At 35.4% G+C, this 72,089-nt stretch overlaps 3 protein-coding genes across 5 annotated transcripts; 2 read left to right on the top strand and 1 right to left on the bottom strand.

Annotated features, from left to right (window-relative positions):
* Positions 1–20,379: 20,379 nt before the first annotated feature.
* Positions 20,380–25,462, top strand: LOC107186680 (poly(A) polymerase type 3). 3 transcript variants are annotated; one of them, XM_015574609.1, is made up of 12 exons: positions 20,380–20,810; positions 21,509–21,739; positions 21,823–22,066; positions 22,297–22,401; positions 22,490–22,640; positions 22,730–22,941; positions 23,028–23,325; positions 23,889–24,065; positions 24,154–24,275; positions 24,370–24,537; positions 24,625–24,723; positions 24,995–25,462. In XM_015574609.1, exons 2-12 carry the CDS (start codon positions 21,525–21,527, stop codon positions 25,046–25,048), a joined length of 1,845 nt encoding a protein of 614 aa, XP_015430095.1. In that variant the 5' UTR covers positions 20,380–20,810; positions 21,509–21,524; the 3' UTR covers positions 25,049–25,462. The 3 variants fall into 3 exon arrangements, with proteins under 3 accessions (XP_015430095.1, XP_015430097.1, XP_015430096.1); XM_015574611.1 differs by having other exon boundaries at positions 24,625–24,772; XM_015574610.1 differs by having other exon boundaries at positions 20,759–20,810; positions 21,515–21,739.
* A 6,325-nt stretch (positions 25,463–31,787) lies between these two features.
* Positions 31,788–36,843, bottom strand: LOC107186675 (odorant receptor 49a-like). The gene is made up of 6 exons (XM_015574603.1): positions 36,363–36,843; positions 33,620–33,905; positions 32,667–32,766; positions 32,240–32,353; positions 31,928–32,083; positions 31,788–31,838 (listed from the first exon to the last, which is right to left on the bottom strand). The coding sequence occupies exons 1-6, from the start codon at positions 36,841–36,843 to the stop codon at positions 31,788–31,790; spliced, it is 1,188 nt and encodes a 395-aa protein (XP_015430089.1).
* A 1,868-nt stretch (positions 36,844–38,711) lies between these two features.
* Positions 38,712–49,930, top strand: LOC107186674 (relaxin receptor 1-like). Its single transcript, XM_015574602.1, has 21 exons — positions 38,712–38,930; positions 39,919–40,032; positions 41,403–41,480; positions 41,606–41,705; positions 42,410–42,481; positions 42,582–42,653; positions 42,795–42,938; positions 43,111–43,179; positions 43,254–43,325; positions 43,407–43,478; positions 44,073–44,144; positions 45,005–45,076; positions 45,287–45,358; positions 45,503–45,573; positions 46,157–46,318; positions 46,856–47,001; positions 47,781–47,931; positions 48,719–48,848; positions 48,930–49,120; positions 49,364–49,522; positions 49,791–49,930. Exons 1-21 carry the CDS (start codon positions 38,843–38,845, stop codon positions 49,928–49,930), a joined length of 2,247 nt encoding a protein of 748 aa, XP_015430088.1. The 5' UTR covers positions 38,712–38,842.
* The last annotated feature ends 22,159 nt before the right edge of the window (positions 49,931–72,089 follow it).

Below are 72,089 nucleotides of genomic sequence, written 5' to 3'. Positions count from 1 at the left end.
CCTATAGACAAGAATTTTTTATAATTTAATTGTAAATATAGACTTGTAGAAAATATGTGTTATACAGGATTCTCCCAAAATCGTGGTATAATCCGGCCGGGTGGTAATTCTATATGCAATAATAAATCGAAAACAATGAATAACATTTTTTGTTTAACGCTTCGTTTTCGAGATAATTGAATTTAAAGATCTGCTGGATACGCGTGCAATTGAATAGGACTTGGTTAGCGCGTCTGGTCATCGTATTCCGTTTCTACTTACTAGTATAAGGAATACGCATACGATTGAAATCATCGTTAACTGACACAGTGAAAAAGGCAGTATGTAGCCAGACATAATTTATTTCGTTTTTAAGTCATAAATCGTCGAAAATATGTATGTTTAGTTAATAAAGGCTGTTGACCTTGGTTTAAATTATTCTACGATATTAATTTTACGCAACAATTTTGTAACGGTATTTAAATAAAAGGGATACATTATTTTCTGAGAATAATAAAAAGTCATTAAATTTTCATTATAACAATATACGTTAATACTACGTTTCGTAACTTCAAATTTGAAGAAGGTAAAGGAGGAGAAAAAAGCATATTACACGATATTCAAAGTGATTAACAGTAGCTACCGGAAAAACCAGGAAATATTATACATATATTAGCAGTACACAATAATTATACTTACAACCTCTCTAGTCTCGAAACTATATTTTGCAACGTCATCAACGTCAATATAACGTTGCACGATCGCTCAAGAATATTAAAGTATGATAATAAGTTCATCACCGCACTTCTAATAGAATATGAAATCACAAAGAACTTTTATATGCACAAAAAATGGATGGAAATGGAATTTCTGACAGGTTATGAAGTATTGATTATTGGGATCTATTTTCGTTCGTTAGTATCTTTTAGCAGACTAATTGCTTCGATATTACGAATTAAGGGTTATTCGAGTCGTAAAAAGTGATTACGTATTCAAAGCAATTGAAAGCAATTTCATGCTTCTTCAGTGGACGCTGTTGGAAAGAAATTCATTAATAATGAGAAGGTAATTACGTGCATATAGGGAGAAAGTGAAATATATATGTATCAAGGTCTGGTTAAATCGTGTAAAGGCGTATGAAATGGTTATAATTGATCACAAATTCTTTTTGATCGTTTCAGCAGATTAAATGTGTATCCTTAAAACGTTTGAAATCGTACGTCATTGATAAAAACTCTAACTCGATTAATTTCGTTAAAATGAAGCATGAAACGGGATTAAATGAAAACCATCAATTGTTTATCCCGTTACTTACCACTAGTTAACTGGCTCTTTGTCAAATCTATATTTCAACAATCTGCTCCAGAAAGATGTTCATTCATTTAATTTCTCTATTAATTTTAGAAACTCTTATTTCATATGTAGGGTAATTTTCTATATGTATATGTGATATTGATTATTTTGTATTCACTGTGAACGTCGTGTCGTTTTGTGTTCATTGCCGCCGTGAAGAGTTGAGTTGTTTATAACAAGAGGTAGTTTGTTGCATCTGTGAGAGAGATTGAGAGAGAATAATTTAGTTATGAGTGTGAGAGAGAATAGAATGGATTATGTAAATACCCATCATATTTCTAATAGAGACGGACGGTATAGAAAACACGGACGGTATAACTTTGACGAACTATAATAATATATTTAATTATAGTGTTTCATATTGTATTTGTGAATTATAAAGTTAGAGTGTTTAATAAATGAATTATCCTGTTTCTGTATAATTCTACTATCTCTGATCCTACACATATAACTTCTCTATCATTGTTATTAGGCTGCAATAAAAGTAGCCTCTACAAGCATTTTTCTTTTTCAATAGTTATATATTCCGTAGATACGTAGATGTTCTCAGTTCGCTCGTTACCTAGTATAAGACAATTTAGTTACTGCCGGAGCTAATTAAATATCTTCCGTTTTTGATTGTTATCAATAGTCATTCGAATCCATTCCGTACCTAGGATTTCACAGAATTCGTCGAGGAACGAAGTGAACAAGGAAAAAAGCAATTCCGTTCGTTTCTACAAGAAAACAATAAGAGGGAAAGGAGATGTACCCTTTGCTCCGCCATAGTCCTCATTGAAAGAGATAGAGGCGAGCGGGAAGGTAAAAAAAAAGAATAAAGGAACGGAACTAAGTGTTTCCATTAACCAAGGCTCCCTGTTCCTCCCCTACTTCTTTCCCTCCTCGCAGCCTCTTAAAAAATGAAACGGCTCGCGCTTTTCATATAGTTGGATACTCGGAGCTTACTCCCCTTAAGGGGTTTAGTAAAGCGGAAACTGGAACGGCGGGGACTCAGATCTTCATCGAGATGTCTGGACACTTTCAATGATACGCGCGGAACAATCGTTAAGTATGCACGCCTTCGTGACGCTTTTATTACCACGGCGAAATTTTGTCCATTTAATAAATTAGAAAATGTGAAAGATCCATTTGATAGTATTCTTGGCGAATATTACTCGTACCTATATGTATATCGTCAGTTTATTAGAAGAGTGCCCTGTCCAAAAAATCGTTAATTCTGAGGTATCTGCAAAAATTTACTCCAAAATTGAGTTATTTTTATCTCGAAGATAAAATATTATATCTTAAAGATAAAAATATATAATTATCATGAAATTGTACTATCTAACGAGAACAATCTAACTATTCAAATTAGGGTTGTTTCAACTCTTTTTCAATAATCAATACACATAAACGATGTTTTATTAGACACTCAAAACACACAGAGTATTAACTAAATTGTGAAAAAAAGCAAAAACTTTATCATTACCAAATGATTGACTAATTCAAACAAATCAGAGAACAATTGATTTTAAACTGATATTTCAAACAACCAACGTTTTTTATGACTATTGTATACGAACGAAAAAGCATATCTCACCGAGCCTCAATTTGCCAATGCAATCTTTACTATCGAACATCATAACAGTCATGTTTCTGACAGGCGGCGATGTATGACAGTCCTTTCGATAAAAAAAAACACACACACACGCACGCACAGAAATTTACGCGAGGTCTATTCTTCTTCGGCAATGTAAAACGAGAGTGATTGAAGTTAACGATCATCGACACATGCACGTATTTACGTTGACACGAAAACTGGGACAACGACCGACAGACACCGGCTGGATAATGGATTTTGCATTCAAATTTTTCGCGTGTTCGTTTTTAATCAGTTACCACAATACCCGTGTTGGGTCGTTAGAGGGGGAACAAAACGAAAGGATATTATTTTTACGTAAATCATAACGCGGAACGACGTGATATCTTACAATTGGAAACCAATGAAATATATTTCCGGAGAAAATTTGAAACCGTTGTCTGGCGAAAAAAGTAAATCGCATCGTTGTAAGCCCGGGGATTTCGCGATTGTTACTGCAAAACTTTAACCGTTATTGTTAACTGGTAAAAACGACGCCAACGCTAACGAGAATCGACGTGTCGACTGTTTATAAATTCTAAAATAATATTTGTCAGGATGCAATTGTCTGTCCCTATTTTCTAAAAAAGAGTTTCTTATTTTTAATAATAATCAATTATTCAACTACGTCTTCTGTTAGATTAATGCAAGAGGCTTGTTGTGTTTGTAAAATACCGTTGGGAATGAAAATACTGAATTTCAATGAAATTTTTATTACTTATAACAGTGAATTATGAAATATTCTTGAAAACAAGAAATGTAATGGAAAATGTTTTAAAAGAAGATATTAAATATTTAATGTTTATTCTATAATAGGCAGGAAAGTAAAATGGTCTCGCATCGTTGCGACCTCGTTAGATACATCTGATCATTTATTCGATAATGCAAAGTGTTCAGAATCAATTTAGTCCACTTTGGTTTATTAAAACGGCACAAATGATCCTCAAATTTATAACCTACGTAGTTTTAAATCATTTCCCTTTACCGAACACATCGCCGCTGGCATGCCATTAAATCAAATCCTTCAAACCTGAATGTAGCGAAGTATATACGTACCCATCTTTTACGTTGATAAATGACAAATACTGATTCTTTTATAACCACATTTTACCAGAAACTCGATTTGTCAGAGAACCACTATATTCCGGTGCACGCATTTCGTGGATTGTGTGCTCGCGTATGATGTGTACATTTCGACGACGTAGGACAGTAGACATAAACGTGAAAGAAATAATCTTTTTAAAAAATTGAGTACCTATAGTTAATGCAAACCAGATACTCATTCCTTAATTTAGTAAGTGGAATATCTATTATCGTTCTATGATGTATTATTAAGTATGTATATTAACTATTATTATGCAGGATGTCGTGTAACTGGTGATACAACCAGATAGGGGGTGATTCTATGTCAAATAATAAGTCGAAAATATAGGATAAAATTTTTTCAATTGAGATTTCGTTTTCTAGAAAACCAACTTTGAAAATTAATCTGAACTGCGTATATTCGTCGTTGTAGTAGCTAGAAACGGAGTGCAATGAACAGATGCGCTAACCACCCCTATTCAGTTGCACGCGTATCCAGCAAATTATGAGAGTCGATTTTCTCGAAAACGATGTTTTAAATGAAACAATTTTATTCTACAGTTATAGCGCAGTTACAAGACACACTGTATATTCAATTAATTGGATATTTAACCTCTCCAGGACAGCCCAGTGTCTTTTATGGCATAAGCGAAATTTCGCTCGCAAATATCTCTGAAACGAAAAGATTGTTATTAAGAGAAACTTTTAATATTCAACTTTCAAAACTATTTCATCGTTTAGTAGATACCTTGAGAAGTATCCGTGAATTTTTTCAGATTTTTTGGAAGCTTATAAGATATAAAAAATAAGTCTGGACATAAAGGACCCAAAGGGGTGACGGAAGCTATAAAAATAATGGCGGTCACTGAGGGTTAATCATTCGATACGTCAAGTACGTCAAGTGTACCATTAAATGACAGATAAACATAAAATTCTTACATCCACACCCAGTATCTTTGGATCATTGGTGTCAATATATTCCAACTGGGTCAAGCAATAAAAAAGAGGCAGATAAATATGGTAACTTCAATATTACCACCCGAATTTCTTCACACACATCAATAATAATTAAACAAAACCACGTGTCATCGGTTTCTTCGCCAATAGTGAAAGTATGTTTAACCGATCGATTACAGTAACAAATATTTCACTGTACCAGTCGAGGGTCAAAGTGGCGCGTCGACTCATTGGAAAACTAAACTTCGGCCGGTCAGGTAGATTTAACATGTCCATCGATCAGCAACGCGCTCCGTACCCCAACTGGAAAAGCTCTCCCCGTGGCCCTCTTAAACAGAAACGAAACGATCGTGGCCGAAGTTAACGAGCATCAACGTACCACCCCCTTCTCTGCCGTCGTATTTATCAGTTCGAAGTCACGAACGACGGCTGACCGTAGGGGAATGATGGATTTCCTAAATAGAGGAAGCCCTGGAAGCGTGCTCACTGGCGGCACGCCAGAAACCACTCGGTGCCTGACATTTATGCGTTATTAATGCATCGGAAACATTTCGCCTCGATTGCCGTGACAATGGATTTAATCGTATACCGGCCGAGTGTAGCATGCAGACGACGCGATTCGCTGGCTTGCACACCATCGCTGCTGCACCCCCTGCCCCACAGCCTCGCTTCGGCCCTGGCCTCGATGTTATAGGCCCAGCGTTTGTGTCAGCGACTTTTTCCTGCACGTCCATCTCCGGGATTTCACTCCCTTTTCTATCCGTTCCGTATCCGTTCCCATGGCCTGTAACGGGCCTGGCCGACCGCCAGAATGTTTTTATTAACTGTTCTGTATAATTAGAGCAGACCGGATATTTCGCCCCGGGGCAACGACGAAATAGCTTGTCGCGGCTCGTCGTGTTTTGTTCCCCAGAATTTATTATAATTGGGGAAGTTCGCTGTGTTCTGTTGGGGTTCACCGTCCGTGACTACTGGCCTGCTACGTTTTGGAGGTTTAGGATTCGGTAGAGTTAAGACGTTGGTGGTCGGTGATTCATTGTGATTTGTTGAATGTTGAACGGAATGGTATGCTGTTTACAGAACGATTAACAGGAAAAAATTAAGTGTTGATTTATATCTGGGGTGGGCAAGTTCTTTAATAATGAGAGCTACATATAATAGTTTTCATACATTTTTGAATATTAACCCTTTGCACTCCGAGCAATTTTTAATACGACCTACCAGCAACTCCGCGTCATTTTTACTATGAGCAACCAGCTACTCCACGACTATTTAATTTTAACACACAATTATACATGCAATGTAACAGTAGAGGCCCCCATGGAAAAGTGAAGAATATTTTAATTTTTAAATGTATAAAAATACAAAGTTGCCTCTACATAGATTTCGCCGCTGACATTGGAGGGCAAAGGGTTAAAGAGCGACAGAAATAAAATATTCTAGTATTGGGACATACAATGCTACTATAGATTATTAATATAGAAGTTTAGGAAAAATAGCAACGAAAACCAATATTGTCACGGCTGCCAAATTGTTATATCTATATTAACTTCATTTCTTATGTAAACACATTCAGAACCAGATGTAAATTTCATCGAATCAAGAACTTGTCGACTGAACACGAGTTCATATGTGCTTTTAACACTTTGAATGGCCCGTCACTCAATTACAGGTGACACGTAGGTATATAGTATACTGAATTATTGAAATACCGTTGCAAAATTTGGCGTCAAATTAATATGGCAGTATAGCTTAGAAGAAGACCAACAATTTATTAACTAAAACGTATATATTTTCGACGAATCATGACTTTAAAACAACGAAATAAAGTGTCTGGCTATGCACGAATATTTCCACTGTGGCAGTCTGATAGTTCGTTACTGTAAATAGCAAATATCTTCATGAAGAAAAATATATTTCAATATTCTCCGTGTATTTGTTATATTGATGGATGTTTGTATTTAGATACAATAGTATAAATTTTGTCAGTGTATAGAACAATGATAAATGAATTAACAAACAAAATGAGAATTTTTATGTATGCATATTGATTTTTTTATACGTTTATTTGTATTTCTACATATTCATTTGTTATTCTCATTTTACAACGCAATATGAAATAAAGACGTATTGTTACTATTATACAGAGTGAAACACAGAATAAAAGTAATTGTTTTGAAAACAAAAATTTAACACTAGCACCACCGACAATAAGCGTGTATCTATTTCTATCGATCGGTAAATATGACAAACTTTTGAAAATTTACAACTCATATCGTTATAAAAATAGTAAAAGATCCGAAAAAATGTATCGTTATTACATTTCTTGTATTGATCGATCATTTTGACTTGTTTCGTGGTAATAAAAGAAATGCCACGAACTTCGTCTGACTCTAGATAACAGTACCAATACATCTGTATTATGCATTCCGTTGTAAAACAACAAAAACAAATAAACATACAGTAGAATAAACGAATTTAATTAATAATATAAAAGGACTGAAAAGTGACCTTAATATATTCCATCTGTTATAGACCCAGATACTTTCAAAGTCCTGTTTAATTCGCTCCAACCCAGAGGCCGAACCGCGTCAAATTTCAATTCCAAAATATTCCAGCGGAGCGCTTTCATATCTCGTCCGGTTTCAATCGAGTCGAAAAGGACGCGTTATCTCGCTGTGTAACCATCGGAGATTCCTGTGTAAACGGGAGATCAGTACGTGTCCGTGCAAAATGATTCTTGCCGCGTGTGTTGGAAACGAAAGGGACAAAAAAAAAACCCACGGGACGCATTATCAAGGAAAGGAGAGAACGCGGAAAGAAACGGAATGAGCGCCGAATGCTTTTGATCCATCGCACACAACCGGTCACCGTTACCGCATATTCCCGCCGATTTATGCGGCATTTACATAGCTGAGATTGCATTTTACTTTTAAATCCTTCTCGCGCAACTGGCCGCGCCACCGTCCACCGGGGAACGTGGATCTCCTCTTCTCGTCATTTCGTAAGTTATGGCGGCGAACGATATTCAATTTTTGCGAATGAAACGGCACATCCCTTTCCGATCCTTTTCCACGGTCTTTTCACCTCTTAAGTCGGTTTTGGGCTCTACGATGATAATATCCTTTGAATGTGGATACCACCCCACCGATGATTCGTTGTAATATCCTAAGGGAGAGACCTCCCGCGATGAAATTCGATATGAAATTCATCGTGTCACCGGGGGATAATTAAATGTGAGACGAATCTGGCTCGATCTTATTTAAAGGGCTTATAGAGTAATCCATTCAACGATAAATCATATAATTGACTGCTCTATTCGCAGATTACTTTTGATAAGCTTTAAGGACCGATACTGAAGTTAATAAACAATCGAAGGATGTTATTTTATCATTGTATTATGACTGTGAAAGAAAGCTTCTGATATTGAAGATATACATTCTAATTGTAGAGGGTCATCGTTAAGATTCAGAAATGGCAGGGGAAATTATTCTACCGTGAAATGTAACGCAATCAACAGCGCTGAGATTAAACACCAAAGCTATTAAGACGTTGCCTTATTAATTAGCTTTATTCTCGAGCCTCTGTGTCTTTCATAACACATTTTTCAGAGACTTTCAATTTAGAACGCTGCGATATCTAGACCCCCGGCCACCGGTAGATATCGAAAGAATCCCTTTGCGATCGTCGAAGAGACAGGATTTTCTGCGGATTGGAAGGTACGGCTCGAAGGGATGAACATTCTTCCGGAAGAATCTTGCGTTACTTTGAGAAATTCGACGGTTTGCTCGACATCAAAGAAGCGTAAGATTAATAGTTCGACGCAGCAGTCCTCAATGTGAATCCTAGTAGTTTAAATTGACTTTATGCAGGGATTGGGTGCAATTCTAGGATATTGTTATTAAATATTCTAAACTGAACATGAGATCGAGATATTATACAGTCGGTGTCAAAAATATTGGTACACCCTTTAAAACGGAACAACTTTTTTAAAATTGTTCCAATTGACTTGAGTTATTTTGTGAAGTTAAAGACATTAGTTTATTAAATGATGTGTAAAAAGAAACTGAAAAAGTTGCAATTGGTTGTAATCGCGAAGAAAATAGTAAAGGTGGTTTTATTACAACTTTTTAATCTGAGGCTATAATGAAAATTTAATAAATACATATCGAAGATTTATGTTAGTTATACATATACATGTTGAAAATTTTATCAAAATCGGTTAACGTTACTACGAGATACAAACGATTAAAAATGTCATTTTAAGACTATTTAAAGCAATTAAAAGAAATTTTTTTATAAACAATATGTTTGCTCACGATAAATAACAAACTAGTAGTGACATTAACACCATTTTTCTAATGTTTGGATGTCATTTAAAGAAGTTTCGTACTGCCGATCGACAAGGAATATTCGAAATATTTTCACGAAAGTGATAAAATAGGCGTCCATTGTAGTGGACAAATGCAGTTAGCAGGTTAATACCGTGCTAAAAGTTTATCGAACGTATAAACGATCGAAAAGAGAAATTAACCTAATCGAAAATGAAATTGGCCGTACATGAAAGAAATGATTAAAAGTTGATTAAAAGTACACTGAGGGAGGGGTGAGAGAGAAGAAAGAAGTCAAGGAAAAATACGTCACTCATTACCCATTATAACTCGTAAAATTAGATTCGTTTATACATCTGGTTGGATATTACAGCCATGAAATGGTAAAATCTCGGGTAAATGAGAACTCCGGCTTAATGGATCTTCCGTTAAGCGAACTTTCTGCTTTCAGACCAGGACGGAAAGATTGGAAACGCGATCCGAAACGGCAGAAGTTTTATCGACTATTATATTGGGAAAAATTATTTACTCCGCCGCCGCGTCGTGATATAATTTCAACCACGTCGAATAGTTACATTATCCTTTGATCAATTTCTCTCAACTTACGGGAAACTTCTTACACATTATTGCGAAAATATCTACTTCCTGGAACACTTCGGAGGTGTATAGTAAAATCTATAATTTAGTACTGAAATTCTTAATGAAAACATGGAACCTACTATTTTAACTGCGAATATGTGTAACAGCTAGTTACTGAATGAACAGACTTTACAACCCTCATCGTTTAAAAACTGATGATCTACATTATGTATAGATTCATGTTTCCACTTATTTTATTCTAAAAATTTGACAATCTTTTCACAAGAATATAAATAAAACTTAGAGAAGGTGTTACATGTTCTTGAAAAATTAAATTACTTCAACACTTTGCAAAGAGATGTCAAACAAACGATATTAGGCCTTCGCTTATCAAATAAAAAATCATTGCTACAATGGCAAGTAAATATTTTCATTATTTAAGAAGAAAAAGAGGAAAGTACTACATAATATTTTCTCAATTCTAATATTTCTGGTTCTGATATATGTATAATCACTTTTAATATAGAAAATATCAACAACATTGTGAAAACTTCTTCTCCATAGAAGTCTAACACGTCTACATCTTTCCTACTAAAGGTAAAATTAAAAAAATTTTTTGAATATTTCATCCCTGAGCTCTCGAAGTGAACGAAGTAAAATCTGAACTGTCGGATGCCCCCTGTGACCCTTCTTCATGATCCAATATTTCTGTTCCTCGAATGAAACTTGGTCTGAGGTAAAATCAAATTAATGAAGTATACCTACAGATCATTTGATCATGATATACACTCCCGTCCATATGTTTCAGGTCACCCATTCTGATTGCAGAAAATGTAACAGTTCATAGAGATTACATATTATTCATCACTTTTATCATTCCGTATTACCGTAACAATCACCTTCTGAGCTTTAATATTTCTTAACCAATATGTTTTTAATATGGTTACAATGATTTTGTACCGACTGTATTGAAAAGTGTCCTAACACTTATGGACTGGAATGTATACAAGCTTCTGGTGTCAAATTAATTTGCATGTTTCTTTGATAAAAAATATAATTAAAAATGAAAGACTAGAGTATTGGGTGAAATTGACCCGAACAGTGCACGAGGGGTTAAACAGGTGTCAGCTAAAATCTGCGAAACAGATAAGATAAACCAATAAGTGTAATTTACAGGCAACAGAAGTGGTGGCGGCGAAAATGCAAATAAACGTAATTTCTAGAAATGGAAGAATCAACGTTAGCCGCGTCGATGTTCGCAGGATTCGAGTGCGCGTTCATTCATAAACAACAGAATTTCGAAGATGCACGCAAACGCGTATTTTATGCCCCCCGATTCCGTATTGCCCGGGAGAGGACGCACTTACGTACATCCTCGCGCAAAGTTACGACGGGAATATTTGCAAGAACGATATTTCGCAGCGGGAAAATCTGAGTTAATATCGGGGCCCCCGTGCAGATGTCCTCGTGTTATTGCGCAATATCTGCAAGATGTTAATCATGAAGAGCCTCCGGTTACCAGAAGTTTGTAATGAACGCCTCTTGTCTGCCCGTTTTCTACTTTGTCGTGTCGGATTCCTTCGAGCTTTCGAAGATAACTCCCGTCGGTGGTATTGTCTCTTCCTTACGCTGCTGGAGCAGATGCATCCTCTGACAGGAAAGGCTGCACCCTCTTCTATTTTACACTGTGTACACGGCAAGAGCTCAACGTATTCGTATGGAAGTGAAAATAAATGGAACAGGTGTTTTATTATTTTCGACGTTATCAATAGAAATTTATGAAAATTTAGAATTTTAGGCAGGAATATGTGTATAATAAATACAAAATTGCAGAAAAGTTTACTTTCTATACTAGGGGATTTGATATGATAGTAATAAGACATAGATATTCAATTTTCCTAGAATGTTAATTTTGTTACGTTTTGCAAATCAAGGGACGCTATATAAATGCATACACATCTGCAGTCTAGTTATTAATTTCAGTACTCTAATGTAGTGTTTTGTCAAATTGCGTCAATAGTGGACTACTAATTATTGCACCTAATTATAATTACGTTTCTTGCAAAACGCTGGTAAAAAACCATGAATGTATTTAAACGATTGAAATTATTATTCATTAAACTTATGACTTACTACAATAATATCTCGCAATACGCAATATTTTCTGGAACATCTCAATGGTATCAAATATACAGGGACAAAAGATTACAGTATTATAATAGACATTTTCAAAGAACTTTGTATTCATTTTAAAATAATATTTCCTTTTTATTATGAAAACTTTTAAAGGCAATTTTGTAAGGTTTCTGGAAATTTTCTGAAAAGTACTTCATGGATTATCGACATGAATGTTTACGTTCTCATCTAAGAGAGCTTCAGCTATACTGAACTTCTTGAACGCACCGAACGACAGGAAGCTATAACCCGTTGCATTATTTACTTGTCTCGTATGACGACCGACAAGCGAACGCTGAGCTTCCGCATTACGGGTGCACGCAAATGAAGACAGACGGTATCGACGTCGGGGAAAACGACGGGAATTGTAGCCACCCCGGAGAAAACGTAAATGCACGGTTTCGTTGGATGCAAAACGAATCCAAGCGCAGAAAAGTATGATTAAAGGTTGCTTGCGATCGTATAACGTTACGTGAACACGATATCCTGGTGAACGGCTCGCAAAAATTCGCTCTGTGTACGTACACACGTAACAAATTACCGAAAGTCTTGACGCTTATTTCGTTAGACTTTATTTTGTTCCCTAACAAAAGAATTCGATTCATATGACAGAATAAATTTAATTCGTTGTGATTGCAATCACGGCATTAATTTATGAATGATTTTGAAACTTACATTAGTAAGAAAATGGTACTTGGATTTTCATGTATAAGAAGAACGATATAAAACATTGAAGATGATAAATAATTATACAGGGTGGGGCAATAATTAATGAAAAGCACAAAGCAGTGACATCTCGCAGTAGACGTCTAGTCCATAAGTCAGCCGTAAGTAGTATAGGTCCGTAAGGGTTGATCAATTATAGAGTATAACTCTGAAGTATAGGTACTACTATATTAAATTATTATTAAAAATAGTATTACTAACTATCAGTAATAAAAAAAATGTATGTATGATACGTTAGAATTTAATAAATATTGCGTTTATTAAAATTTACTTTCAATTTAATTCTAGTTGTTTTATTAAAATTTAAGAAATATTGCGTTTATTAAATTTCATTTATTTTTTTATTTTTGTTTCATTTATTTCCCAAATCTTTGCAAATTTTGAATTTTCAATTCACTCGTATTCATAGATTCTAGTTTCACCTTGCTCGTAAAATGCAAATTAAATAGGGGCAAGCGAGGAAGCGTAACGCAGTAAGAATTACGCGTTGAAAATGTCAGTCTAGTCGGTAAATTATGCTAACCATAATCTCCCTGGTGTCATAACAACTATTATTGCGAGGGCAGCGTGACCTATTAATTTAGATTTAGATTACACACTCGATTCTGCCGTTTCAATTATTCACGGCACTGGAATGGGTAAGTACCGTGGAGGGAGTCAAATTCATTGCCATGATGCCGTTATAATTATTGATCACGGACATACATATGTAGCTACTGAGTTATACTCGTAAGCAATATTGCGCCGAGTGTGTGTTATTTACATGTGTTTCAAATCGAAGCGCTAATGAGGAAGACAATTAATTCCTGTTCGAAACGCGAAACCGTGGAAAATCTAACCACGTGGACGCAATTGCAGTTCACAGTGTTCGTGTTCAATATAAACATTATAATTTTATAACGTTATCTTTAAAATAGCCTTGTATCGAATTGATTATAACAGTATTTATTTGGAATTCAATTCACAATCTATTTTTTTTTTGTAGATCTGTAAAAGCAATTACACACTTTGAATTTTATTAATACAATCACATAAATTGTTAAATAGGGTTTTTTCATTCTTTTTTTAATCAGTATTCAGATGACATCTGTTTCATAAGTAGACTGCGGATATTCATGCAATTTCACAGTTTTAGGCACTAAAATGTAACAGTGAATATTGGACAAAATTTTATTTTCTATACTAGAAGTTTTTACATATTCATGGGGACAGTTCAAATAGTAATTAGGAAATTCTTCATTGTTACATTAGGAAATTATATAAATACCTAAAGATTTACAGCGTATTCTCATAACTTGTAAGGATTGTACTTTACGAAGTGAGAGATAATTGCACACATTCGCAAGAAATATTATCATGCATAAATTATTTAGAAACATACAGTTCTGTACCGTCGAAATGAAATCTACACTTTGAATGGAAAGACGAAGTCTCGAAAGAGGCATGAAAATCAAGTTCAGGAAAATACAGGACGAACAACCAAAAATATTCAAAAGAAAAAAAATTGTGTAGTATCAAAGAATCTTATTATTATTCAGAACACGAAGCTTATAAAGTCTACTTGACAAAAACAAAAATACTCAATACATCGAATTAAACTAGTCCGTCACGAATTAATTACGAATGTATAGTTTGACCGTTCTCATTCAAGCTTATTTAATTCTCGCCATTTTTATTATTATTCTTTTAATATTTCCGTTCAACGCGAAACGGCAACATATCCTAGATATAACATTATTCCGCCGTTCTCTCGTTAATTCACGGATATTTGATAATCATGACTCTCGATATAATTTCATTTAGCCACTCCGGTCGAGCGAGCAGTTACGGTGAGGGGGTACAGTTCTTTAATCCAAATTCATTGTTCGCTTCATCCGGTTGTAATCGTTCGATAAGCAAAGTTTCCGTTCGGGACGGCCGTGCGGACCTCGTTAAAAATATGTACCTCTCAGGCGGCCGGGCAGATCGTTATTTACCTTATCGGTCCGAATGCGGATACCGCGATGCGGCTGAATTATACCGCGAATACTAATGACTAGGGCCGGGCCGGGCCAGCGTTGAAAAATGGGGTATTTTCGAGCCAGACCGTGGAACGGAGGGTCGTTAATAGGTCAGCCGATAATTTCAATGCGGCGTACTAATCCTTCGACTATCGATGCGACTTCATCGACAAAGCAAGAATAACGCGCGCAACACCCCGCGGGAAGGAGGAATCGAATTTCACTGTACACCCTTTTAATCCCGATGGTTTATTGTTTGAGTTTACAACGTTAATAATCCCGAGTTTCCACTCTGCCGTGTGTTTTTCCGTTTTTATTCGTCGAAAACCGTTACGCGTAGGTAGGGGAGAGTGGATAGGTTTTGGTCCTGCGAGAATTAGTTCAGTTCTTAAACATTACTGTTCGTTGGTGCACTAGTAGGAATATTCATAACCTAAGCGAGAAGTCATATAAATTATCTCGTACTGGTAAAAATTTTAATGGATGACCTTGTCTCAGTAACAATTATAGCTTACAAATTAGAACCTAAAACACGTGGTTTGGGTAACAGAGGTGCATTATTATAAATAACGTAGTTAGTACGAGCGGACCACAGAATGTTATTAAATTCGATATTGACTTGAGTAGTTTTGAAAATCTAGATTGAAAATTCAATTAGTATTGTTCCGTCACAGTCTTCATTTTATGTTTATTATGTTATTCCATTAGAGTCTTTATTTCATTTATTGATTTCATTGTTTTCATATATATGTATTATCACTTTGTAAATAGTAACTATACACATGCATAAAACTTTTTTATATTTATTGTGAAAACAGTCCAAAAATTAAATGGCGCATTTAATCCCACTATCTGATCCAAACCTCTCCCTACAAGGGAGGTATAGGCTAAATAACTAGTTTTAGAATTATTATATTTTGAAAGATTCCTTTGGAATAATAAAATGAAATCATGATGGAACATCGATGATAAGACCTTACTAATTATAATTCTTCAGATTTAATGTGTGCTTCTCTTTCAGTTTAATCACAACTACAAATTAATTAAAAACTAATCCAAACCTACCCACTCTCCCTTACGTGTTTAGTGCATGTTCCGCTTCCAATCGCGGTTTTGTGGAACGATATCCTGTGCTTTTGGTAAACATGGGATAATTTTCAAAAAATTTGTTTGTTTCCCGTTTGGAATCGGGACCATTTTTCGGAAACGACTTCGTACACTCTGTGTTCTTACTTTTGTGCTGACACTCGAGAATGCGTTCGGTCAGCAATTGGCGCACAGCTTTCTCCCTCGTGTTATCATCGATTTAAGTCGGTCAGCCTTTTTTTGTTTGACCCAACAGAGAATGCGAAGTCAGCGTCTTTTCCGTCTTTTTTTTCTTGTTTCGATTGTTTCCGTATCCTTTGTCGGGGATTTTTCTAGACCAGTGGTTTTCGTTTAAAACACACACTAATTTTCATTCGAATTATGTATTCATTTCTAGTCGCGAAAACTTCTTCTCTCATGGAAACGAATCATTTCGTCCACTTGTCGTGAAACCACTATATATCTCTATAGTCTCAGGTAATTTTGCTCAAATAAAAGCTCAATTTTAATTTTATTTTAAACAATAAAATAGATTCGACGGCGTCGATTTTTGTTCTAAACAACAATTCACTGAGTTACAATGACATCGACACGTTACATATTAACACAATTGTTTATTGTTTTTCCAAAACTATGGAAATCTATATCATCTGCAGAAAATCCATGAAAACTTTCGCCCTGATCCAATACTTCTGCGACTTCGTTATACGTTTTCGAAATATGAAATATTATTTGTATCAAGCAAATTCAGAGCTTCCTTTATAATTATAAAAATATTTTTCGTTTTCAGATATGGAAACCTTTCGGTTGATTATCGACTTATTAAAATTGAAACATTCGATTTATTAGATAGTGAGAATGGTCAAAACCGAAACTGCATAGGAAACGCAAGATCTATGCGTTCCGTAATGATACAGAAAGTACACTGGAACGGTCGCGAAAAGTTCACTAACCTTAAGTCATTGCACCTTGCAATTTTCCGCGTCAACGGTGAATAGCCAGACCAGACGATTGCAAATCTGGGATTATCCCAGTGACTTGACGTCAGCCAAGTCCATCATCATGGGCACAATTTTATACGCAAAACGTTGAAGTACCGTTTTCTTCCTTGGATGATCCTTTCCTGCAAAATCGAAGAGCATCTGGTAGCATTGTTAGATATGATTTCATTCTTAAAGGTGCAAATTCAGTGACAATAATCACTTCATGCACTGACAAATTCAGTGACAATAAACTTCATGCACTGTTCAAATCAATTTCGCCCAAACTCAAGCTTCAATTTTTAGTTATATTCCTTATCACCGAAACTTTTAACTTAATTTGACACCAGTACTTTTGCATACATAACGATTAAACGATATGTAAGTGTATTTTCTGAATTCGACTTTCAGCTTAGAACAAGTTTAATTCTAGGAATAGTAATGCAAGAATATATTGAACAGTGCAGGAAGGTTAAAGTCAAGTAATTTACGTTATGTCTTTTTATAATTCTTATTACGTATGTTATTGATTTATAAGAATTCATTATCTTTCATGTAATTCTTACGTTTGATTTCAATAATTGTTGTGAACCCCAATGCGTCTCGTAATAATTACTGAGGCAGTAATTCCACTCGGTTAAAATTTTACAGGATCGTAACAAGTCGTGAAACAGATTCCACGTCACACTCCGTTACACGTTTTATGAGCTCGGAATTGAAACACTTTCCTGCACGTTTTCAAGACATCCCACGGGAAAAAATCAATTATTCGTTACGGCCTGGAAGGGTACGACTTGAAGCCCTTTAATTCCGAAACCCCTCGTTATCCTTAAGATTTCCCGAGCGATACACCAACGAGCAATAACGTCGGAAAGATCAGCGAAAGGAGTTAAATGAATCGACGACAAGGAAAACGATTGTAGCGTGTTACGAGGAACTTCGTCGTAGTGGAATCTATGGTCAAGCCATTAAATGTCCTGAATGACCATCATGTGGAAACGACACTAACTCGTAAAAAGTAACAAAACAAATATTTTCTTCATACTTCTAAATAAAATGAATATTATTTATAATTAACGAATAAGATGTTTATTATTTGTGAAGTAATTCATATATTTCGCTTGATCACGATAATGAAATTTACCGAACTTCCAGCTGTTGTACGGGCTAGTTGGAAAGGAAAAGATTTTGATGCTCACGAAATTTACTGCACCATTTATACACGTATGGCCTAGAAAAAACAAATGTCCGATATCCGGCATGGTTTAAGAAAGAAAAAAGTTGTTACGAATATCGAGTAGCAGCCTTAAAACATTTGTATAAAGTCAAAATACATGACTATGCGTGAAAAAAGAATGAAGAAGAGAAATGTGTCAAGAAGTCATGCAAAAGGCAAAAATGGAAAACCTTGTTGCACCAATAAAAATTGTGCATTTGAAGACATCTCTAGAAAACTAAAAAAATACGAAAATATCAACAATTCCTGCCAAAGTTTTTTGCTCAAGAACAGGATGCTCCAATAAAAAAGAGGAGAATATAATTATGTAATATAAATAGTAATTGGTAAACTTAGTTAAAATTGCGCTAAAACAAATTTGAAATTCACTTTAGCGCGAAATTTAAATTTAGGAAAGCGCGGGAAAATAGCAAAATCAGGGATTTACTAAAATGACAGTAGCCGCCTGGTAGAGGAAATTGGAACTAAATCCAAACCATCTTGGTCTAATTCCCAAAGCAGCCACTAGATGGTGCCACGTGGCATTTGTCCGTTTCCCGCGCTTTTGATAAAGGTACTAGAATTAGTTCCAGTTTCCGTCACCAAGTGGTTACCATTATTTTAGCCATATGACAGTAACAAAGTAGCGCCATTTCACGATAAGGACGTGTACTAATTGATTAATAAGTTGCACATGTTACTGTAGATGGCACGAAAGTCTACTATACCTTGCAAATTTGCATATTCCATTATTTCAATAATATTGATTTCTCCGCAACATTCATAATTATTACAAATGTCAATATAACGAAATATCTTTTATGCGATGTTTGTGGTGTAATAAAAATCTGTGTTTCGATTACGTTTTTGATACGTATTACTCACTTACATGTAATAATATAGAATAAAAATATACTGTTAGTCCGATATTTGAAAATATACATGCGTTCGTTGTCACTGTTAAACTGTTGTAATAACAATGGAAGAATAAAATAATTTACTTAAATGTACATAATAATACATATACATATTCATAAAAACAATATTAAACGCAATAACTTTTGTGTACGCGAAAAAAAACCAATTAGGGTCCGTCGGGACTAGAACGCAAGAACTCCTTTCTAATACGTCTACTATACAGCGAACGGACGGGAGTGAATCCGTTCACGACCATGGTCCCTTCGATGATTTTCTGTAGAAGTTAAACTAGTTGAGCTCGAATAGATTTAACGTAGTTCACAAATTCGCCGTTCTCATAACGTAGAGGGCAGCAGAAAATCCCTGACTTTTTACACTATCGGTATTTCAGAACATGAGACACGAAGTACCATACGATGATAGGTCTATCCTATACCTAGTCGGTGATGCATATTTCAAATGGTGACTCGATTGTTCACGAATGGAAAACTACTTTTTATAAGTAACAGGTGGTGTACAATTCTTACGTGACATATTCCTTATGAATAAAATCAAAGCAGTACCAATTTTTATAATAATATATTTTAGACATAGTCATTCCGGTTTTCATTTAGAACTTTTTGAAATAATCTTCTTACGAGGCAACATTCGTAATTACTGTACCTTTTGGATTCAAAATATAACTATATAATGAAGTTCTACATTTTACCATGATAGTGCATTGACTTCAGCTGCTTCAGCTACAAAAACTGCCTTTGTGTTCATGACGGTCATGACAACACACTGCACAACCTTCGTTCTGGTTTGTTCATCAAAAAGAGGACGCAGTAGGACCAGTACAACGCAGTTATATGTATATACGTGTCATTTTATTTGTTCGATTGTTTCGAACGAACAAACAGAAATAGTTTCTCAAAAATGTGTATGCTATACAAGCATTCAATCTCTTCATTTTATGTACTTACACAAAACGTAAATAAATAAAGTAATGTAAGCACATTCGAGATACACAATTTCAAGAAAATCTACATTGAATTGGCCCGCACTCTGTGGTGAACGGCATGCAGCCAGAAGGGTATATATTTCTTAGAATATACTGTGACTCCGAGTAAAAAGATTGTATCTACAAATGTAAAACTGTCTAATGTAAATTAGAATCTATGATTGTAAAATTTATCATAGCTATACATTCATTTTAAAGTATGTAAAGAGTACAAAAAGATTTTGTCAGTTTTCTATTTGCACGCAAGTTGGCGAACGTATCGCTGGGTGGATTGTCACTCTCTCATTCGAATGCAGTTCTGCCTATGTGATTCATCTTGGGCACATTGAGCCGTCAGGGGACGCCATGTTTATACTGTAGGTGGTGTGGCGCGGGTATACGTGTGTCCATTATTTTCAAGTAATAACGTTTAATTATTTATTTACATGATATAACGCTATACAAAAGTGTTCTGTGCGTGAAGTGTATTGCGATTAATGCCGTGGGGGATCGGTTCTCGTTGGCGGTACACACGATAATCGTATAGACGCGAACAATCTATGACTTACAGACCTTCGTTTCACGGAGTTCTTTTGCTACCTCATAAATTGTTTACAAGTTGTTCACGCTGCTTTACGGTTAAGCAGAGCCTTCAGAACGTGCTATTTGCGCTAGGAGTACAATTTCCTTTTCAGGAATCGTCCGCGACCTTTGGATGGACGTAATGCATCCTTCTTAGAAGCATTTGCGCGTTTTATAACCTGACAACACGTTCGAAGTTTCACTAACTTTATCATGTCATTGCATCTTTGACAAAATATTAAGTGGTAAGGATTCAACAGCACCGTGACGGCCACACTTTTACCTGTTTTCTATCACGTGTGCATGTTACACGATAAAATCATTTCTAAGAATGCCGTATATTTTGTAAAATATCAGATATCATTATGAAATAAATGTACCATTTTTATTTTTTATCTTTCCTGTTTATACTCTACTTGTTTCCATGATATAGTAACACTTGTATGCTCTACTTAAACCTTTTTTTTCTTACACATGTTGCTGTTGTATTGTGTTTTGCTGTAGCTTATTATATAGTATGTATATACGGAAAGTTTTATATATAGCAACTATGTGGAATAAAAAAACTTTATTTGCATAAAAATGTGTTTAATGTATTATACTTATGATTTTGTTTATATATATATTACACATTACTTTAAAAAAAATCTACCAATGTTAGATACAGTAGCAGTATTTTATTATATTGTATATTAGCTATGATATGTTAAACATTATTGTTAACATTATTTTATTTCATTAAAATATGTTGTTATAATGTATTTGAACCCAATATGCTTTTATCTATTCAATTACTTTTGTTGTTTAGTTGGTAATTGTACATGTTACAATATAGTTAACTGTTTGCATAATCTAATAGCCAAAGTCTTTACCCTTTCAATGTTCTCTTACATTATCATTTTAAGATGATCATAGCAAAGTGTAATAGGTTCTTATATTTTAGATCTAGAACAGGATTAATGAACTTCAAAATGTGGTCATCACAAGGTACTAATTCAAACACAAAATCTTCAAATGAGGGTAATCTACGCACGTTGGGTATGACATCTGCTATTAGTGTAGCAGCACCAAAGCCCAGCGATCTCACTAGAACGAATGAATTAAAAGAGACATTAAAGCCTTATAATGTGTTTGAATCGGAAGAAGAGTTGAATCACAGAATGGAAATTTTAAGGTACTTCGTTTATAGTGTTCTATAGTACAATTTATGTAATAAATAACATAGCAACTTGACATTAATTATCATATTCCAACCAGTAAATTAAATGCTCTGGTGAAGCAATGGATAAGGGACACAAGTATCGCCAGAAATATGCCACCCAATGTTGCTGAAAAAGTTGGCGGTAAAATATATACTTTCGGTTCATATAGGTTAGGGGTACATCACAAGGGTGCTGATATTGATGCCCTATGTGTTGTACCGCGTCACATCTATAGGTCGGATTATTTTTCATCCTTCTTTGAGTTACTGAAAATGCAAGAAGAAGTTACAGATTTAAGGGTATGTAATTTAATTATCTTTTATACTACTAATAATTATTTCTTTAATATGATTTTCTTTCCAAATAGCATGTACACAGTAAGTATAACAAATTGTACATAGATTAATCACTAGTTGACAGAAGGTGTAAGATTCTACGTGAATATATAATTCATGAGTCTTATGTAAAATATCTGTTAATTTCAATAAGCAATTTCATAGTTAATGTTATGTTCTTTGATATCTTTCAGGCAGTGGAAGAGGCATTTGTACCAGTTATAAAAATGAACTTTGATGGTATAGAAATTGATATGTTATTTGCGAAATTAGCTCTTAAAGAAATTCCTGATTCTATGGTTGGTGAACTATTTGCAGATAATTTGTATATATTTTTAATCTGAGTGCCATGTGCATAGTTAAGAAAAATTTTGTTCTTACATACAGGATCTTAAGGACGATATGCTTCTGAAAAATCTTGATCAGAAATGTGTCAGAAGTCTTAATGGTTGCAGAGTAACAGACGAGATACTGCGTTTAGTACCTAATATAGAAAATTTTAGGTTGGCACTTAGAGCTATTAAATTGTGGGCAAAACGTAAGATTGTGCTTCAATTTTTTTTTCTATGTTTAGTGAAGCAGAATATATAGTCCCCTCAAAACTGATTTCATATTTTCTATTTTCAGGACATGGCATATATAGTAATGTACTGGGATATCTAGGAGGTGTATCTTGGGCAATGTTGGTCGCAAGAACATGCCAACTTTATCCAAATGCGGTTGCAGCAACATTAATAGAAAAATTTTTTCTTGTATTTTCTCAGTGGAAGTGGCCACAGCCAGTCCTTTTAAAACCACCAGACAATGTCAATTTAGGCTTTCCAGTTTGGGATCCAAGAGTAAGAACTTTTTATCACATGCATCCACCTTTAATTGTTTCATAGCAATAGAAACTTTTTACACTAAGATATTTTCTCTTGCAAAGGTAAATATATCGGACAGATATCATTTGATGCCAATCATTACACCTGCATACCCCCAACAAAATTCAACTTTTAACGTATCAGTTTCAACAAGAACTATCATGCAAGAAGCATTCGAAACAGGATTATCAATAACAGAAGAGATTATCATGGGAAAGGCAACATGGGATAAGTTATTTGAACCTCCAAATTTCTTTGGAAAATACAAGCATTACATTGTATTACTAGCTAGAAGTCAAACTGCAGAAGATCAACTTGAATGGTGTGGGCTAGTCGAATCAAAAATACGTCACTTGATAGGTAAAATATTGAATATGACAATAAATACTATTCTGTTCAACTTTATTACTATGTTTAAATTCGTGTATATGAATGCAGTATATGAGAAATATTATTCTACCTTACATGCAAGATGTTATATAAAAACACGAATCCAGCTAAAACATGGTATTGAAAGACAGCAACAGTGCATTTTTTGTTGGTCATAATTCATATGACATCTTGTAGATTTATCAATTGTGTGAAAATTTGTAAGAACTGTCACTAATGAAACATCACCTGGTCTTAATATTAGCATTATCACATTGTGTATTGTACGTTCCAGTTAAACGACTTAGATTAAAACAGGCGATTTTTTAAGCGATATGTCACCTTTAAAAACAAAATTATTCTTAGGTCTTTCAATAAATGTATCTTTCGCAGGAGTAAGCAGAAGTTATAAATCAGTGAATTGTAAAACCATCTGTCTTAATCTGTGTCTTCTGTAATCATCAAATTTGAATTTGATATGTCCATTTGTTGATATTTGCAATGCTAATAATCCGCGGGTGCCAAAATGGCAAAATCCTAACTCTTAAAAACAGGTACACTGGAAAGGAATCCACATATAACATTGGCACATGTAAACCCAGAGGCATTTCCACCGTTAGAACCAGAACCGGAAGGGCACTGTTCCATGTGGTTCATCGGCTTACTATTTGCCAAAAGCGAAAACTTAAATATTGATCTGACTTATGACATAAGATCCTTTGTGGATTCAAGTAAGAACAATTCAATACAGATTTTGAAACAAAAAGAATTGCGCTGTTTTTGAATAATCTGAATAATTATCTCCATTTAAAATTTCAGTCCAGAGGCAAGCAGAACAATTAAGTATGTTGAAGGAAGGGATGTGGATAGAAGCCAAACACGTAAAGAAGAAGGATCTACATAACTACGTTTTGCCTAGTTTGATCAAACGAGAAAGAAAGGTATAACAACGGACCTTACTTTCTTGCAATTAAAATATTTTTGGTATCATACATAATGTCAAAATGAAAACTGACTACATATTTCGTCTAACAGGTATCTAGCAGTGTACATAAAAATGGAAACATTGCTGGTAACGGAAACACTGGCAGTATCTCACCACGAAACCCAGGAGATGCAGCGAATAGGAAGAGATTATCGGATCAGAATCCGGAGACGTGCGCCAAGAAACGAAGGGTCGCCGATGGCGAACAAGTTACACAGGTACTTGTCAAAGAAAATATAATCGCGAATGCTCGAGATGCAAGCATTCGAGATAAACGTAACCGAAAAATATCGATATCTACTCAGGGTGAAGATGGATCGCTAGTGGTTCAATCTTGTGGAGAAGACAGCAATTCCGGATTTAGCTTGGATGAATACAAACAAACATTGACAACTACTAAGGATGTAAGACATTGTACATATAATGAACAGTAAACAGCATAGAACAGATTAGGTAACTACATACAAAAATAGAGCATAGTAACTGAATTTAGGGTTTATGAGAGAGGACATTATTTTGTAACGTAAATCTGAATGATTAGGAGGTAAGAAGCAGGGAGTATTGTGTAGGGTTTACAATGTTTCGCTTTTTTCCCTTGCAGTTTATTGTGTATCTGACTGGATTGATTTGTTTACGGATAATGATAACCTCGGGGGGTCGTTTGAAATGTTCCAGGATGGGCCTACTGGTGCATCTACGGTAGCGCAGGAAGGATACGTTTGCACTTGACCACTGCAGGATTACTACCTCACGTCGATCCACAGATGCTCTTCTGGGCCATCCAGACTGTAATCAAATCTCATGCAAGCATCCACTGCCCACCGTAAGTCCCCCGTTTCGTAAAACACAAAGCAACGTGATGCGTTGGAGAGAGCTACCCGTTGGAATCAATCGGTGCACGACTGTGTGACAGACGCTCTAATTTTAATATTTCTAAATAACATCAACAGTCAATGGGAACAATTACGCCACGAATTAATGATTGTGCCAGTGTCTGTGATGTTACTTTTTATTGTGAGCCGCACAGCAGAAAACTGGGAATTCTTAACGGAATGATTAGAAGTAGTACGGCACTTAAAAATCCATCATTATCTGTAAGGTTAATAATTTTATTTTTATATTTCCTTTTGTACATATCGCTTATATAATAATTTTTATTCACGAAATTATGGAAAAAGAAACTAAAAGAGAAAGAGAGAGAGTGGAGCACGATGACGTGTTCCGAGAAGACATTTCGTGTCATCGTGCTAACACGTGAATGTAGGCAATGATATTTTAATTAGAAGCTTGTATTAGAATTTTCATCTAAAAGAAACAAAAAAAAAGGGAGAAAAAAATGATAACAAGGTTTCAGTGGTTACGAAGATGAAACGTATTCTTGTAAAAAAAATCTAATTTCTTTAATGCATAACTAGATAAAGTATAAAAAAAGTGGATAGGTATGTTTAAGTTGTAAATAATTCGTGTTCTTCGTTACTCGCGTGTCGGTGTAAATTACATGAAACGGTTGGTCTTCGAATTTTTTGAAGAAACTGTGTAATCGTAACTTGGTAATACGTTTTACTTGCTTCAGTTATTTACAGCATATATTTATAACATTACGTAATATTATTTATACTGTCTCTGCTAAACGAATTATTTGAATAACGATTAAATTAAAATGGAGCTCGGTTCCAATTGCATATGATATTCTTACACTTAAGGTACGTTTTTTTCTTCTTCTTTTAGTTTTGTATCGTATCCGTCACCAGTCGGTTAATGAACGAAAATCACCGGCACTGGCATAAGAGATTCAATGTTTCATTTACAGAACAATAAAAACCAAGCGACGTGAAATAACGTGGATTCGCTTGACCGAACATTTAGTGAAATGTATCCGTTCTGTAAATGAAACATCACCGAATAAGCCATTGACTATCTTTGTTGACGAACGTGTTACGTAAATTGAGTTATCGTATTGCAGTCGTATTTTAGTTTTTATTCACAGAAACGAACGTTATAGCTTTAACGATGCAACAAGGGACTGGCATCCGGATTATTCAAACCATCTGTATCACCTGTTGGTGAGTGATTTCAGGTGTTCGACTGCCTTCAGTCCCATTTCAGTTATTACAGTAACTCCGCCGTAATATACCCGATTCCTGCTTTTGCCGTACCGGTCCTTCTCCTACCTTTGAATTACCTTTTGTGTTAAAGGCATGTCGGTCCATCGAATGTCTCGAGGTATTTGATGTTCACTTTTTAATACAGTTACTGAAGCAAGTGATACACGATGTTCAAGTGGTTCTTGCCTCTCATAACCACGCGATATATGGTTCGAACTCAAATGTATTACAAATAAACGCGACTTTGTATATGTACAAAGCATTGAAATCCGTACATATATACATACACGAAAAGCATATACACAATAAATTGTATAGTTTTCTCTCCTTTATACCACGAAATCATGAGTCCCGTGTGTATGTCGCCTATTATGATGAACGTATACGATTAAAAAAAGTATTCGTGTTACAAATTTGAATCTTGGCACCGGAACGAGTTATTTATGTTCATTACAACACTCCCCGAATAGTGTAGTTAACTTTTTTCAATGGCTAGAAGACAATTTTCTTCCGTTGTACATATTTGTCGTAATTTTGGGTCATTAGTTTCTTTTGTTTTTCAACTTTCATTTGTTATTAATATCGATCTAGTAATTTTCTCTTGGCATTTACTGCAACGAATACATAATGCACTATACAATCAAGGATCAGGGTCCGGCAGTAAATAATTCATTTGCATTACGATTTAGGGTCCCATTCGAATTAGAATAACATTCATTTAGAATAACGAATTTCTTACGCAACATCTACTCAGGACTGAATATGCTTCGAGAATATTAATTTATTCTATGCTTTTGTGACAGTAATATTCAACAATTATGTAGTTTATTAATTAATATTTAGATTGTATGCCTTACGTACACATAATCCGTTCTTGCAGGAAAGTTTAATTCAACCATTCAATTATATAATAAATTTCATTTGAAAATTGAATCTAGTATAATATTTTGATTTACAAGAATAAAAAGCAAACCATCTATCGTGCAATACGCAATATTTCAATAGATCGTGCTCGAATGAGTTTTGCGTTGTAAACAATTCAATTGGCAAAGGAAAAATTACGATTATGGAAGAACATTTTATTTGATTTATTCCATAAGCAATATTTTACAATTAGGATAGAACTGTACGAATCGCTGAGCTGTCTGTGAGGAATTTCTTAATTTCAATATCTTAATTTCTTTTTTTTTTTTTCAGTTTTTGAATTTATATCAAAAGCTTTGTAAATCATATGTGCACACCATTTTCTTTACAATTATTCGATTACTGTTAATTTTCTCGCTAATATTAATATTATTACTAATATTGTAATTATCAACTGTATACTTTCCTATGATTTACTCATTGTTATAATTATAATAATAACCACTGTTGCCGTTAATATTACACTCATTTTGATTTTCCAACGTCGAAGTATCACACGAAAGAAATCAAATATTAAATCCAATCATCGAAGAAGAATACAGTCCGAAGAATACGTGGAGGTTGATGCACACGCACATATATAGACCAATAAACAAGTGAACATCAACATTATCCTCGCATATAAAATACCACGTTCTTTCATTAATTAACGGAAGAAATTGACCTGAAAATAAAACAAAAAAAGAATAGAAAATGGGATCGTGCACTCGAACTACGTACCTACTCGTTGTTCACGTAACATCCGGCAGACATGTCTATAGCACAGTTTTTTTTCCCCCTTGATCCATCCTCGGGAACGTCGCACCGTTTCTTTCGTCGGTACGACGTTCTCGAGGCCGTCGAAGATAGAAAAAGTAAAAACTACATAATAACAACAAACGAAACGGTGAACATCGGTCCGTGACACACCCTCTTGTATAATAAATAAGACAAAAACAAAACACGAGAGAAGATACGAAACATTAAGCGAACGCCAAGTATGCAAACGGAACAAAAAAACTGAAAAACACGTAGAGAAAGAAAAAAAAGTGCTGAAGGCAATGCTGAATATCTTTAGAGAGACAAGTGTTTTCTCGCAAGAGTATAGAGTTCCGGAGTTCTCGTACGTTCCCCGAGATTTCGAGCTCGAAAAATCGATCGGCTGTCGATCGGTGTCGATCGTCTAGGATTCGGACGTTGTTCTGTATTATATCTATGAGAATTACCCTGACACGAACGACACCGATGAACTGTGTAACACTCTTCCATATCCATTGGTTGAACACACGCATCCATACACACACCGTATATTCGTACACCCATTGAGGCCCATGATTTTATATTGGAACACGTGGAAGTAACACGAATACATCCGAGGTTGCGTCTTTAACATGTGAACGTGAATCATTTGTCTGAATGAAGCAAGAAATATAAAAAGGCATCGAATACATTACCATGTGTTTAATGTGCTTTGTACAGCGTACGTGTGTCGCGATACACCGGACGGTCCTGTGGCGCGTACGATGGCATGGACTGAATTTTTTTTTAGATACAGTTGTAACCCCTGTATAACACAGTGGTTCAGATTCCTAAAAAATGTCCGTGTTGTACGAAACTGAGAACTGGTACAGTGATTCCTCGATGAATACGACACGAACAACGGTGTTATTCCCACCACTGGGGGGCTCCTCTTCTGGAACCAATCAAAAATAAGCAGAGGCTCGACTTCTTGCAAGAAAAAAAAATAAATTTATGAGGGGCTGAAAACCTTTCCGTCTTGCCACGAATGCTTCGAAGCGAACTCGAGTTCGTCGCACTCATCGAAACATTACTGTATATACAACACACTACCGCTGATAAATATATGGACACACTTGGTCTGGTATGAAGAAAATGTGATATTTCAGTAAAACTTATACATTTTAGGCCACGTTTATTAACTTCATGGTAACGTAAGCCTTATCCATCGAGCTGTAATATCTCCTAAACAATATTTATGTCAGACTTTCAGAAATTTCGCAATGCCTTGTAACATTTACTGCATATTTGATACGAGTCCTAGTACTTCTGAGCGGGAGTGTACATACAAAAACAGGGTTAGATTCTAGAAAGTAACAAAACTACAGAATTCTTTAACCGTGTTATTCGAGGGATTTCCTCAATTCTCTAACCACGGTATACGGATGTTGCCTGTACGGATATGTTACGCTTACCATAAACAAATCATTTCTAATATGGAAAAATTGTTTCAGATCTGTCAGAGCAGCAATCTCTCAATATATCATTTAAAAGAAAATAATGAGTTGATTTATTTGTTAGATTTGAAGATAATTTGTGATCCCTCTCATTGAATTAGGAATATTTACCATTTCTTAACACGCAGCATTACCATTTAAAGAAATTACCATTTCTTCGAAGAGCTGTATATACTGTCTACAGCTGACAAAAATCATGCGAGCAAAGTCCTAAATCTTACGATACTGATATCTCTTCAAGACCGATTTAAAAAAAATTCATTCCATACCATCGTGCACTGATAATATTCATTTTCTCACGGTTGTACACACACATTGCCGTGTACTGCCTCGTTCGACAAACACTTAAGTTTAACCTTCGGACGACGATGACTGAGATCATTTTGAGTCGAATTTTCAAGAACTTTGTTCAACTCCAACAGCTTCCAATAACTAATTTATGTTTGTAGTTGTTTATATTAATTGGAACGAAAAGAAAGCCAATTGAAAAGTGAAATCTGTTTAAACATGCATTTAGAAGGAATGATGCATGGGGATCCAAACGGGGGCCTATTTACGTTTCGCTGTTTGCATTACCTACCATCAGAGTCATTTACCTGCCGAGGGTTAAAGATCGACGTGTTTTTATGGCATCGATGAAATCCAGCAAATCTTACATTGTTATCGAGGTTTGTGGCTATTGGATATAAGTATATTTGCTTTTACATCAGGGACAGGATCACGTCGCGATTGTGTGTATCGCGAGGACCGTAACGCGCGTTAGCTGTTAACTCCATTCGTGGGATCGAGGTCGTTGTAAAAGAGATAAAATGGCGGCAGAGTCCAGCGTGCTTCGACGTTGCAATAGGGGAAGGGAGGGGCGGTTATTCACCGAGAAGCACGAAACTCTAATGCATAATTTGTATCCCCGGCAGCTGTACACTCTGTATCTTTCTTGAATAAACCGAAATAAATTTTTCTTTTAATTCCTTCAGCCAAATGCACCCGATCGCTGGCGATAATCTGGCAGAATGGCGCATTGTTAAGGTGGTAGTGGATACGATACGACGGAATTTTAAAGTCTATGATAGAAAATCTTAGGGATATTATTGTTCATTCCCTTTAAGGTTAGATGTGAAAATAGAATAATACATAATCGTACCCAAAGTTGTTGACCTTTCTGAAATTTTACTTGATTTTTGCACTATTTATTTTATGTTGTTGCCTGAAAGAAAATAGATTAAGGAGAAGCCGATCAGATAACCAGTCAAGCTGTTGTTACTTTTTACTTGGTTATTCTTAAAGGGAATGAGCAATACATATTTAACACTAGAGAACTACCAAAGCAGTCAAAATTACTGGTTAGTATTAGAACGTCTTCCGAAAAGTTCGTGCTGTTTCGGATGTGGAGTATTTTCATTACTTTTTTTCATGAGTAATAAAACATCGTTTGATCTAGTTTTTTAAGTGTACTATTCAAATGCGTAAAATCTCTAGTGAATTAAACATTTTAAAGTCCCAAAAAAAAAACGTGTAACCACTATTGTTGTACACATGGAAACGGCACGAACTTTCTCCATTGCAATATGAAAATGGAGAAATTATTTAATTTATAAATTTGAATATTTTCCAAAGTTTGTCATGTTTATCGATCCGATAGAAATAGATATATGTTTGTCATCGGTAGTTCTAGTGTTCAGTGCTATATAACATATTCAGTGTTTGTATACACTGAAAGGAAACACCTGAGTTGAAACATGAATTTAGCGGTTGTAGCTGTTGTTTGTTTCATATGTAATGTTACAATAATTCCGAAAGGAGCAACAATTATTGCAGTAACGTGTAGCTCCATATGTCTATTATATTAAGTATACTCGGGATATGATGTGTTTTTAACGTTATTTATGGTGTCCGATTGTCGTATACCTTGACAATGTGTCATTCTGCTTTATCGTTGCCGGTTTTTGTTCTTATTTTGATCACCCTTCCCATTTCACATTTTATATTGTCATTACCTTGGAGGCTGAAATTATGTTTGTGAAATTGATTATAATTCAAATGTTACAGAATACAGAGATACAAAAAGAAAATTGTATTGTGCGTTAGTAATTTATGCTATACTTCGTAGTTCCATTTGTAATTTTTACAATAACTTAACAAATAACAATTAGAATCGTAACAATGTATTTACGTATTTAATGTGTATACCAAGGGACTATTAGCCTGTTAAATAATACTTTTCATTACAGATAGATATGCCATCGATGCTTTCATTATCTGAAATAAAGTATGTAGTTACAGTCGGAACATTATTCCTCGAAAAATTGAAATTTACGATTTCGTTATTGATGTTCAAGAGCACTCACCGTTCCGAATGTTTCTAACGAGAATACATAAAATTTTCCGGCGGTCAAGTACAATGGTTTTTGTGATCTAGCGATGCAAAACGTTAAAGAGCGAACGTACTCTTCTGGCAGATCGTACCACTTGGTATAGTAACAGGCGAATTGTATTTCACTACTCTGAAAATAATATGATACATCAATAAAATGACTGAAATAAAGTAATTAGTTTGTGTAACAGGGTAGTAAAGCATTCAAATGGCGAAAGTTTTACTGTATCTTTATATTGTCAAGAATGTGCATTATTAAAAAATGTTGTATTATAAGTTTAATTACCTCGGTAATTAGACACTCTCCCAGAAAACAGTAGCAAAATGCTAATAATACGACAGCGCAGGAATAAATGATAAAATGTATCGTGTTCACGTCACTTCCGTCAGATTCGCTCGTCTATAAAACCACGCAATATTTAAATTCCATTAACAATTACTCACTTTTTTTGAAAGCACTTGTAATTGTTCAGTGAATATTCTACGTTTGTAGCATATGCAAATGTACATACAACACGCAATAAAGTTTAATACTGTTTTTGATTTATATCGAACATAATACAAAATATAGGAAGTAAGTTTCTGTTTCATTCTTATTTTTTCAAATTTGTCAATTCTACGCAATTTATTAAAAATTAAGTTAAGTGCATCCGACCATTCTGACCAGACGAAATTAACTTTATTTAACCATTCTGAGGAGTTTATAGCGTTACCATAAGTAATTGGTAGACCACGATGCATAAAGAGAATATTAAACCCAATGTCTGGACAAACATAAGTGAACTGAATGTTTCTGCCAAGGTAGCTGCCAATCTATAATTAATTATATTGTTTCAAGACAAATAAATTAGATAACATTTCACTGTACTTTCGCCGCCATGTTGGCCAGTGGTAAGTTACCATTGGTAACCAAGATTGAGTGTTTCGTTCACACCGCAACATATTTAAAATATTCATAACAAAGAACAGCCTGCCCCTACATACCTATATTTAATATTGAATATGCAAAGTATGGCATCAATTATCAATACGGATTTTATACATTTATAGCCTCTATAAAATAGAATAAAAACAAAACTTTTATCAGATGTAACGAGTTTTCTATTTTATTCTGAATCCAACAAGGTACTTAAGAGGAGAAATAAATTCCTGCATTTGCTTTTGCCCTTATTAATTATTGGGTCGTTAGGATATTTCGTAGTGTTTCGAGCATAGTGTCTTCGTTACCTTTTTACTGGAGGAAAGCAAAACCGTTTGATCTGATAAACAGGTACTAATATTCCAGGTGTGAATTGAATGTATTTCTTCTACAAGTTACACGTTTTTTTTCTGTTTTCTGTTAGAAACACCGACGAAACGTATGAACAAGCACGAAGTCCAATTTCATTAAGTTCTACCAAACTTGCAAAAAAATACTTCGTCTAGGAAATTCCATAACTTTTACCCAATTAATAAAACTGATTATTCTTTCAGATCGCTGGAATATTCTAATATTTTGCATAAAAATCTGTAATTATCAACTACTGTTTTTGATAATTAATTATTGTATTATTAAAAACAACTGTGTCTGTGTACGTGTTTTTATATCACGTTGCTGAGACAGTTGAGCAAATCAAACATGGCGGCGAACGTGTTAAAAAAGATTAATAGTTTTTTAACGTCTCACCGCAAAAGCTCTGTGTGTCGTTCAACGAGCGCCCGCATCTTTGGTAAATATTTTTTCGGTTCCATATCGATATTTCGAATGCGTTGTGACAGAATCGAGAGTTGACTGCACAGGTAAAATGTTAGCGTCACCAGAAGACTATCCGCGCCGGTTGCCCCGATCGTTAGCATCAAACTCGTTGGTATCAAATAAACGCAGAATAATGCGTACGTCTGCATTTCTGTTACCTCGTACACTGAACCCACTCTCATCGGTAATTCGTAAGGAAGGGAACAATTGTCGAATTCTGTAAGAGATCGGAAAAAGATATCATAATACAAAACTCGATCGATTCCTTCAATTTTTATTTCCGTTTTTGAATTGTTATGCACTTTGTTGTAAATTTACTGTATTTCGCTTTTACAATTTTTACAGATCAGTCTACAAAGCCGAATATTAAACAAAAATTCGTCTCTTCCATTAAGGTTTTTAGTCGGTAAAAAGTGAATTAAAAATTTTCTTGAACATTACCGAAGTTACTGATTTCTTTGATACAATGACACAATGTATAAATTAAACACACAGTCTGGAAATGATTCATTCATTATTATTTATATTCATGTCCTTTACTTAACCCATTAAGGACCAAACAGTGCACTAATACGATATTGTGACGTAAGTTTTTATCACTCCCTGGCTGATTTCTTTTATTTATGTCAGAAAATAATTGAATGACAATTTATTTACTGCTTCCCTTACGAAATGATTAGAAATCACATCAAATGCAGAAATAAATCGGACCATAGTAAAATATAACGAAGCATTGGTTCTTATAATCAAGCGTTATGATAAAATATTATTTAATTTTATTTCGAGTAAATTTCACTTTTCGAAAACTTATATACTTTACTGTATGTTTTATCACAAAATTTGTTTGCCCCCCCCCTCTCAACTATTCAAACAAGGTAACACATAACATAACATAATTATGATCGGTAGTGTATATTATTAATAGCGAAGGCAGAAACAGATGTATTTTACAATGATATTTTCCCAACAGTAAAAACTGTGGCAGTTAATATATTAACACTTCATCCAAAGCATATCTCCGAATAATTCTACTACAATTCATCGACATATTCGCAAGACAAGAAAACAAATGGATTAACGTAACACATCAATTGTTCCGCACGTTTGTTCGAAGAGGAAGTGGCGACAACGTGCAGAAACGTCACTACATAAATTCGCGTTTCCACGTGGAAAGAGCCGCTGAAAACGGCCGGCGAAAAGGAGTAACACTGTCGGTGGTCGTGCAAAATCTTCGACAAACTGTGACAGGCTCGTAAAACGTGACCGTCTCTGTATCGCGAGGGAAGAGACTGTCGTACCGGGGAGTACCAATGAAAATTGTACGCGCGCTAGAGGTAACTGTACGCACGATCATATGGGCACAGGGGGGATACGTTTCCTGGATTCCACCGATAAAGTCTACATTAAAATCGTGATTTATTCCCCCCTGCGGTGCATCCCCTGACAGTCTGGTAATGGCGGGCGAGCTTAATAAAATCGGTACTTTTACCGTCTTCCTCGGCGAGCCGATAGTTCTCATGTACCACGTGACGCAACGTCGTTTCGCGTTTTAATGGAACACCTGGTGGTATGACGCGTAAAGCTGGAAATTAAGTTCTTAACGCTGGCGGCTTCCTGTTAACGGCGACATTTTAATGGAAATGACGCACGGTTGTCCAGATTCGGGCATACATTTCGAACGTTGTTTTACTTTACTTCCTGGTTCGTGGCGATAGTTCGCAATCGAATCCAATATTTTACAGGAAAAGTTATCCAGATATTAAATTAGTTTTGAGGAAAATAATGACTGGAAGTTATAGGAGTCGATCTTCTAAGAACTGACTGTGTCACTGTCTGGAAAATTCAGTGTCTTCAGAATTGTTTTTTGAATATTATCAGAATTTGTTTTGAAATACACGTAAATAGAATAATTGCGTAAGGGACAAAACACAGCAACACGAGGACCATGTCAATTCTTCGAGAGGTCTAGTTTACCAGTCTGATAGTCGTGTTGAACGAAGATCCCATGTTCGTGTATTTTGTTTCTTTTTCAATTATTCTATTTACAATTTAACCACAAAACCTCAACCCTCAAAGGCCACACTGGGTTACGGTAACTCAGTCCCGTCCAAAAATCACCTGGCATTTTTGCACGGTAAAGGGTGGGGAGTTAGGGCTGTGGTATTTTATAAAAAGATCTGTAACTAAATTACTTATATATTTAAGATCATAGGCAAAAAAATGTGGATTACGCCAACCCCCATGTGTAGTTAAATCGGTAGAAAAATATAGTGTGGTCTTTAAGGGTTGAAAGTCAAAAGAATGAAAAAATTTATAAAATCCATGCATACCTATTTTTAAAGCTGTTCATAACGAACCTTGACGCCACTTTTCTGGCCAATACTCAATTTCCCAGGCGAGTGACATTTTTTTCAGCTCTTAGGAGATCGAGTTCTACAACTTCCAATAATCTTTCCATAACTAATGTAACATTTGTGTAACTTCTCTTGTTACTGTCCCATCAACCATGATTCTGTAAATCTATTGTAAATGTTACTCGTGAAAGCCAACTACGTGCATTTTAATCGTCGTTAAATTTTGTCCTCTCAGCGAAAGGCACAGTATCGGAACTTCACCCAAGGCTATTGACCGCGGTGCTCACAGTCGCAGATACGCGTCGTACGATCGAACTTACTCGATAAAAGACAGCTGACGATCGGCTTCGCGTAAAACAACGTGGGCACGAAGAATAACGACAAGGCCGACGAGGTGGAGAATAACGTGGCGGCGATGTTGTACCACATCACTGTTCGTCGTTCCTCCAGCGACTGATACAGGCCTTGCTCCACATCCCTTTTCACGACTGCCAGCAGAGGTAACAGGAGATGCATGTTCAGCCGAAACATCACGGCCTTCAGTATTATCAAGATCGTTGGGAACGATAACGTGATATTTTGCAGCGACTTCTCAAGGTCGTGCATGTTCTGTAACAGCGTCACGATCTCCAGCCAAGTGAAGATCATGACGTACGTAATGTAGAAGAAAAACCGTACGTCGTTCCCATTATCCGGCCAGAGACCGGACAAGCTCAGAAGCCGTTTGCTCCACGAGAGCACGTTTTCGTCGTAGAACAGCTCTACATTCAACGATATTGGCTTCTTCGTCCCGACAGTCATGTCTGTCGTTTCGAGAGATTGCGAAATACTGGTATCTAAATTTTTCTTAAATACTGTAACATTTATTTCTCACAGATTCGTGAGCGTTACATTCTGGATTAGGTTCGTTAAATTCTCACGCCAGAGAGTTATAGATCAATAGGACCATATTCAGATCGTTGCATCTGGAATGTCTGACGTGATTTCTATTAAAGTGATAGAAATGATTTGTTATCACGAGAACCACTTACTTTTTGGAAAAGAAGTACATTATATTCTTTTTTTTAATTATGGTGGACTGGCAATGTGTATATATCAAGAAAATCTATGTTCCTTTTGTTGGGTTTGACAGGCAAAGTTTTCGTATCGATAGCTTTTCCTCGACTGTAACTCCGGAGGAAAGTTTGGTAACAAATTTTCTGGGCTCACAATCGATATTGGTTCCGTATTAATGGGTAATTACATAGTCGGTCAGAAGTTATCGCCCGGCGTCAGGAAGAGTCACGCGATCGCTGGAAATCGTGATCGCACGTATTGTCACTGCAATTTTGTCGCGAGAGAATCTGCACGCGTTGTAGTGTACTGTCGATAGTAATAGCAGTGCAACGGCTATGGATAAACTTAGGGGATGGAAACGTTCGGAAGCAATTATTTGCAACTTTTTGATCCTGAGAACTTCAGTTTTAGGGGCGGAAATTGAAGTTGCTGTTAGTTCGTGTTAATACTCAGAACATGATTCATTTGAAGACCAGCATGCAGACAGTAACGTTCTCATATTCCTTTGAAACTCGAAATTTTCAAATAATTTCGTAAATTTTATCTACGAAGCTGGTAAAGTATTACAGGGTTTTCTTAAATACCGTGTAGCATGCCTTACAATTAATTCACTCCTGATTTTTTTTCAATTTTCTTTCCAATAACTGCCTATTATTTTAGAAGTTTAATTTTTAATGTATTTCATGGACAGTTGGTTGATAGTGACTAATTTGAACAAAATTTTTTGCTTACATATTGTGTAATATACTACATCCTCAAGCTGTAAATTTAAAAATGTCGAGTGTAACTCAACACAGGAGTAGGAACTTTTTACTCCTGTGAATTCAAATTGAGAACGAGTCACACTGGACAACGGATCTCAAAAGGTTAATAATTTACATTTTTCTGTGTGTACAATACTTGTAACCCCTTGTGGAATAGAGCATTTATTAATAATATATCGACAACATCATATTCTGTAATCATAAGAAAATATTTCATTTAATACTTCCAGTGGTTTTGCTTTTTCCGAGAATTTCTTTTTGAAAGAATTAATATAAAGACTCCCACAAACCAACGCGATATATTCACAGCGATAGCGAATATTTCTCGGCGATAGATTTGCAACGGTTTAAAATGCATGGGGTCTTATGAGACTGTTCACATCAATACGAAAAATTTCCGCAAGAATTTATCTATAAAAAACTATCGCTGCGAATATTTTGCGTTGATTTGTGGGAGCCTTAAAGCTCGCAACCAGTAAAAGAATAAGTTATCTCTCAACTATAAAATTCACCAATAAAAACGACAATACCGATCGAATAATCGACTATTAACTCAATCTAAAATGACACATTGTTAAATGGAAACACATATTTCTCAGCCCATATCCATCTCTTCCGCCCACGTCGGCCTATCATCTTTTGCTTCTCTTGCTGCACGATATCCTCCCCAATGAGAGACGTCTATCTATATCATTCAGATCATCAAGATAAGAATAATCGATCGACGTTAATTCCGAATAGAATGCTGACCGGCAAATGGACAAGGAATCCTTCTCGCTCGAGGACGATGAAGAGCGCGTGTGCGAGTTTCCTGGGCTTGCTGCGTGCCGGGGCGGATGCAACCAGTGTCATGCAGTCGTTGCACCGAGTGCACGTGGGGAACATTGTTCATGCGAAGAAAGCACGAAACTCGACCGGTACGAGTGACGCGAGATCGCTTTTGAAGATCTTACCGGAGGAGCGAATATTACCGATCCGACATGAGATACAAGCGCATCGGCGTCATCGGAGCGTCTTTGATCGCCTCTGTGTGCTTGCTCTCGGGGCTCATGTATTATTTTAATCAAGGTAAAAATTCTTTATTCTCAATTCTTCACTGCAAACGTATGATAAAGCAAGGCATTAATGTATTATATGAACACCCGTTGTTTTTTTAAAGAAATTAAGCTTTTCTATGCAAATATATTTAATTTATTAAAACGTATATATACTGGAGGGAAATTTTTTAAGTTTAGACTCGAATAATGGTTTTTTAATATTTTCTCCGAAATATCTATGTACTAGAGGGTAATCGTTTTGGTTTGAAATTAAATAAAAATTGTTATCATACCATGAATATTCCTTCAAGAGGGAAGTTTTTGAAGATTGTGAGGTAGTCTGAATCTGTGATCGTGTGGGGTCGTGGCTTAAATTTAACAAAAAACGCTGTTCATTGTTTTTCACTCCGCATATTGAAAATGTGCTATGTCGAATATGGAATTAATATAAAATTCGATGTACCAAGAAATACTTCTTTATATTCTTTATTAACATTCAACCCTTGGTTAGATAAATATTAAGTTCAGTTGTCAATAACTTCCGTATTTCTTCGTAAATGAAATTAACTTTCAGATTTAAGATACTTTAAACCCAGCATTTACCTTCGTATTATTTTTATTATTGAAAATAACTACCTACAGGAGACTTCATTTACGATTCAGCACAAGGCATACGTATGTTTGCAAGATGGAGTTTTCAATGTTCGGGACAGGGGAGAAAGCAATCGACCAATTAGGCGAAAAGGGTTGCGTTATACATAATAGAGAAAACGAGCAAATTAAATTATTAATCAATTACTCCGTACACAGTACAGTACATCACGTCGTTTGCAAGTTCCCCCTGCAATTGAAATTATCATAAACAAAATTCTATCAATTTCCTCGATACTGTACCATTTTTAACTTAATTCTATCCTAACGAACCTTCATTCTTTCAACTAATTGGGTCAAGTGTATTCAACTTCCGCGACCTTGAAATAACAAAAGCTTTTTCTTTGATTCCGTCCTCGTAATTGCAGACACCTGTCCTGTGGGAACATTCCTTTGTCAGAACACTACTCAGTGTTTGCCTCAAAGAGACTGGTGCAACCAGGACATACAGTGTCCTTACCACGACGATGAAGAAAATTGCTGTAGGTTACAATTACACAATATCTGCTTAGACGTTCTCACATTGGTGAATAAATTATGCAGAAAAATTTATACAGGGTGTCGATAACATGTAATGACATTCTAAACTTGTGTTTATTAAAATCTTTATCGAAATATTAGGTGTACTAATAAGTAGTTCAATATTTCTTTTAATTATGAGGCAATACATTTTAAATTAAAAAGTATCTTCTGAATTTTTTACTAAGTAAAAATGGTGTAGGATATTGGGAAGGAGTTATGAATATAAAAGAAACAATACATATGCATAGATCCTTGAATTTCACAGAAACGTTACTGATTTCTTTGAGAAATAGCAGATTATTTACTAGTACACCTAATATTTAATCCTTAAACAGTCGACCATCTAACAGTGCTACGGGGTCAACAATGACCCATACAAAAATTTTCTTAGCATTTGTAGTCTTAAATGCCATCTTGTATTTTCAACATATTGAGAAGTAAAATGTGTTTAAGATTCATTATCTTATTTACATGCACCGAATACATAAAATATTACTTTTGCATGAAGGATATGTTTCAGACACATGTTTTATATAATGTACGCAGTGTTTATTATCGCCACATTGAAATATCAGGTCATTCCATAAATAATGTTGTTTTTTATTTTACACGATAACGAAATACTAAAGGCTCTAAGTGAAGCGGAATCCCATTTAACTATGGAAAAAATAACAGAATAGACTGGATTGTAGGAATAGTTCTGTGCATTGACATTTGAAACGAATCGGAAAGGTATCGAGACTTAGGAAAATCGGTTCCGCATGATCAGTCAGTGACGAACTGTATCCAACGAATGGCTATTTGTGTTTCACTGCAAGACCAGTCAAGCAGTCATCATTTCTTGGATTGTTGGTGGTGACGAAATGTAGATTTTACCAGTTATTCACTGTTACCTCTCATTCACATCACTAAACAATTTGTCCAGCGATAAAACATTTAACGATAGCGCGTCTTTAAAACCAGCTTCGAAGGAGTTTTTCTTAATTCAAAATATTCGATAATTTTTAAAAAAGAAATTCAGAAATTACCCGAGAGATCCGTAAATATTATAGAAAACAATCGTCGATATACCAATGTTGAAAAGTAAATGTAAGTATTAATATGTTGCACTGAAAGTTAACTTCAAGGAACGATATTACATTTGGAATAATCTGATACAAAGATGGGTCAGATGTGACCCTGTATCGATCGTGCGAGAGTTAATAACCAGGTTAATTTGTAAGAATAGTTACGATTCACCCTGTATTTTTTCTCCTCCTTTTGCTAAATATGTCTGGTCATTTTTAATGCAATAAATTTTTTTATAATCAAACTCTCACATTACGAACAGTTGATCCTCACGGAGTGCTGGACTGGTTCGGCAGCGACAGAGATTCCGTAAGGGAGGTCGTAAGGGAATTCGTTTGTGGTAAAATATATAAAATATACGATTTACTGACAGTAAAATTAAAGTATCGTAAAGTAACAGAACGATTACAGTAAATTGATAAATGCAAGAGAGGCATAAACAGGAACTTCGTGTTTTTTTTATAGATGCAACTGATACTCCCAGATGCAAATACGACATGTGCCGTGCGTCTTGTCAAGGATATTCCGAAATACCACGAAATCTGTCGTCTCAAACCAATTCAATGTACGAACGCAATATTTATGAGTGTCGAGTGTACATAGAACAGAAGTAATGGTTGCTTCCACAAATTTGGTCATTTGCACGAAACTATATTCGTCTTATTATTACATAATTTTGTTAGAAAGTTAGTACATACTAGTTCAGTTCAATTCACGTAATTTTTCATGACGAAAACTGCGTTACATAATTTAAGGAATAACAAAAGTACTGGTAAAATTATAACTTGTTTTAAATAACAAGTGACAACCATTACTTTTAAACGCACTTAATATTAACCTGAATATGTCCATCATTTTGCTATATGGACACTCAACTGGTGCCCGTATTTTATTATTCTTTTTTAAATTGCACAAAGCATTGATTAAAATTGAAATTAATTTGAAATGACTAAAAAGCATACTAAAGATTTATATGATTCCTCACGAAATATTATAAAGGATATTAAATAGAACAATGCTACGAAGAAAAAGGTATACTTAAAGGGAAACAATCTTTGGCAATCAGAATTTTCAGGAAAAAGTAGAGAATTTACTATGTTTATTTGCTTTTTTATTAGTTTCAATATTTGTAGCGCATATTTTTTATTCAATTCAATAAGTACTGTTTCGTGAAGTCTAAATCCTTCCCCTAAATCCTAAAGATCTTATGTGAAATCCAAGTTTCTAGAGCATGTTATCATTAGTTCCATTAATGTGAACATTTTTTAGAAATCTGTACGACAGTTCTATTCAACACGTGCAAACGGACGCCTTCGCGCAATACTCAGAATTACGTATATTGTAAGTTTCTAGTACTATATTTACAACTATGCATCATGTAATATAAACGTCGTAAACTGTTTAAGTAGAATTGCAGAAAGAAAAAGATCCTTTCTTCCAGATATCTGGATGGCACTGACATACACGAAATAGAGATTGGAGCTTTCGCAAACTTAACGAAATTATTTTGGCTGTAAGTATAATTGTTATGGAGTTTACTCGTTGTATTAGCATTATCTAATATTTGGTACTTCACCTGACATCGAAGTATTAATGATGAAGTTAGGTATAAACAGTATACAACAAAAATTATAATACTAACGTATACACGTAGATGTTTAGATAACAATAAAATCAGCAAGCTACTGCCAGGACACTTCACCGATTTAATTAATTTGGAGTCTTTAAAAGTAAATCAGAACAGAATTACCATAGCAGATCTGTCAGACCTGGAAGGATGCAGCAATTTAAGCTTCATGTAAGTCATTGAAACAACATACTTGTAAAAAGAATATATATTTCCAACATAGAAATTCTAGTTAAGAACAAAATAGGTAGTAAACCACCATTTTTTGTATAACATACAACGAACTGAAATGTTGAACCTCGATTATTTATTCCTGATTTAAAATACCTTAAACGAATTGTAGAAATTTAAGCGATAATCAACTGACATCGAAAACATTGAAACTACCGCACTTACCGGCTTTGCACGAGATGTAAGTTCTAAGCCCGTTGTTTTCGTAATTGTCGAATGATCAAATTTACTTTTAATTCGATAATCAATTTCTAGATTATTAGACAAGAACAAGTTCGTGACGATACCCGATACACTCTTCGTCGGATGCCCAGCGTTAAGATTATTGTACGTACGTAAGTAGATGTTGAAAATAGAGTTTAAGACATCGATATTAAACAAACGAATCATGTGAAATTATATACGCAGAAGTATGCAGAAGAATATGATAAAAACGATCGACGAAAATACGTTCCGAAATCTGGAGCAACTAGAGGAACTGTGAGTTACTATGGATCTTTATACAATACTTGTATTGAATTAACTCACTTCTTTACCATTTTTTGTTGCTTTAACAAGTTAAGCGCCATTTATATCCAAACGAATACGATATATTCTAGCCTAATGGGTCACCTGTAATAGTTTAGATACTGTGCCTTTTATTCATATTCGGCTGCTTCTATTCTTAAACAATTTTTACATAAAATTATATAAGGAAAGATTTTAAAGTGGCCCAGTTGTCCAGATGACCTTGGTATTGGCCAGCAATCTTTTTTATCCACATCGGTATAAATGAAATAACAGATTTAACTTTTATGGTACAAATTCATTCATACAAAAGTCTGATTTAGAACATACAACTGTCGAAAATGAAAATAATGCATGAACGATATAAATATAAAATTATTACTTTATGGCAATTGAAAGAACGTTAATAAAAAAAAAATACACAGTGGCCAAAAGCAATATAATTTTCTTTTACATGATGACGCTTAACGTGTTATTTGTGTATATTTTACGTCACGTCGACTGTTCGGTAGAAATTTTATTTCGATCATGATCACAGGTATCACAGGCGATGAACGTTTGTTGCAGCAATTTGGCGTTCAATAAAATAACGAGTCTCCCGCTGAATGTATTCCGGCCGTTGAAAAATCTAACGAGGCTGTAAGTACGCCCGCGACACAGAACATCCGCATAAATCGTAACGTTACACGTCTTAAGTCTGCGCGTGCTTGCGCCGTGTTTACTCGATATTTACCGTCGAACACGCCGTTAGAGACTCAAACGAAAGGAATGTCACGTATGGCGAAGTGTTAAAACTTTTATTTGTTCGGGCGACACGTACGAAAATAAGTGACCGTTTTGCATCGTCGGAATTATGTTAAACGATTCTGGGAAGGATTATTCGAGGAATGAAATTATTATTTACAATATTATTTGAAATACCATGAAAACATATTTTCGTTATGTTACAATAAACAAAATCACGAGTTATTAATTTGCTGGGAAATAAATGGCCGTTCGAACACGTTAATTATATTGTTTCCATCACAGCTGGGAAATATGTAAAAATTTGTTTAATTTCTTTTGAAGCGTGATGAAAATTAGACTTTTTAGATATTAAATGAAGGGTAGTAGGGAGAATTATAACACTGTACAGGTATGAATATTGATCACCTATTTATTACACTACTGTTCGTAAGTATTAGGACACCTGGTCTGTATGAAGAAAATGTGATTTTACTGGTAGTAATATAAACGTTATTTAGACGTTACATATTAGAACGTTTATTTTAGACTTTCAGCAGTTTTATAATGCCTTGTAATAATTATTGTCTATTCGATAAGTGTGCTAACACGTATGAGCGAGAGTGTTTGTCCTACAAATGCTATAAAATAATCCATTTAACTCGACATGTTACTATTAGTCATTATTCATATTTGTCATTCATGAAAATTCTATCAAGTGTGCTGATTTAAAATCGACTACTTAATCGTTAATGAAAATTTGTTGGAAATTACAGAGAGTTAGGGTACAACGAGCTTCACAATTTACCGATGGCTGTGTTGAGTCCATTGACGAGACTTCATTCTCTGTAAGTTATATTCATCCTGTTTATTAAGTCTGTCTAAATCATATCTATATTAATCTAATTTATAGAAGTCTGAGAGTTGTGAAAGCAAAAATTTCTTCATTAAATAATTTGTGTTTGATTCACACAAATATACTTATGTTGTTTTTATGTATAATATTTGTTATGAATGTTTAAGTGACCAATAAAAATTGTTACTATTATATATTCCAGCGATTTAGAAGACATAAGTTTGGATTCTTTTGAAAAAAACGCGTTCGACGTGTTTCAGCAGCTGGATTACGTGTAAGTAGATTCAGACATACCGTGTCAGACAAGTTTCTCTTGCATGAATTTCATTGTCGGTATTGTACTGAACGTGTGGTACACATATACAAGACGCATTTCTTTTCTATATAATTATGTAATCTTTAATCGATATATTGTTAGGTATTTCAAGAAATTTCACTATTGTGCGACATACGCGCCGAAGGCACAAAGATGTCGGCCTTCCAGTGATGGTAAGGCAGTTGCACTGAAATCTCTGAAACCATTATATTTTGCTCACTATATTGCATTTTATTATTCAATTTACTTAGATTTTCAATCACAAATTTGACTAGATCTTTTGTGTCTTTTCTATGATTGTGCTGTATTGCTTTAAACTTTATGTTCTCATATGAGACTTAATGCTTTTCTATTTTGAGCGTTACCAAATAATTACGATTTAGTATATACATGAACATTTAAAATTTTTATTTTGTTCATTTCTTAAGTCCTTTTACTAGACTGCGGATTTCATGCATTTGTCGCATACAGAATTGTTTAAAATTCAGTACGGTAAAAAGTTTAATGGATTTTACATTTACCATGGAACCTGATAGAATCTATAATAACATGAATATAATTGTAGTTGACTTCCTTTTCGATGAATTATTTCATAAAAATGTGTATTTGCATAAACTTCCACAGTCTATCTTTTACCTTTATTTAAAATACAGTGACGTATTTGAATGATATTTCCAGATATAATATTGAGCATATTTGATTATATTCAGCAATATAAGGAAACATTTAAATTGAATTGATACATTTCTTTCTCAGGCGTCTCATCCTTGTCTCATTTGCTGGATAAAACTTTATTACGAGCAGCCGTGTGGGTGATATCGTGCGTTACCTGTATGGGAAACGTGCTTGTTCTTTGGGGAAGATTCACGGCTAAGGATGAGAATCGGGTATTAACAATCATCATCAGAAACCTGGCCGGTTAGTTACAATAAACTATGACATTATCCTCTTATTCATTGCTTTTCATTCTGCAGAATAATTTATTTAAATTACGAATTTTTCGAGCAATCTTCACGTTCTCCAAATGTAGACTCACTAGATCATTATCTAAAACTTTACGAAACGTCCAAAAATATAAAATGTTTGCATCCCTGTTACAAAAACATATAAAACGTTTGCACACCCGCATACCCTGTTATCCCCTAATTAATATTTAAATGGTTCATTAATATTAAAATATTAATGTTAAAACATTAATAAACCGTTTAGCTTACGTGACTGATTTTTAACAAAGCTGGCGTCAATATTTTTTTGCAAACAATACATTCTTCTGCTTGTGAAATATCATGCATAAGTAGATACAAAACGGACCCGTTAAATTATCATAAAAACCGCGGGCTGTAAACTCTGAGCACCGTGAAAACGATTGATCGGCCGTATTCGGCTCTGATATCGTCGATCATAAATCATTGAATCGCATGGGCGTGGTATAGGAGTCGCATAATCCTTTTACAGTCTCTGACACGCTGATGGGAATCTATCTGTTCGTAATCGCTGTCGCGGACATGATATTCCGCGATAATTACAATCAGGTCGCCATATCCTGGATGTCCTCCTGGTTCTGCACCTCTCTAGGAGTTCTCGCTATGACGTCCTTGGAGGTACGTGATATTTTACACTGTTTTTAATTCTGTAACACTAGAACTGTCAGCATTGAATGTATACTAAACTGTATGATATAGTAATATAAAGAATCTCGTGTAACTGGTGGTACAATCGGGTAGAAGATAATTCTACGTGAAAACTAAGTCGAAAATATAGTATAAAATTTCTAATTTGAGACTAACCAGAAAATACTGATAAACTCGAAAAAAACGACTATAAAATGTATAAATTGTTGGTTAATACAAAATTTTGTTTTTGGTGAAAATGATTTTGAAAGTTTATTTTGTACACGTGTATTTAACCGGTTATCAATGCTCACGATAAGTAGAAACAGCAAGTAATAGACGGACATATTAAAGTCGTATTCAAGTATAGATATATGTATATGTTTCACGAATAATTAAATTTCATGTTCTTCAAAATCAAATTCCGCGTAGAAAACTTTATTCTGTATTTTTTATTTATTCTTGCTTGAATAACAATTTCATCATTCTTGCTGCAACCATGTTGACGTGGAAATATGTACACTATACTTATTGTCAACATATCAAAATTAGAAAAGTTTGGAAGGTAAAAACCGTTGAAATTTTCTTAAGTTTCACTGCCTTGGTAACAAATAAATACACAAATTTCTGTACACTTGATAATTATAGCAGAGTCAAATATAAATTAAATTTTCATCAACGGAATAAAACCGTTCACTGGATCAGGATCGATTTTCTCGCGTGGGATCGGTTACGCTGTTAATTTATTGAAATAGAACCGATCTGTCAAGGTTTCAGTATTGATCCTGTCGTTCATGTCGCTCGAGCGATATATGCTAATCGCGGCACCACTGAAAGGTCACCGTACCATGACACCGCAGACAGCATCCGCATCGATGATCGTCACATGGATCATCGGCGTTACTCTAGCACTCGTGCCAGGTTCGTCTCTAATAGCTCTTATTTGTTCACGAAGCACAAGCCACACGCCGTGGTCCTTGATAGAATCTAATAACCTGTCAAGATTTCCAGCTGCCTGTTAACTCATCGATTATGATAACGTAATACGAGACCACCGCATCATTATCTTCAATTTGCTCTGATTTGTGAATCGATTAAGTGTAATGACATTCATTCTTCTGTTTTTCGAAAATTAATCATTTCTAAGTTATAAACAACTTTGTTTCGGCTAAAGCGAAGGACTTTCTCACTTTGGGACCGATCGTACTATAGGGACACAATGGATTACCTTATAATTTTTTCTTTTTTCAATTACAGAAGGTTTTGTATCATTTTTATTAATATTTTACAATTTTTGTCATTGTTCCGTACGATAGCTCCCTTACGAAGCGAAAAAGTCAGTCGCTTTAACCGAAACAAAAATTGTTTACAATTAACGTTTATTAGGACTTTTTCCTTATTTGGCGAGTACTATTTACCGTAGAAGTTATGGATCCTTTCTTCATTTCACCATCAAATAGGTTGTGATAGAGCAACTGAAAATAAATCCAGTTCAAGATTTGCAGCACTGTTTCAATGTTCTTTTTCAAACTTCTGTTTTAAAATTCTGTGGGTACCCAAAGGAACTATCTTGAAAGGAATAATGTTGATCTGTAGATAACTTGACAATATGAATTTCTACACTTCTCGTACATAACCTCTCCTTAAAACAAACAAATATACGATTGTAAATTGCGTATATTAACAAAAATTAAAAATTATTTCAAAGTTATTCATTGGCGAAGCAGCACGAGATTTTACGGAGTGAACGGAATGTGTTTCCCCTTGCACATTGACGACCCATATTCAATTGGATGGGAATATTCAGCTTTCATTTTCTTGGGACTGAATCTTACCGGGTAAAGAACAATATTGACTTGTTTTATTTAATATTACATAATCGTTAAATTTTTCAATATTCTCGTCATTCTGTGTTACAGATTGATCACGATCGGTTACGTTTACGCAGGGATGTTCGTAAGCATTTGGAAAACGAGACACGCCTGTTCTTTGTCCGTGGGCGACTCTGAATTTGCTTTGAGATTCTTCTTGATTGTTTTAACAGACGCCGCGTGCTGGGCACCGATCATTATTCTGAAAATTAGAGCTCTGTTGAAGTATCCAATACCAGGTGAGAAATCAAGGTTTTACGAAATTCCGACTGCTATAAACATTTAAAGTATCAAAAGATATTGAATTTCTTCGAAATGTAAAAAGGCTGTCATTCACTTTCTGAATATGTATAAAAAAATATATATATACTTTCAACGAATTCAGTTCCTATTTTTAAGAGTTTAATTATCTAAAAGGGGACTATATTGAACTCTTAAAGATTTATTTTAATATTGTAAAGCAGAAAACCCTTTTTTTTTAGCGGATCTTCATGCCTGGGTCGTGGTGTTCATTCTTCCGGTCAATAGCGCAGTCAATCCGTTGCTTTATACATTTACCACCCCAAAATTTCGAGAGAGACTAAGCGACGGATGGTTTGGAAAGGTGCGTAATTATGTGACGAGAAAAAGTTCCGCCGAAGGTATGAATTTATTTTTATATTCTTATTGCATTTTTCTATATATTAAGTTCACCAATTAATAATCCTTTATTTTTTCACCAAAGCCAATGTTTCTTAGAGAAGTTGTACAAAACGTAAACTACTATTATTCATTATATTATTCATTGGTACCCTCTAATATTCTATTTCTATTTAATTGAAAATTAATAACATGTGAAAATTATATATAAGTACCATAACTTGTAAAATAATCAATTTTGGTTGTGTTTTTCGCTACAATTTGTTACAGACTCCCAACTATCCACAACGATAAGCAACAAGAACGTAATATTATCTCCAACAAGTAAAATACATAATAATAAGAAAACCCCTCTCGTACTTCCCTGTAACGGGAAAAATAAGTCTGAGAAACATAACCATATTTTATAGATCAAAATTACTTACTCAAATAATCAACTGTCGAGACATTCAGAGAAATTAATATCTTGACACATTGACTTCTTACGCTTTTTACTATTGTTCGTGTAACGCTTTGCTGTTGAAAATCCGAACCTTTACGAGTTGAATTGTATACTAATTGTTTTCTCGTATAATTTAACATTGCTGGTCTTCAGTGTCCATCACGGTAGTCAAAATTAAGGTAGACTTGACTTTTCATTTCTATTGAAATAAGTACTGAGTTTGAAAAGAAATTGTGAATCGCTCATTGGAATATCTACATAGTAGTAAATATAGTTAACAAAATTACTTTGCCTTTCTTCAAATTCACTAAACCCATTAGAGCGAAAAAGTGCCCTAGAAGAATCATTATTATACAGGGTTTGCCTGTAGACAAATTCTATAACAAATATATGTACACATCACATATTCGACTGTTAAAGGCTATCTGTTACTCAAACATAATATATGAGACCTGATACCTTGTTAGTTGACGTGTTCACGTGATAATGTTTGTAATAAATCAATTGTAACCTTCTAGACAATAAACATTCATTCCCTGTAGAGAAGAATTTGTTTCAAAGGTTCGATATTCATACAGGTTTAAAACATTTTTATATTGCATACTTCTCTAGCAGTTGTTGGACAAAACTAAACAATACACATTCAAAGTCGTCGGAATTAAAAACAGAACTTTCTGGTAAAATACTGATTAAATTAAATTTAGTTAGAACCTAGGAGATTCCAGAAGATTGACGGAACAGTTACTGTAAGAAATGCAATTTCCGAAGTTCCAATTTTATCGCAAAAAAAGTTTCTTTGGTTTCGTTAGAACTTTTATAGATGTTCGTCTGGCAGTCCACCTGTTAATTCGATTTTAGCTTAGATCAAATTCAGTTCAAGGAATATCGATGCAATAATTTATTGAACAGCGCACGAAGGTTAATCGGTCCGATAAACAGCGACGACATGTTTCGTGCAATTTTATCGAATCACTTTTGCAGAATTGATCGACGATTTTACGAGCTGCATCTCCAACGGAAAAGTCCCGAGCTTACTGTTCCGAGGATGCGCACCGGTTATATGTATACTCCTACGTAGAAGTCGTTCTCTAAACCGTATATAAATTACTCCTAACGAAGACAACGAACGCATTCGAAAAATTTATTGCATCCATTCTGATCTATCGATGAATCGTGTTCCACGATGCTGCACCGTTATCGGGGAACCCTCCAGGTCAGCTGCGTCTGTACGATTTTCTTATTGTACCATGTGAAATAACCGTTTCGATTTTCGTCAAATCGCTTGTTCGTTCTTTGTTGCTGTAGCATTAGAACGATACATGTGGAACGTTAAGTTCTTGTAGACCGAGAATAATAAGACATGTGATACTATATTTCCTTATTCGAGTACTATACTTCATTTTATACTATAATATACGTCATTACAGAATTAAACCAGATACTGTAAGAACATGTTTTTAAATTTACACCCTGATACAACAATAACGTTAACAAACATCGACATAATATACGACGAACAGGACCACGATCCCTTCTATCTCTTCATCACTGACAAATTATCGTAATTGAACGACCAACAAAGTTAATTGTTGCACTAGAAAGTTATGGCCAGCGATATGTTTGCTTCAGTGACCGCGATGTATAATAACTTATAACGAAGATACTTATGTGTTCGTGGCGAAGCACAAAGCAACACCAACACAAATTGAGATCGTAGCTGGATGAAGTCTTCGATGGAGGTACTTCGGTTTATCATCGTAATTAGCGTCGTAAATGTTAAACCGCAGCTTTTTCGAAGTGAAAGGAAGTTAATTTCACGATCTTGTACTTGCCACTTTGCCTTTGCTATCGAGGTATATTCAATTTTACAAGAATGACCAGGTATTCTGTATTAATTCAATGATAAATTAAACGTTATGTTCATTGTGACCGGTGGTCTAATTATGTAATTAGACAATGATATCGATAAGTTTATCGGTAGGATATTACAATCAATGTTTGTTTGCAGAGTTCACAGCGAATTATTCCACTTCTTCGAAATCAACTTCATAGGCGCACCCTATTAATTTATAAATTATTTTGAATTATATCAAGCATAAAACGTAGTATTGATATAAAAATGACAAACATGTTTAAAATGTGGGAACAAAAAATTCTAAGAGATGAAAATTAATTTTTGATTCATCGATCGACAGTGTTTTACAAAAGTATTTAGTAGTTACCAAAGTATCGATTTAAAGAAAAATATAACAAATCAAACAATTTAAAAATTTCAATTATGAAAGTATTGATCCTATAAAGATATAAAAATATAACAATTCAAACAATTAGAGAATCTGAATGATTAGTTGCTAATTACTAAAGTACTTCCTAAATACGTGAGAATCGATATTCGACTGTGTCACGTCGTAACATAAATTATTATACTGACAAAAAAAGAACTGCAGTTTACTATTCGCCGCCACGTGGGCCGGCTCTTATGCGATATAGTGTATAATTTATGGTAGATGGCCAACGGGAGGATCCCGTTAAGGGGCCTCGATACTTCCTTCGAGACAGCTCGCCTTTTCGGACTGATTTTTCTTCCGTCCTGCTACCACAACGTTTCCTTTCCGGATAAAACTGTAACAACTAATTCGTACGTAGTAATATATTACTAAAAAGTCCATTTTTGTAATTGTATGCTTACATTTCCTTCTTTAAAAAATGTTCATATCATTTGATGATTGTATTGTACTTTAAGAATTGAGTGTTAATGCGGTATTGGAAACATTTGTTCCATCACTCACAAATTTATATAGCACGTATAATTTTCATAGCAGTATGATTGATAAAATGATTCTGGTCAAAATAGTGAGCTACACATTTTTGCAATAAACATTTGGTTTAATTAATTTTCCGATAACTAGTAATAAAAGACGTGTAACTGATAACATGTTCGATATTCAAGTGATGGAATAACGATTTCCAGTAGTGTATAACAAGTCGAATATAATTACGTATTTCCTAATAAAAAAAATTCTAGAGGAAGTGTATATCGTTCAAAAAATTTATAGTCTTTGTTTCACAGTTCTACTTCACATTCGATAACAATCTTGATATTTCTGAATGAAGATTCATTACTTTATTGATTTAAATGTAATTTGATCCTTAGCTTACCAATAAATAATTTGCCACATAGATATTAAAAACCTTCTACATGGTACTTATTATAATAACAACAGAAATATTTCAATTGTATAACTATTTCTAAAGATCGCAACAAACAAGAATCTGTATTAAAAGTGTATTGTAATGTTAATTACGGAGTCTCATAACTAGACTGCAGGAGTTTATGCAAATCCACAATTTCAGATACTAAAATCGACCAGTTAAAAGTCGCTATAAATGCATAAAAATCCGCAATATTAATATTTTGTCATACCAATAATATTAATTACGTAGTGCTTTCGACTGATCTAACTTGAAAAAAGAAAAATTGAAATAATTTATTACTAAACCGAATATTACCTATAAAGTGTTCCACGTTTTTTTCATTCGAGCAATCACTTTAATACTTTCTGTTTTCTGTAGTCTGGTTCGTGCTCACGCCATTTCACCTCGAGTGTCGTAGACGCAAAAAGGTAGAACCGTAAAGAAATTGGTCGCCCTGGTCGCGTAACTCACTTCTCCATTCGCGAAAACGATTTCTCCCGTACGTTCGAGCAGAATCATTGAATCATCCCACGGACCTCGTGCACAGGTACACCGTACACGCGGTGGCTATTTCTCAACGTGATGGTTGCACATGCATCCTTTATTTTCCCAGGTACATGCACCGACGTACCCACCTACTGTGGATCAAGGACGACGCAATGCACGTTCACCTGCATGCTTATCCGCGATTTTAATACCCCCCCTTCGAAGATTTCGTGCGTCGATGTAACGAACTTTTATTGATTGGCCGCCGGCCTGAACACTTTCGCGTGACGCAACGAGAATTTAACGAGAGGATTATTACCGATAGCGATTAAAAACCGTGTCCCGCGCCGTTAAAAGATTTCAAGAGTCCGTGTAATTACACGGAAACTGATGTATCTTCGAGGTACAAGGAGGTCAGAATTGGTTTCTTACAAAATACATTTCGAATTTCTAAAATTCTTCATTTCTTTAATTCGATTCCTTTCCGTTATTAATGACATAATAATGGAAAAATTAACGAATAATAGTTAGCTTCTCAGCTTATATCGACTTAAGGCTATACTTTGCGTAACAAAATTCAGGGATGATAGAAACTGGTGATATGAAAAAATCAGAAAGAATACAGAAGCTATTTCGAATTTCTGAGCTTCCGTTTCCGTTATGGACGGAATAATAATGGAGAAATTACTATAAGAATAGTAGTTAGCTTTCTAACTTATGTGGATTTAATAGTTAACAGGTGAGTGCGGACCTGAGGAACATCATATAATTTTTAAATAAATGAGAAATAAATACCTATACATGCAGGGACTTTTGATGATCAGTAGCTGCCCATTATGGTTCAGTCTTTGTCCAGTCGTCGTGAAGTAATAACACATGGTGAGATTATTATAGTTATAGTTTCAAAACGTAACAGTTCTGGGGTTTAACGGACCCCACCTCAAAATTCTATTCAACGGAGTTTTTTTCGTTTAGTTTTTTATATAATATTATTTAGCTTGAAATGTTTATCTATTGCCAGTTCTATATTTTTAGAATATTTTATTTTTATTCAATAGTTACTTCAATCAATTCAATATATCTATTAAATTGATCTATATCCTTTTTTCTAAACAAATATAAAAAAATGTAACGTTTAAATAGAAAACAATTGGGGTATGTTAAACCCCGCCTTACCAGTTAGTAATAAGATGTCCATCTCACTATTCAAGGGTTAACCCTTAACTATGGACGACCCGCCTCAGAGATGAATAATTCGGCGACTACATTGCAACACTTTTAATAACAAACTGGATATTGTTTCTCGTTATTATTTCAGAAATAGCGCGCGGCTTACTGTCAATTGAATGTACTCTCAAACGCCTAGAAGCCTAGAGCTTGTAAAATTTTCCACTGGTTGGTGATAAAGAAAAAAAAATTGAAATGTGTCTCTGGGACGTGTGGTCTCTGCTTAAGGGTCAATGCCCTGAAAGGGGATGTCAGAGACCAAAAAACCAGAAAGAATACAATAACGGTACTATACAACATCGAAACGATTTTACGTTTCGCAATTAATTACCCAGCTAATGGAGAGTCATAAAAAAACAATCAAGAAACCCAAAAGTAATAAAATAGATTGAATTTTCCCCCCCAAAATACACCCATCCTTAAATCAGATCTACCGTATCACGTCGAAACCCGTTAAATAAAGAATTAAACTCTTCTTATTTCGTCCACAGAGAGGTCAAACAAGCCACTCAACTGCCCCCTACCTTGGTTTAGTAATTCGTCTATATTCCATGCGTGAAATAAAACTGTAGTAAACAAGATATCCAAGTCGCCGCACGAGCGTTACCGGTGATCATCGAAATGCGCCTCGAGAGCCTTCGAAGATGAAAGAAAAGAAAAAACAAAAATTCATTGGCACTTGTCCCGACGCTGCGTACATGCTCGAACAGCATGCTGAAAAAAAAAAGACATAGTCGCGGCATCTCGCGTTGGTTCCAGCTGCTAATCCGCTGCGTTTGGGTCCCTGTGATTCGTACACGATCGTAGGTGGCTGGCTTCAGGGTCGAAGGCGTCGCTGAATACGGATGAGATGATTCATAGAAACGCGTTTTTCGTGCGTGTTGTTCGCTTTTCGAATCGATAATGCATCCCCCCTTGGGGGTCGTTCGCTGTGGAACGCGTGTTGGCTACATCGGCACCGCTCATTATCTTGCAAATGAATTCCTTTCTAACGCGCGCGAAAAACGCGTTTACCTTTTGCCGTCGCGGCGAGCACGAGGCAACGCATATAATTGTGAGAAGTCCTCCCCCCACGGGTGAATTTTTCGGTCGTGGATCGAGAGTGTCGGTACATGGCAGGAATCTGCATACAGCCGTGATTTTTCAACCGTGGCCTACAAGCGACTGCGAAACTGGCGAAATTGAGACGCGAGCTTGTAGTCGGACATTGGCTTGCAAGACGTGGGAATTATTTATTGCGGGAGAAATAAATATTGGAATTGAAATGTTGGGAATAAGGTTTGAATGTTTGTTGTGGAAATTGTTGGGTTCAGTAGAAGATGGATGACTCGTTTAAATATATTTCGGGGCAATTGTTGTAGCTGTTATGATTAGACGGCGGATCTTTATGCAAATGTCAATCTTTAAACATTTTTGGGTGGAAATTAGAAACAAGCAGTCATTTCTTTACTCTACCAAAGCGTCTGTCAAGTATCGCACGAAACGAAGCCCTTACTAAAATTTAGTAAAATCGTTACGGTGCTGAATTTTGAGACAACTGGGTACGTTATAAATGCATAATCTATAAGGTAAAACGCAGCATATTATAATTTCAAAAAAATTTTTTGTTTTTATCAAGTAATTTTCAAATGATTATGGCACAACTTCTGACACTTGTTACCATAAAAAAAAACTTATTATTTATAAGCTTATACATCTTCGAACTGATCGGTATTAATGAGTTAACTTTGTATTTAGGTTGTTAATGTATTATAAAAAAGGAGAACTACAGTAAATCCAGCAGGATTATCGAGTGTACTCAACCATTAGATGTCGGATTTTATGAGAATTCTACTATGTTTCTTGTCAATTTAATGTGCGGGACGTTTAGTACTTAAGAAAAGTAAGGACTAAACTTAAATATTCACGCATGATTACATAAAAAAAAAAGTTTAAATATGTAGGTATCTAATCATAATAAATGAAAATATTAGTGTAAACCAGAAAAAAGACCGACAGTAAACGTCACATAGAAGCAAATATTGTATTCCCTCAGATAGAAAATGCAATTACATATATGTTCAGCTAGGAGACGAATTTAAAGAATAATGTTAGTCAGCACGGAATTGGGTTAATTAATGAATAACGATCAAGAACAAACGGAGATCAGACGGTGGATTTTTATAGAGATTTAGCGGTTCGTTCGCGTGGACCGTTGTCGCGGGTCTGCGCCGCCAAGACTTCCGCATTGCAGTCGGTTTTTCGAGACGCTGGGAATCCTTAAAGTTCCTTAACGAGATGATGACTCCTCGAATCGTACGGTTACGATCTCGTATAAATCTGCTGCCGTACGAGTGGGACACGTTAATTAAGTACGCGCCTTTCCTAGTTCACCGTGGACGCTTATGCAAATCGATCTCGAGCGGTATACTGAATATCGTATACCTGGCGCAAAGATAAAATCGCCTCGCCTTTCTCCCGGCGGGAGCGTAAAAGAAAAATCCATCGGGCGATCTATCGAGGGAGAAAAAAAATCGATCCGACGTTAATTAAGCGTTTTGCGCTGATTTGCCGTGCGGTGCGCGCGCGAGCTAGCGAATATCGCTGAGTCGCCACGATGTACTCGCGGGATAAATTCGATCTGCTCTACTCTAGCGAAGCCCTACAGCGCTTGAACAAGCTTGAAGCGGATGAGACTTTGCTGAGAATTTTTCGTACACACTTCGATAGAATCTCATACATAGGGTGGGTAGAAACATTTATAGTACAATCGGTCAGTAGCTGATTCTTTTGTATAACTATTAAATAATATTGTAACGTTGATGTTTTTGGGATGAAACTTTGGTTCCAATAAGGTGAAATTTGATAGTTGATCGAGTATGCGTTTTTTTCGAGTAAAGGTGATAGAGGAGAATTTCATTTATCTGGACACGTGGGGGGACAAAACAGTAGGGGTGGTCGGGGTAAGATGGTGGTACCAGGGGAAAATAAGTGTAATTTCTTAATTCCTTATACAAAGAAAATAATATTTTACCGTAAAATTTTACATGTTTTAGCAACAAAACTATATATTGTAAATAATTTTATAGTTTGGCATACAGGAAAACTAACTAAATAAACAAATTTTTAAAATTATGTTTGAATAAATTAGCTATCTTATCCGACCATTGGATAAGATAGTTACATCAATTCAATGAATACAATTTGTACATGTAAGTAATCCAGCCCTTCGATACATAGTGCAAGATGCATGCCACTACTTTAAGGACTTCAAACACTGTATCAAGTCCTCCAAAGGAGGATCCGCGTACAATTTAGTGAAGCATTAACGCAAGATGGTCTGGGTTAGGTCTAATCCTCTCCACTACCTATCATTTTTCGTTAAAAATAAGCGACGTTCACTTTTAGATATATGGATTCAAGCATGATTTGTTCGTTCTTCTGTTTGTGCTAACATTAGAAATCTTATAAATTTCGCAATAAATCTGCGAGGACTATAATTTCATAATGCTTCGTGAAATAATTTTAAAAGTGAATGAATAAAACCGTGATTGCGATTTTTTTAATGCATCGATCTGCTGTTTACATTCTAGCTAGATTATACGAATTCAGCAGTGGTTCAAGTAACAGGAACTCAGGATGAATTTAGGAAATCGGGCACTGACGAACATTTCGTTCCAAAAAAAACCCATTTGATGTATTTCTACTGAAATATGTCTGGTCAATATATACCACTTCTACTTACAAGAAATATTGACGATGGTACGGAATAATTTGGTATTCTCGATCTTAATATTTTCTATTATTGGTGACGTTATAAATAACTTTTATATTTCTTTCTTAGATTTATTTATTCCTAAGCTAATTTATAATTGACATTCAGTACTTATTGTGCTATATAATTTCTAGTACTATTAATGGACATTTCCCACTTGATTATTAATTAATCTAGAGTGGGTCACATAAATCTCTTCTGATTTTATTTCTGACGTGTCACTTATATGTGACGTGATAGTCAAAATGTTAAACTACCTTCTTTCGACGCAGACTCGAAATCCTCTGATATCCCGTGTTTCTCGAACGGTCTCAAGAAAAAAAGGGATACGTGCAGAGTTGTTAACGCGATCTAACACGCGAAAAATTCCGCAGAAACCGTGACCAACGCGCCAAACAAAATGCCTGGAGTAATTCGTAAAAACTCTATCGACGTTGATTAAGAAATTGGTAATCCATGACCGGCGCGCTATTGCAAGAAGTTGAAATCTTGCGTCGTTTTAAGTACATTCCAGTGATATTAAAACGCGGCGTTCTCGATAACGGCTTGTTTATGATGGTGGTTTCGTGAACCGAGGGGACCCGTTCGTCTGGAACACTGAGGATTTTATTGCGCCGAGCGGAGAATTCTACGGCGTCGATCAGTCACGACAACAGCGATTTTCGTTCCGAAATCGATCATTACGATCCCTCGGTTTTCGTTCCCTCCGGTGGTAAACGGGCAAAAGTAACGGTAAATCTTAAATAATTGTGGACGCCAGATTTGCGCTAATTCTTTCTTGTCTTTACTACTTATTTAAACTTTCTAGTGTCAAAAATACATTATGTCTATGCTATTGTTATTTATTCAGGCTCTGGATAATCATAAATTACTTCTTATTTGATATAGAAAAAGATCTTAATAAAATGCAGAGGTACTTTTTCTTTTACTGCATTATTTTGGATCGAGTTTAAGAGATAAAAAAGATTGCTGGACACCAAGGTTATCTGAACAACTGGGCCACTTTAAAATCTTTCCTTATATAATTTTATGTAATAATTGTACGTTTAAGAATACAGGCAGCTGAATTTGAATAAAGGACACAGTATTCAAACTAATACAGGTGGCCCTTTACACCAGAATGTATTGCATTCATTTAGATACAAACGGCAGTTAACGTGTTAAATGATTTAATCTCTTGTGAGATATTTATACGCTTATTTTTTCTTTCATTCAAGCATGCCTCGAAGGATACAATAAATATTAGTTTGAATAAATATTCACTCGAAAGCTCCCTAACATACAAACAAAAATGATAACCTACTAATTGATTGTCATTAGTATTCATGAATAAATTTTAAATAGATGCAGTTGAAAAAGAAAAAAGATTATTCTTTTCCAACAAATGAATCAATTCTAACGAATTATATTCGAAATATCATCTGTTCCATTTAAATTGATTTTGGGAACGTCTCGATTAACAGAGGTTAGGTAACCGTAGGGAAGGCGCCTCGATTGTTACCAAACTGAGTGATCTAATTACGTAAAGCACGTTTCCAAGATTCCCTGGCGTCGATGAACGATCACGAAGACACGACCGGTTCGGGGAACGATCGCGAGTTCGCCGTGCCGATCGTGAGTAAGTGCAGGCGGCCGCGAAATGCCGCCTATGACGACAGAACCAGAAGTTCTGGAGCCTTTTGTATCCGGTACCAAACCGGGAGCTCTTTGTCATACACATTATCGTGGCTCGCAGCGATTTATGTCGCCTATCCTTTGTCTCAGTCAGTCAGTCCAGGTCGCCAGTGATTTCCTTGAAGATATACGCGCTTTTGACTTCCTAACACATAGCTTATCTCGAACTTATCCGTTTACTGTTCGTTCATTGTGCAATGCCGTGGCGCCAGCCTTTATTTATATTCCTTAATGAATCCCTTTAAATCGCGAGTCCGTATTCTCTTTCGCAACGTTTCTTGCGTTGTACAAAATGTAACGTGATCGTAAAACGAAAATAAATCCTATAACGCTCAGGTAATTGTATTTACATTTGGATTGAGTAAATTTGAGTTGACGGAGTAAATATCTTTGAAAATAGCTATTTATTGAGATACTGCAAATGTTTAGGGAAATTTTAATTTTTAATTTTTAATTTAATTCGTATAACCGACACGTAGATGATATTTAGAAATAAAATGAACGTGCATAATAAAATGTTTTTATTTGGAACTTCATTTTTCGACAGAACACAATTGAAAATATTATTGAGCACGTGTACATTTTGAACACAAGTGGTTTATGTACCTGATCATTGCTGAATACTTCTATTTTCCATAATTATCGAAAGTGAGACAATATTATCTGTTTTCTATCACTTACATTATTACATTTACTATTGTAGCAATTTTATCGAATTATTATGCAAAACACGTAATATCATGATGCCGTTTATACGTGTAAACATAATTACAAGCCGTAATAATGTACAAAAGTATGATTATATGAGCTCATAAGTGGTAACACAAGGCACATACACACGCCAATCTAATAAAATTCGATTTTGTCGCAAACGACGGCTCATAACGGAAAAATTATATTCATTGGAAATTACTTCCTTTTTCAATTGCACCACTAACTATATCCCATCTTGTACAATACGCATACGTCCATCTAATAAAAATCGATTTTTCCGCAAACGACTCACGTGGAAAAAATTATATTTAACGGAAATAAAGTCTCTTTTTCAGTTGCACCACAAAACACCTTCCATCCAATACAACACACATATGCATACGGATAATTTGTTGATGTAATGAATTTTTATTTAAGTCAAGTATTATTCTCTTTAATGGTCAATTGGCCATTATTTTCTGAAAGTGCTGTATATAACTCCTAAAACCTTCGAAAGGCGGTTCCGATCGATCTATCCCTTCCTACTTATTTCCATAAAGTAGCAAAACCGTGTATGAGGCTCGAAATGTCGGATAAAATCGGGGCACGTTTGGAGGTACGATTTTCGTTCCGGTGCGCGGGAGGCTGCCGTTTGGGGTCATAGTTGATTCGTACCGATATAATCGGCGGACTTTCTCCGGCAGCGTGTTTAGTATGGTCTTATAAAGCGAAGCCGTGCCGCGAGCCGAGGCTTGTCCGATTTAACGCGATAAGCGAACCTGAAAACCTATTGTTACGGGACCCCTCCCCCTCCTTCGTTCGTCGCGGCTAAATTATCCAAATGCATTCGAATGCCGTTCCGCGTCGGCTAACAGTAAACCGCCGCGAATTTTTCCGATATCCGAAAGCAAGACAAATTCCTCGTTATCCGCGTGCAATGATAATTTTCCGTTGCTCCCAGACCTCGACGGCTTTGTAAACGATATGATACGGCTGTTTCGTGTGCTTTTTCCTTGCTGGAGAACGTTTGCGTTTACGTGTAGGTGGAAGAACGGTAACAAATATAGAATATAATTCGAGATATTTATAATAAACACTAGTGGAAATGATCGTTTTTTTTAGTGTTTTAAAGAGAGTCATAGTTATTTTGTAATTGTATCATAACCAAAAACTATTAACTCGAGAAATAGTACTTCGTATGTTTAATTGGAAGTATCTAGGGTAGATGTCCAATTATTAAAACTATTTAATTTTAAGACTATTTAAAACATGTTTTAAAATATTTTCTTTAATAAGCAATGTACTCACGATAAATAACGAATTCGTAGCCACAGGGCCACTAAATGTACCAGATATTGTCACTAACATGACACAGTAGACGTCTACTGTAGTGGACAAATAAAGTTAGCGGGTTAAGATTGTAACGTGACTTCATTCATATACATATATCTCTTTCATTACAAAAAGTAGTTTTATACATTAAATATAAAGAATTAGTTAATAATTAATATCTGTGAACAATCCTAGTGTACCAGTAACTGTCATCTCGAAAATTAAAGTATGTCTTCTGTAACAATTCATTTGAAAAATGTATATAGGTTGAATTGGAAAATGACAGCCCTTTCTTTAATATGATTTCGTAAATTCATCCTACTTAGGATGCGTTTTCGACGCTCAAATTGCATTATTCTTCTTTCAATATTAATTTTCAAATACCAGGTAGGTACATACGATAAAAAATAATCTAAAAGTTTAGGATCTCGTTGCGCTCATTCCAGACACGTCACGACCATTTCCATCGTTTCCTATCCAGCGTTCCCTCATTTTCACCGGTCAATCGTCGCCGCAAGCACGTAAATCACAGTTATCTGACGATCTTGAGATACAAATCAAATCCTCGCGCGAACTTAATCTCGCATCCACTGTCCAGTGTTTCAAACCGAGCCGATCAATTTTCTGGTTAACCGGCGACGCGAGTTATGATAACTGTATTTAACATACCAACTACGCTGGAAACGTATTGTTTAATTTTCGTCCTTCGCGCGCGCTGTTAGTCAAGCGGTCGTGATAAATTCAAGCGTGGAGAAAGAACTCGAATGGGCTATATCCATAGGTGTAGCTAGGTTATCAATCCATGGGAGGAGGGGCAAAATTGGTCTTAAGGTAAATTTCATAATATTACTTTAAATGGATTTTAGATTTATTTCTACATACAAAATATTAGATAATATAATTTTTTTTTCTTTAGTGTGGGGGGTAGTTGGGAAATCCGACTTTTTTCTCTAGGTTAGGGCAAAGGCTATTTTTGTTCCTCTAGGGTACGGCAAAGCTCATTTTTGCCTCTCTAAGGCAAAGGTCGCTTTTAGCCCCCTAGGGTAGAACGAAGGCCACGTTTATCTCTCTAGGGTACGGCAAAGACAACATTTGTCCCTCTGAGGTAGGGCGACGGCCAATTTTTTTCCTCTGGATTAGGGCAAAGGTTACTTTTATCCTTCTAGACTTGGACGAAATCCAATTTCTTTCTTCTAGGACAGGGCAAAAGCCACTTTGTCCCTCTAGGGCGGAGGCAATTGCCCCTCAATGCTCCCTATAGCTACGCCCATGGCTATATCGTCTGGGCTGATTTACACGGTCGCAATTATTAAACGGAATGATTGGTTTCGCTCGTGTATTTGGAAAATGGACGTGTTCGATCTGGGGCCAGTGAGCGTGAGGGACCGTGAACCAGTCGGTAAATCTTGAATCAACGAAACCGTGCTCCTTTTTTCACCTGGGTGGGCAGTTTATCTCGATTAGATTGCACGGTAATGACTTACTGACTGTAATTATGCATAAGCCGATTGCGCGTATACCGGCGCACAGCGCTCCGGTTCCGCGTTTGTAATTTAAGAGAAAGTTTAAGAAATGCGGGCGCACTGGAAACTGGCTAATGGAATTCAAACGACACCAGCGGAATCCCTCATCGTCATCGGACTCGGTTGCGTCATACCTCGTCGTACGTTTATGTTTGTTTAGACGGTTTTAGGAAAATACAATTTCGGTAAACAAGATCCCGTTTTTATGGGTTTGGTAAGATTTATTTTACCAATTAGGAAGTTTATTAGATTGATAATAAAATAAAAACTTCATTAGCTCTTCTTATGCATTTAATACCTACGATCCGTAATTCAGGTACGATGGTAATCTCGGTACTGAGATGACTGAAATTTAAATGGTTTTATTTTTCTCAAGAGAGTGAATTTAATTAAGAAATTTATATGAGATGAAATTATAAACAGTACTTTCAACATGCCTCTGCGAAAATGCTAAATGTGGATGTACAATTTTCTATCCCCTATTTTTCTTCGTAGAAACGTTCTGGAGATTACGAAGATAAAAGCCTATAAAGATTTTAACGACTGGAAATTGAATAACCCCGATATAATTTATCGAACCCCAATGAAATAGTTTCAATACATCATTTATTATTTTTAACTCAGCACAATTGCAATAGAATTTTTACGATCGCGATCGAGTAATCGACTTTTTTATGTTGTACTGTGTTAAAATTAAGATCGAGAAGTAGTATCGACGAATTTATGTTTAATAGAATATATTTCATACATTTAAAAAAAAAGGAAGAATGCTGATTGGAAGGCAAGCATTCGCATGGCTGACAGCAGGACCGACAAGGAATTACAAACAGGGATCAGACGTCTGGCGCGAAATCGATGCGAAAGAGGCGCCACGAATCTTCCTTCCCACAATTACCGGGAATAAAAATTCTTTTGCTTTTCAGTCACGCGAGCCGGGGTTCGGTCCACGAGAGAAGAATTTACGTATACGCGACTAAGCTGCTCGTTCGCGTTTATACCACATTTTGCGTTCGATGGTGCCGGTTCGATCGACAGTGCCTCTTATCAAGATTTTTTTCATGTCACTTTAAGTGTTACGTTAAGTGTTTTCATAGAAAAATTTTGTACAGTGCCGTTCATATGTGTGAAACACTAGATCATCAGAAAGCTTCTTTTCTAAAGGATATCTACTGATATTAGGTGTACCGATAAGTAATCCATTATTTATTTTTGTAATAACCTTGCTGTTCTCCTTGGGTCTATATGACCCGAAATGAAAATTATATTTCAACAGGTATTATGTTTTTAAATATTTATTTTTAGAATCCAACGTATTTAAATTATACATCTACTTTTTGTGTATTTCCAATTTGTTAAGGACAAATCATTTTAAAGTTTGGAATAATTTTATTTGAAGGGTTACAAACGTGAACAATAAGTGAGGAGAACAGCAGGGTTAATAAACTAGGTAACACAGTTCAAATTTAAAAAATCTTTCTACCTTTTTCTTCTTTCAAAATGGCAACGAACATTGAAAAATGACGATAAATATTACTGAAACAGCATAGGTTTCTAATATCATCGAATCTACGTATTGAATTCGACAAAATATGGTGGATTACTTATACGATTGGATATCGTAAGATATGATTGGAACTTTCATTACAAATTATATCTCAGGAAATTTGCTTTAATGTAAATTCATTGTACCTGTATGTACAATTATACCATAAATAATATTAACTTGGTTAGAAACAGCGGATTATACATTTACGAAACATAACTCATACCCCAAGACAACAGTTTAATATTCACCGTTGGTCTACTATAATATAAAATGGAGCAACGACTAGTATGTTTCCAAAAAGATGTTCTATCGGATCAATTTACATAAATCCTCATCTGCATAACAGAGATCGGAGGACTATTCAAATCAGCGGCAACTCGAGATACCTTAACAAATCCTACTTAATGCGATTCGATCTAGCACGAGGGAGATTCAATTACTGCAAAAAAATTCCATATAGGATGCTTCCTCCTCGGGAGGCGTTATCGAATGAGAAACACAGATTGACATTACGCTTGAAACGACCGGGATTAGGAACGGACAACACACCGTTAGATCGACATTAGGTCGTACGGACACCGCTCGGAAAATTATTATAATCTCGCGTTCGCGATGTCCGTGTGTCTAATGGCACACACAGGACATGGTCGCGAGGTTTTTGGGTGGACGAACTGTTCTAATTGCACCCGTTTCCTGAAGGTGTGCCATTCTGGGGACATGTGATCCGCCATTTACGCGTATCGTGAGAAGATTGCCTTACTAATTCTGCGTTGAAATGACTTTTATTGGAGTTTCCAAGAGTTTTGCGACACTGTTCCATTCAGGAACAGCAATTTAATTGCGTGTACAGATAATATTTAACATTTCGGATTTTTCACGTACGCTTTGTTTCGAGTGACTCGTGCAATATAATTGAAAAATATTTCAATATTTAATAGTTAATCTGAATGTCATAGGGGAAAGGCACTGGAAGGTTTGGCGAAAGAATGTTTTTATTGTGATCAACTTTAAATTTAGGAGTTCGCTACCAGCGTCACATTTATATGTATGTACGTCAGTATAGCTTTTTACTAGACTATGGATATTTGTTGAAAATAACATTTTCTGATGTAATTTATGAAAACAAGAGAAAAAGTAGAAATTTCTTTGTTCTCTTATCTATCTTATTCGGAAAAAAACATTTTATGAAAGCTTTGTGTTCTATTGTATTTTACAGACCCCTATAGTTTATAATTGCGTTTTATAATATTCACCTATATTTTATGGTATTCATTACCAATGTTATAATGTCTTTTTGAATGTCTAATCAACAAGGTGTGAATATTTTACCGAATAGCCCCATAAGTGTATTTCTTAACCATACAAATAAATGATTAGATATGTAGTATATCAATGAATACTTCCGCTACTACTTTTAAGTCCAATAGCTGTTATGAAGACACAATATAGTCCTTCGTAATATCCGTCATTATTCCTCAGCATCCTACGCCATTCCATCAAGCACAAGGGCGATAAGACGTACCGAATTTAAAACGATACTGCACTCATATGAAACTTGATCTAAACAGGATGATCGGGAACATTTGTTATAAACACTTTGCACTCTACTGGTGCAAGTGCGACAAAATCGTAAACTACAAGTAAATTGTGTTTATTACAATACAAACTAAACTAATAAATAAAATTGAATTATTACTAGAAAAGCAACACTTAAACATTGCCGAACTGCGACAACAAAGATATCATTAGGGTTCTAGTTGTTGATGGTAAACAGGGTCTTAATAACTGTTCGATTACTTCGAAGACCGATGCGTTCATTATTTATGGGTGTGGGACGACACCAATATTCTTTCTGGTGCGCAGGTTAGTTCTTAAGAGTTTGCCATACTGAACAGACGTTCCTTCAGAACCAAATTAAATAACCTAAACTATTATAGCGAATAAAACTTTTTATTTAACAACCCATTTCCAATAATACTAAAATTCAATTTTAGATCGCATAGATCATTATTAGGAAAGCAACACTTACACGTTTCAGAACAGACACAACAATTCGTCGTTTATAACAAAAGTGTCTTGGAGTGCAAAGGGTTAATCGAGATCATTTTCTTAATCCTAACCAACACTGTACGCATGGTAAATATTGTTTCCTACGATACATACTAAAGTTATACATTTTCTCGATGCTCGGGTATAGCCGCGATCGCAATTCTTATCATCGACGTCCATCCGGTCCCCCGAAGCGATCATCGAACGTTTACCGACGATCAGGCCCCTCTTCAGCAAACATACACACCGCCGGGTGCGTAATTTATTCGAATAGTTCCCCGATACAAGATTCGCCAAAATGATACATCTTGAGCGTAATATATTAGAATGATTTCCGGTCGCGGCGGCTCTTCCCCCACGTGAACTTGCGCCGCGTTCGTAATAACGGTCCGCGGGATCCAGGGGGAGCCAAGATTGGAATTATAGATCCACGGTTTCGCCCGGTAAGTAATAGATAAATTAATTATAGCTTCCTGGACGATTCTGGCTCGCGATCCCGACCGAGATACACGCACACGCTTTGATCTTTGCACGACTCACGTTGCCTAATAACAGGAATCAATGGCCGATAAGTGATAACTGTCGCGGCGGTTATTCAATTATCTCACGTAGAAATTTTACTAAACAAACACGAACTATATTTTTCCAATGGTTCTACAGGTTCTATTGCATCGAACGATTAACTTTACGATTAGATATTTCTTTTTTTCCCCGATTGTTAACGACCTGACAACCTTCACTGTATCGTTAATCGCGAGGACGCGTCGCGTTGATCCTTCGTCGAACGGGAACAGCGTGAGATAGTTAACGAGACCAGAGGCGCGTCTATTACCGATCGACGATCGAACGCCTTTTCTCCCGGTCGACTTGAAATATTCCTTGCTCGGAGCCTGGCCCAAGATCAAGGCGAAAGAGTTATAGAGCAGGTGTATGTCCACTCATTACGTTCTATTACGTTCCCCATTACGTTTCATTACGCTCGGCCAGGTAGGACGGTGTGGAATAAGGTCGGAGAGATCGGACAGGAAATAGGTAATAAGAGGATCACCGACATCCTGTATCTGTTATAATTATTTTCTCTCCCGGACGGATTGACGTAAGTGTTCGACTAACCGATAATTGCACCGTGAACGATTAACAGGGCAATTAAGGGGACTCGCGTGCCTCGTGTCAGAGATTTTCCGATTTCAGGTTGATTTTCTCTGTATTCTTGGGCGCGAACGGAAGCGTTTCCGGGTCGTGAGACGTGAAAAATGTCAGACGTATCGCGGAATCCAGCTTCATATCACACACGGAGAATTATTTCTGAACGGAAGAAACGAAGAATCTTCGTTGTTGGAATTAATTTGAGGGTGTGATTTTTGGGTAATTCAATGATGATAGTACACGGTGAATTAAAGTGGATGATTAACCCATTAACGGCCAGACTTTTAAGCCCCTCAGGGATGAGTTTATTAAGACAGGAATGAATATGTTTTTGGGAAATTTCCTAGTGAATATTTAATTACAATTTCGAAATGATACTTGAATGATAAAAAAAATTAAACGTATACATACGTTCCAGTATCCCTCAAGAGGTTAAATCGTTATTTGTTGTATCTTATTATTTTCAAGTCAAAAATATCGATATTAAATCAACATATTTTTTTTAACTTTTTGTGTTTTTGATGTATTTTTACCTACCAGAAACACAGATCTACTGTATTGTCTAGCGAAATTATGGATTGTTGCTGACAAAAGTTAGATATTAACCAGCGACAGAATTTTGCGCACTGTAAAAATGAGTGTTACACCGGTGCAACACTGGGTGTTAAAGGGTTAAGAAATATTTTATAGCTAGAGCGAACGGTTAATTTACTTTAGCCCTCGACTGCGAAATTATAAGTTCGTTACTTATCCGATGAATAAAGTGACCATTTTATGCATTTATAACAATATAATGAAGTAACATACATTGGAACAAAAACATTAACTATGTGTAACGAATATAAAATTTTGAATAAAAAGTAAGATTACATTTAATCCGTTTTTTGTCGAGGTTTTATTCGGTTTAATAATTTATTGAAATTACTGTGTAGATAATACAGACAATTAATTCGACGGACGGTGTTATTCCTGACACGAAACCAGGAGTACATATACATAAATGAGAATGTGGCTGTACGAAGTTCAATGACACGTTATTTATTAGAATTCAAAAATGACCATTGTCACGGTCGGCCTGAAAGAACAATGACACGGGCTGATTTGCGTGCTGTCATATAGAAATTAGCATTTTCGTAAAGGCGATCGAACATCGAGAGAAGGATTGGAACGACTCTTGTTGCAGAAACAGCCTTACCACCACTGAATCCACTAGGTCTGCCTATCAGTAACTCATTATTCTTGTCAAATTTGCTACAAAAATCTGACTATCCTCATAAATAACACAGTATTCCTTTAAAGCAAACAATTGTTAATATTTCTTAACACTTTAGACAATGTATTATTAGGAATATTGATAATTAATTCACTACTTCTTATCAAGTTCACTATTTATTTTCAAGAAAATTCACTAACATATGCTATCTTACAAATGTTTTGTGATCTATATCGTACACCAATTTTATCCAGCCAAAGTTAGATAAATCTATTAAACTTAAATATATTGTAACCTTTTAAAGAAAATAATGAATTACTAATAAAATGGCGAACTATGATCACAGAATAATGTTTATTATTATAAATATTTTTAAACGTATCTTACTCTCTTTCCACTTTCGACTGTCAAACGCTTCAAAACATTAAAAGCTTCGAACACCAAATTCAGCATCCATCGAATTAAATTAACAATTAAAAATCCAAGTCTCACCTTATCAATGAAATCCTTATTTTTCTCGGGATACATGAAGTTACGTAAATAGTTTCAACTGTCACTAGGTATCGTACTTTCTAGTCTTACAGCACAGTGTCTGTTTTTTCTATTCCCATATTTCGTTTACGTGTCATTTCCATGTTGGTTCGCCAGTCATTTTTCTAAGTGAAACGATCATTAGATTAGTTTCTAGCCATTGCTGGACTCCGCCCATGCGCGGTGAACTCGCCGTCAATGGTAAATCACAATGCTCCGCGGATATTGGAAGATCTCGGTCGCTTTGATCGACTGGTAACATACTCACGCGCGGGCCGGGGCCCGAACGGCACACATTAGCGGGCCCAAAGTGAGACAATACAAGGCGTGGTTGGGTAGACAAGTCGGACCCGACCGCTTCTTGATCTTGGGCCCCGCTGAAAACGCGGGATGAGTCAGGAATCGGGGTCGACGACGCGTACCAAACATTCGATCGAGCGTTGACCCGTGTCCTGACACAGCTGACTGTACAGGTTTACTAATTTTATAGAATTTGTCAGCCATAAAACAAACAAGATAGGTGGGAAGTGGAGATGGCGTGAACTGCTACTTGTGAATCACGGTGATTTTTCGTGACCGTTTCTGATTCGTGTAAAACATAACAAAAGTTCCTTGCACGCGTCACATAACCTCTATTTTTATGTTAACGACGTGAAGACAAAAATACGTGTTACATCGTATAAAGTAAAAGAATAATAAGGAACAAATGAATAAAGTGTGAAATTTTTATAATAAAGAAATAATTTCCGTCTAACTGTGACTTGTAGAACAATTTCCTGTGTCTTCCCTACTAGATATAATTATCGTTTTTTAATAAAGATAATGACTGCAACGATGGTGTAATCGGACATAAGGCAATTATTCGTGCAAAAACGCATCGAAAAAAACTCAGGATGAAATATTTTCATGCAACTAAACTATGCTAGTAAATGGACCATTGCTACGTGTCTGGACATCATTAACTGTTTCTACTTATTCGAACAATACTCCACTCTTATAGTATACATGACAGTAATATTAATGTTATCATGTACTTGCAGTTCTTCTTAAAAAAATGTTCACATATAATGGTTTTTTGTCCTTTCTTAATTCTGAATCTACTGTCGGAATAATTTTGTCATATTATGAAACACTTCCATTTTTGTTATATAAGATATCGATGGCTTCCTGTGAAAGGATATATTATTATGAAAAGGATTGCACGTTTATATGATACTATTTCAATATTTTGTGCTTAACTTCAGTTATGACACCAATAAGTTTCATTGACGGTCTCGTAAAATGCGTGCATAACCGGACTATTCCTTCGACTCTCTCCTTCATTTTCCTAAATGATAATTCGTTCCTCTTCCAGTAATAAATATACGTCGGGGCACAATGGACTTCTTCCTAGTTCTACAACCCAGAGCTGTACCACGTAATTTTCTAATTATCACAGACTGCGTGGAATATGTATATCAAGTGTGTTCATCGAATGATTCCGTTTCTCTTTCAGAGTAATTTGCCGTCGTTTCCGGTGCGCACAGTTGCAACGTATTTGCACGAATATTTCCCGTGTATATAAAAATAAAAATGCGAGAAAAAAGGTGGATAAAGCATAACCAGGATGTACAAACTTCTACAACACTTACAGTTTTATTACTTCAAGAACTTAAAATTTGGGCCATGATTACATAAATAATGGTTTCATAAATATTTCATATTCACTTAATGAGAAAAAATTAAGGTTGTTCAGAAGATAGGTTGAAAGTATTTTAC

Source organism: Dufourea novaeangliae, unplaced genomic scaffold, assembly GCF_001272555.1.
Source record: "Dufourea novaeangliae isolate 0120121106 unplaced genomic scaffold, ASM127255v1 scaffold84, whole genome shotgun sequence".
In the NCBI taxonomy this organism is placed as follows: Eukaryota; Metazoa; Arthropoda; class Insecta; order Hymenoptera; family Halictidae; genus Dufourea; species Dufourea novaeangliae.
This window is presented reverse-complemented; position numbering and strand designations above follow the sequence as displayed.

Excerpts from the sequence above, each read along its gene's own strand:
- LOC107186680 (XM_015574609.1), top strand. The coding sequence starts at position 21,525 with ATGAACTTCAAAATGTGGTCATCACAAGGTACTAATTCAAACACAAAA. Across the intron at positions 21,740-21,822 it reads CACAGAATGGAAATTTTAAG|TAAATTAAATGCTCTGGTGA; the intron begins GTACTTCGTTTA and ends TATTCCAACCAG. Across the intron at positions 24,538-24,624 it reads ATGGCGAACAAGTTACACAG|GGTGAAGATGGATCGCTAGT; the intron begins GTACTTGTCAAA and ends ATATCTACTCAG.
- LOC107186675 (XM_015574603.1), bottom strand. The coding sequence starts at position 36,843 with ATGACTGTCGGGACGAAGAAGCCAATATCGTTGAATGTAGAGCTGTTC. Across the intron at positions 32,084-32,239 it reads GAGAGTGTCTAATTACCGAG|AGTAGTGAAATACAATTCGC; the intron begins GTAATTAAACTT and ends TATTATTTTCAG. Across the intron at positions 31,839-31,927 it reads CGTTAGAAACATTCGGAACG|ATAATGAAAGCATCGATGGC; the intron begins GTGAGTGCTCTT and ends ACTTTATTTCAG.
- LOC107186674 (XM_015574602.1), top strand. The coding sequence starts at position 38,843 with ATGAGATACAAGCGCATCGGCGTCATCGGAGCGTCTTTGATCGCCTCT. Across the intron at positions 44,145-45,004 it reads TTGAAAAATCTAACGAGGCT|AGAGTTAGGGTACAACGAGC; the intron begins GTAAGTACGCCC and ends TGGAAATTACAG. Across the intron at positions 48,849-48,929 it reads TTGGGACTGAATCTTACCGG|ATTGATCACGATCGGTTACG; the intron begins GTAAAGAACAAT and ends TCTGTGTTACAG.